The 65,097-nt window shown below is 39.2% G+C and overlaps 2 protein-coding genes across 5 annotated transcripts; both read left to right on the top strand.

Annotated features, from left to right (window-relative positions):
• The first annotated feature begins 5,530 nt into the window (after positions 1 to 5,530).
• On the top strand, positions 5,531 to 24,905 carry LOC121147000 (UDP-glucuronosyltransferase 2B17-like). 2 transcript variants are annotated; one of them, XM_040966606.1, is made up of 7 exons: positions 5,531 to 5,543; positions 11,074 to 11,782; positions 15,442 to 15,586; positions 20,553 to 20,684; positions 22,576 to 22,663; positions 23,716 to 23,935; positions 24,629 to 24,905. In XM_040966606.1, the coding sequence occupies exons 1-7, from the start codon at positions 5,531 to 5,533 to the stop codon at positions 24,903 to 24,905; spliced, it is 1,584 nt and encodes a 527-aa protein (XP_040822540.1). The 2 variants fall into 2 exon arrangements, with proteins under 2 accessions (XP_040822540.1, XP_040822539.1); XM_040966605.1 differs by lacking the exon at positions 5,531 to 5,543 and having other exon boundaries at positions 11,052 to 11,778; positions 15,438 to 15,586.
• A 7,641-nt stretch (positions 24,906 to 32,546) lies between these two features.
• Positions 32,547 to 58,342, top strand: LOC121147019 (UDP-glucuronosyltransferase 2B17-like). Of its 3 annotated transcripts, none has more exons than XM_040966687.1 (6): positions 32,547 to 33,273; positions 36,511 to 36,659; positions 43,365 to 43,496; positions 44,638 to 44,725; positions 45,681 to 45,900; positions 58,066 to 58,342. In XM_040966687.1, the coding sequence occupies exons 1-6, from the start codon at positions 32,547 to 32,549 to the stop codon at positions 58,340 to 58,342; spliced, it is 1,593 nt and encodes a 530-aa protein (XP_040822621.1). The 3 variants fall into 3 exon arrangements, with proteins under 3 accessions (XP_040822621.1, XP_040822620.1, XP_040822622.1); XM_040966686.1 differs by lacking the exon at positions 58,066 to 58,342 and adding an exon at positions 47,479 to 47,755; XM_040966688.1 differs by lacking the exons at positions 45,681 to 45,900; positions 58,066 to 58,342 and adding an exon at positions 47,479 to 47,498.
• Positions 58,343 to 65,097: the final 6,755 nt, after the last annotated feature.

Here is a 65,097-nt window from a genome sequence, read left to right as displayed (position 1 = left end):
CAGGCTGGTAGAAGTAACCACTCACAGAACTCACCATCCGCAACTCCAGATGCTCTGTGCTTGCGTTGTTCTTTGACTCTTAGGTTCGTTTTTGTTTTTGGGGACAATGCTCACTCTTGGCAAACCTTTCCCTATCCTGGTCGCAGTGTCTGTTGCTGCCTAGCCCGAGCAGCAAAATCGAAAGTGGAGTGGCTAGCTAGCTCAAGGCTGAGCGAGCTCTCTCAGCAAGCCAATGCAGAGAACACTGGTGTAGCCAGCTTGTGAAAAATAATTGTGGTTTCAAAAGTAAAGAAGGGCAAACTATGTCAGGAATGGAGTTCATGAAATGCTGGTGCCAGAAAAGTGAAGTTAAAATCAGGGCAATAGTATGCGAATGGGCAAAATCCCAAGGCCAAGGCCTTAGCCTGAAACCGAGGCTGCACAGCTGGGAAACGGTCCAAAGGCACAGAACTGCATGCTCTGAGCTCTCTATGAGGCAGTTGTGTACCGACCTACTTACCTCGGGCCATACTGCTGCTCTCTGAGTAGCAAGCGTTGGCTGGTTCACACCAGTGTGGGGTGTAGCTCTCCGTGTTTGTGCCACATTGATTCCTTCAATTTGCCTTCCCAGGCAGGGAGAGTTTCAGTCGCCCACCTTTTTCAGAGAACAGGGCTTCCCTCTGGCTACGCACATTCTTATGCCTGTCATATTTATTTTCTCTCTTTGGAAATGCCTGTTGGTCCAGTCCGTTCATGATACAATGATTATGGTAAACACCTCTTAGCTTTCCCTGCAGCTTTTATTCTTAGGAAAGCATTTCAACATTAATGCTGATCGGCCCTCAGGGACTTTGGGAGATTACTGCAGAACAAAAGGGAGGAGATAGCTTAAGTTTCTGGGTACAGAAGCTCCTGAGCTTGCTAGCTGGAGCTATTCCACCGCTCCATGGCCTGGCTTTGAATCTTTGGAGCACTATGTGTTGTTGGGCTTGGCTTTGCTAACTATAGATTTTGTTTTGTGTCAATACCCTAGGAAGTTTCTGTTCTGCGACTCCCGACTCCCCAGCTCACTCACACCTTGCTAATTCCATGTAAAGCTGCTTTGACTATCTGTATCTATTTATTTGTTTATTTTGGAAATCTCCTTTGGCATTTTTTTATGCATGATGGAAACTTCCCTAATAGTGCTTCTGCAAATAGTAAAGTAACAAGGAAAACATTCCATTTGTCTTATCTTTGTTGGTTTAGCCCAAAAATCTGTCTGACATAAATTCTCTCCATTTTTATCTGCTGACCTCCAATTATATTTAGAATACATCTGCATTCCTGTCTTATAACCTCAAAATTCCATGTTTTTTTAAAGATTTATTTGCATTTATTTTGAATGCAGAGTTAGAGTGGGAAGATACAAAAAGAATCTTCCTTAAGTCAGCTCATTCTCCAACAGGCCAGAACTATTGCGTGGGCCAGGCTTTTGCTAGCACAGTTGAGATACTCTTCAGAACTGGGAATTGTGGAAAGCTGCTGGTGTGGCATATAACACAACATATGGTCACTGAAACAACATAAACATGTAAAAATGTTCTGGATACGTTTATACAGAGAGATCATGAAGTAATTGCTCTAACATTTTACCTGTTTCCTTATGAATGCCAATGAACATTCAGCATTAAATCTGAAGTTTATTGTTTGCACCCCAAAATGAATGACTCCTCAATGAGAACAGAGTCGTCCACAGTCATATTTTGGGCACAGTTTTCACTAATACAAAAAAATTATTTGGGATGGCGGAATCAAGATGGCCACTGGGGTTAGATGGACGTAGCTGAAGGTCCTGGAAAATAGGGATGCGAGTAGGCTGCAGTGAACCCAAGAGGAAAAGAACCACAGGGAACATTGTGGGAAATTCCCCATTCCCGCCAGGACCGAGAGAAACGGCACATGACAGTAGAACCAACATGAAATACTGGGATCAATACCTGGAAAGCTGCAGGGAGGGAGCCATGAACTGCAGACTTTGGTAAGTCGCTAACACGAGCCACGGTGAATCGTGACTTGCTAAAGAGGGGAGGTGCCTTCCCTTTGGAAAGCCGGAAAGTGGCAGGGAAGGAGCCCTGAACTACAGAAACTGGTAAACTGCAATCGCAGGGGAGAAACTGGGTAAATTGCTATAACGGGAAGGTGACTGCACTTGGTAGGAGGCAAAACCAGCCAAGCAGTTGGGAAGCTGTCTTCCCTCAGTGAAAGGCAAAGAGAACCCTTCCCTCCCCTTCAGCAGGAGGCCAAACTTGGCTAACACAGGCTAGCATGATAAGGTTGAGCCACAAGCACAGAGAAAAACAGGTCCAGTCAGTTGCAAGAGGAACTTGAGACAAAAAACTAAAACAAAAACAAAAACAAAAACAAAACTAGACCAGCAAGACTTCAGGTCACCCACTAGGTGGCAGCAGAAATAAAAATGATGGGGCGAAAGAAGATAAATGAACCAGAAGAAGGAGCCAGTGCCACCCCAAAAACTCACCAAAAGGCCTGGTCAATCGCAGAGATTACACATGAAGAAATTGAAGACTTATCAGACAAGGAGTTCAGAAAAATGATTATGATACACTTCAAAGACAATGAAAAACAATGGGAGGACCTTAAGGAATTCAAAAATCACATAATTACAGAAACAAAATTACTCAAAACTGAAATTCAACACCTTAAACACACAGTCGAAAACTTATCCAACAGAATTACTGCAACAGAAGATAGGATATCCGAATTAGAAGACTCCAAAATGAAAGCAGACAAATCATTAACCAACTGGAGACACAATTACACAAGGCGTCCAAGGCAATCCAAGAGTTGAACGACCACATGAAAAAGTCAAATATCAGAATTATGGTGCTCCCAGAAGGAGTGGAAATAGAGACAGGCATACAACCAGTGCTCAATGAAATTATACAGGAGAACTTCCAAAATGCCTGGGAACATGAGCCCAGTCCCAATCCAGGAAGGCCAGAGAACACCCCACAGGATTGACCAAAAAGATCTTCTCCCAGACACGTGGTAATCAAGCTCCCCTCCAATGAACACAAAGAAAGAACTTGAGGCTAGCACAAAGCAAAGACAAGCTTACATTTAGAGGCAGGTCCATCAGAATCACTGCTGACTTCTCAGAACAGACACTCCAGGCAAGAAGGGAATGTAATAAAATCTTTCAAATACTGAAACAGAACAACTTTCAACCAAGAATTTTGTACCCAGCAAAGATCTCATTTGTATTCGAGAATGAAATTAAATATTTACATAGCAAAATGAAATTAGAAGAATATGCCAGCACAAAACCAGCTCTACAGAATCTCCTTAGAAATGCACTACTCCCAGAGAAAAAAGAACCAAACCACAAGCAAGGATGGCAAGTGGGAAGACTACCACATTAAAGCTCATGCAAAGAAAGACACTCAGAAACCAGCATCCTCAAAGACACATGTACATGGCAGGACAAAATCGCAATCTCTCAATATTAACCCTTAACACAAATGGCCTCAATTCATTAGTCAAAAAACACAGATTAGCAGAGTGGATTAACAAACAGGACCCAACTATTTGCTGCCTACAAGAGATGCATCTAACCAGAAAAGACACTAAGAAACTGAAAGTGAAGGGATGGAAAAAGATATTCCACGCCAATGGACAAGAAAAAAAGGCTGGTGTAGCTATTCTAATTTTGGACGAAACAAATGTCAACTTAACAAACATAAAATGACAGGCAAGGGCAATATATATTGTTGAAAGGCAAGCTCCATCAGGAAGAAATTACCCTTCTTAATATTTATGCTCCAAGTCCAGATGCACCCAGCTACATGAAACAACTACTTATGGACTTAAAGGGAGATATAGATGAACACACAATAATTCCCAGGGATCTGAATACTCCATTAACACCAATAGATAGATTCACGAGGCAAAAGCTCAACAGAGAAGCTATAGAGCTCACACAAACAATAGAACAACTGGACTTGGAAGACATATATAGAATATTCATCCTAAGGGCGCAGATTATACATTTTTTTCAGCAGTGCATGGCACCTTCTCTAAGATAAACCACATGATAGGACACAAATCAAGTCTAACTAACTACAAAAAAAAATCAGAATCGTACCATGTACCTTCTCAGTCCATCATGGAATGAAGCTGGAAATCAAAAACTCAAAATATGTAAAGCCCCAGGAAATATGTAAACTCTTGGAGGTTGAACAACATGCTATTAAACGAGCAATGGGTTAGAGAAGAAATCCAAGACGAGATAAAAAAATTTATGGAAACTAATGAAAACTCAGATACAATGGTCCAAAAATTGTGGGACACCACCAAAGCAGTGTTACGTGGTAAGCTTATTGCAATTAGTGCTCATGTCAAGGCACAAGAAAGGAATCAAATACAGGAATTAAACACACACCTCCAGGAATTGGAGAAACAGCAACAAGATGACTCCACAAACAAGAGGAAACAAGAAATTATCAAAACAAGGGAAGAAATAAATCAAATAGAAACCAAAAGGACTATACACAAAACCAATGAATCAAAAAGCTGGTTTCTCGAGAAGATAAATAAAATAGACACCCCACTGGCCCGATTAACAAAGAGAAGGCAAGAGAAAACGAGAATTAGCAGCATCAAAGATGATAAAGGCAATGTAACAACAGACACTGCAACGATAAATAAAATAATCAGAAATTATTACAAAGAACTGTCCTCCAACAAATCAGATAACCATTTGGAAAAGGAAAGGTCCCTAGACTCCCACCACTTACCAAAACTCACCTCAGAAGCAACAGAAGGACTGAATAAACCCATAACCAAAGCAGAGATTGAATCAGTGATTAAGGATCTCCCAACAAAGAAAAGCCCAGGCCCAGATGGCTTTACCACAGAATTTTAAACATTCCAAGCAGAGCTAACCCCAATCCTCTACAAGCTCTTCAAAATAATAGAAAAGAAAGCAACACTTCCAAACTCATTCTATGACGCCAATATCACTTTAATCCCAAAACCAGATAGAGAATTAACAGAGAAGAACTACAGACCAATCTCCCTGATGAACATTGACACCAAGATTCTCAATAAAATCCTAGCCAATAGAATTCAAAAAAACATCAGACAGATCATGCATCCCGACCAAGTAGGATTCATCCAGAGAATGCAGGGATGGTTCAACATATGAAAATCCATAAACGTGATACACCACATCCAAAAACTGAAGAACAAAAACCATGTAATAGTATAAATAGATGCAGAAAAAGCCTTCGACAAAATCTAACATCACTTTTTGTTAAAAACGCTAACCAGGGTAGGCATACAAGGAACCATCCACAACATAATCAAAGCAATATATGAAAAACGTAACGCCAGCATCATACTGAATGGAGAAAAACTGGATCCTTTTCCACTGAGATCCAGAACAAGACAAGGATGTCCGCTATCCCCGCTGCTATTCAACATAGTTCTAGACATGCTTGCAGAGGCCATAAGACAAGCAAAGAAATCCAAGGAATCCAAATATGAAATGAAGAAGTTAAGTTTCACTATTCGCAGATGACATGATCCTTTTCATAGAAGAACCAAGAGACTCAATACAGAGACTGCTAGAACTTATATGAGAATTTGGAAGAGTGGCAGGGTACAAAATTAATGAACAAAAATCAACAGCCATAATGTACGCAAACAACCCAAAGATGGAAGAAGATATAACCAGCAAGTTACCATTCAAAATAACAGAGAAAAGCATGAAATATCTAGGAATAAATTTAACCAAAAGCGTAGGAGACCTTTTTGAAGAAAATTACAAAACACTTAAAGAACAAATTGAACAAGACCTCAAAAGATGGAGCAACATCCCATGCTCCTGGATAGGCAAAATTAATATCATCAAAATGTCTATACTACCACAAGCAATATACACTCTCAATGCAATCCCAATCAAATTACTCAAAACATTCTTCATTGAATTGGAAAAAAATGATACAAAGGTTCATCTGGAAACACAAAAAACCACGAATAGCTAGAACCATTATGAAGAATAGAAACTTATCATAGGGAATCACAGTTCCGGTCCTCTGGACATACCATAAGGCAGTGGTTATCAACACAGCCTGGTACTGGCACAAAGATAGAGAGGAGGATCAATGGAACAGAATAGAAACAACAGAAGGAAACCCACATAAATACAGCCAATTAATCTTCGACAAAAAGACGACAACCCAAGCAAATGGGAAAGTCTATTCAACAAATGCTTTTGGGACTACTGGATGATAGCCTGCAGAAACAAGAAGATAGACCCATACCTCTCACCATACACTAAGATCAAATCTAAATAGATAAAAGACTTAGACCTACACCCAGAAACCTTCAAACCTTTGGAAGAAAATGTAGGAAACACACTACAATATTTAGGTGTAGGCCCTGACTTCCTAAAAAGGACTTCAAAGGCAATAGCAAGCAAGACCAAAATAAACAAATAAGACTTCAACAAACTAAGAAGCTTCTGTACAGCAAGAGAAACAATCGACAAAGTAAAAAAGCACTCCACAGAATGGGAGAAGATCTTTGCACACTACATAGGTGATAGGGGGCTAATCTCCAGGATATACAAAGATCTACAGAACTACCAAAACAGCAAAACAAACTACTCAAGAAATGGGCATGGGAAATGGGCAGATGTTTCACAAAAGAACAAACCCAAATGGCAAACAAACATATGAAAAAATGCTCAAGTTCCCTGGCAATAAGGGAAATCCAAATGAAGACAGCAATGAGGTACCACCTAATGCCAGAAAGGATGGCACACATACAAAAAACCACCAACAACACTTGCTGGTGAGGATGTGGGGAAAAGGGAACCCTACTCCACAGTTGGTGGGACTGTAAACTTGTACAGCCTCTATGGAAATCAGTATGGAGGATACTGAAACAATTGAAAATCAGCATACCATATGACCCAGCAATAGCACTCCTAGGAATATACCCAAAACACCTGTTTTACGAGAAACCAACATACACCCCTATGTTTATAGCAGCACAATCAGTAATTGCAAAAAAGTGGAAGCAACCGAAATGCCCATCAACAGAGGACTAGATAAGAAAGCTATGGTTCATATACTCCATGGAAAACTACTCAGCTATCAAAAAAAAAAAAAAAAAAAAAAAGAAATGCAGTTCTTTGTGGTCAAATGGGCCCAACTGGATTCCATTATGCTAAGAGAAATGAACCAATCCCAAAAGGTTAAATACCACATGTTTACCTTAATCTGAGATGAAAAGTTGTTAATCTGGAAAATAATGCCTATACATTGCAATATTATTGCAATCTCTGACAACATGCATCCAATGCAATAAGATAATGCGTTGTAACCTATAATACAACAATTAATGTGAGTCAGAATGCTTATGATCTACATCAAAGAACTGTAAAACCTAAAACACTCTTAATACCCTATGTTACTCCGTAATGGGGAAGGAATGCAGAGAAATCTTCCATCTCCCTAAAAAGTGAGAGGAAAACATGAAATATAGCCTATCAGGATCAAATCTGATAACCCATAGAAAACAGACTCGAGTTGGCACTAGACAATGGTAAAGCTACACAGGCATAAGGGGGGAATCAGGAGTGACCCTGAAAGCCTCTTAACAGGAGGTCATGCATACGAAGCAGGGGGGAGACCCAGAGTGGAGTGGGTGGTCAGGAGGAGGCTCGCATCCCAACCCTGAAGATTCCCAGATCTTCACCAAGGACCATCAACACGGACACCAAGGACTACATCCCAACTGCTAAGGAGACCACAGGAAATAGGAGTGCCTTTGGAGGCCAAGAACTCTGAGGTCACCCACCTCCATCTGGAGCCTCCACAGGGTATGGAAGAAGCCCAAACTCTGCTGTGCAGAAACCAGTGCCATCTGAACAACGGCCAGGAGCCCTGAGCCATCTGCAGAAACAGAAGAATAATAAATTTCCTTCAGGACTAGGGAGGCAAGCTCTCTCTCGTCCTTGCCTGGATCTGGCTCTGGGTCCCCACCCTCCCTCGCGGTGACCATTAGGATCACTCCAGCAACCCCTCTAAACAAACAAATATACAAACAAAAAAAAATCTAGAATGGACAGACAACAACATGGAAAGCTGAGAATCAGACAGGAAACGGCCAGCGTGGACCCAAACATGCCTCACTAGTGAGACACAAAGATTAGTTATGCCTCACTGGGGTATGGGGGATTTCTCTGCACACCCCTCCTAAAAAAAATGTACTGTACCTAATCTGATAATTGTATGGAATCAGGTTGAATACAAACCAAAATTGAAATGTGTAAGAAGAAGTCACACGATGTAGTTAAGCAACCGCATTTTCCTATCAACATACTATTAATCAATACCATGTCAATTAATGCCATAAGATTGTAAATGGCTGTTGATATGATGTAAGGGCCTTTAATTGATTGGGATGATAGTTTGCTGGCTTTACCTTCAGACCAGAGAATGTCTCACCAAGAAATCGTTGAACCCCCTAGGATAATAAGACACTGGACTTTATGCTTGGTAAATACTTCCAATGAAAGAACCTCAACTGAATTTGAACTGTGGTAATGCAGCAAGGTGGAGAAATCCACCATGGGGGGAGGGTTCGGGAAGGGGTGGGGGGAATCCCAGTGCCCATAACACTGTGTCACATAATGCAATGCAATTAATTAAAAAAAAAAAACTATTTGGACTAATCTATCTGGAATGAAAAAATCTATAGTCAGGCCCAGCAGCGTGGACTGGTGGCTAAAGTCCTCGCCCTGAAAGCGCCAGGATCCCATATGAGCACTGGTTCTAATCCCAGCAGCTCCACTTCCCATTCAGGTCCCTTCTTGTCGCCCGGGAAAGCAGTCGAGGTTGGCCCAAAGCCTTGGGACCCTGCAGCCTCATGGGAGACCTGGAGGAGCTCCTGGCTCCTGGCTTTGGATCAGCATAGCACCGGGCATTGCGCTCACTTGGGCAGTGAATCATCGCATGGAAGCTCTTCCTCTCTGTCTTTCCTCTCTGTATATCCGCCTTTCCAATAAAAAAATAATAAAAATAAATCTTTAAATAAATAAATAAGTCCAGGGCCCAGCGCGGTGGTGCAAGTGGTTAAGGTCCTCGCCTTGCACACCCGGGATCCCATATGGGCGCAGGTTCTATCCCGGCAGCCCCGCTTCCCTTCCAGCTCCCTGCCTGTGGCCCAGGAAGGTAGTCGAGGACGGCCCAAAGCTTTGGGACCCTGCACCCACGTGGGAGACCTGGAAGAGGCTCCTGGCTTCAGATTGGCATAGCATCGGCTGTTGCGCTCACTTGGGGAGTGAATCATTGGACGGAAGATCTTCCTCTCTGTCTCTCCTCTCTGTATATCTGCCTTCCCAATAAAAAAATAATAATAAAAATAAATCTTTTAAAAAAACCCAAAAACATTACATTAAATGAACTAGATAGAGAAAACAGTATGTCACCTAAGTTTATGAGAAATCTAAAAAAAGTTTTAATTTTATTGAAGTGCAGAGTAGAACAGTGACTGTCACAAACTGACTAGAGAATAGAAGACAGGAGGACTGGGACAGACTGGGCAATGTGTACAAAGTGACAACCACACAAGAAAAATAAACAACTCTGTTCATTTGCACAACAGAGAAGTAAACTCTGTTATCATGAGATATAGAGTGACTGGAGTTACCAATTAGGTATCACGTATGTCATCATAATTAGAAAATGGGTAAATGCATATTTTTTTATTCTCTCCATATAGAAATGTCAAATGCATGAGGGCATAGATATGCCCATTCTGATATTTGATCAATATACAATATAGTATACAATATACAATCTGAATAAGAAATGATCCAATGATACAAATTGATATTTTCAAAAGAAGTAAAACAGATGTCCAAAAAAATATATGAAAAGTTTTCAGTATCTCTAACCCAGGGGGAATGTAAATAAAGAACAAGATTAACTATTTCCACACAACTTACATTGAATATTATCAAAAAAGACAAAAATTAAGAAATGCTTTCATTTTAGAATCAGAGTCATTATATAATATCCCTTTCATTCTTGCTGTTGTATTCATTGTAGTGTTTTTAACATTGTGCAATAGAGAATTCCGAGTCTCAAAAATTTTATACATACATTTGTATATATTCTGGGTTATATAGGGTTGCAATGCTTTATTATTTTTAAGACTTATTTATTTTTAATCAAAAAGGCAGAAACACATGGGAAAGGAGAAGCAGAGAGGGAAGGAATCGTGATCTGCTGACTCACTCACAAATGGTCATAATGGACAAAGGAGAACCAATTTGAGGCCAGGAACCCAAAGGTTCTTCCAGGACTCTCACCTGAGTTCAGAGTTCCAAGAATTTGAGCCATTCTCTGCTACTTTGCCAGGCTACAAGCTAAGAACTGAAGCAGAAGTGAAACAGCTTGGATATAAATACACACCCATTTAAAATGCTGGCACTAAAAGATGCAAGATTAGAATGTTAGGTGATGATTCCAGGCCCAAAGCAATCCAAAAGTAATTGCTTTGTGGTAACTTTAAAACTTTCAAAACTACACTATAAGTTATTTAATTATATAGTTAAAACATGTGAATTTTATGGTGTGTGAATACTATGTCAACAAAATATTTTCAGAAGTAGCAGAGGGTATAAAACATATTGAAGACATACTAGTCCACATACATTATCACTTCATTTCTATTTCAGAGCAAAAACATAAGGATTTTGTAGTATACAGTTGCAGTATAAATGCTGCTGACACTATTCCAGAAGCTTCTATGTAAAACAAGTGAAATGGATATGCAAAGTAATCAGCTATTATATCCACACTTCATACACCCATTTACAATATGAGATCAAACTCAGTTTCCTCTCAGTGTCATTCAGGAAGTCTGATTGAACTGGTGTGTGCATACTTTGACCTATGGAAGTTATATTTTAACCACAAGAATAGTTCCCTTATATATAGCCAAAAGCCAAGGCAGTAACAGTTGGAAAGCAAGCTTCACCTTCTGCTGAGATGTCTACCAGGTGGATTTCAGTTCTGCTGCTGCTGCTACAGTTCAGTTGCCACTTCAGTGCCGTGGGATGTGGAAAGGTGTTGGTGTGGCCAATGGATTTCAGTCACTGGATCAATATGAAGCTCATCCTGGATGAACTGGTGCAGAGGGGACATGAGGTGACTGTTCTCAAATCTTCAGTTTCTGTTCTGCTTGATCACAGTGAATCTTCAGCTATTAAGTATGAGATTTTTCCTGCATCAACACCCAAAGATGTGTATGAGATGGTTTTCACAGATGATCTAATGAAATATGTTTATGAATTGCCAAAATACTCATTTTGGAAATATTTGTCAGAACTTCAAAAAATGGAACTTGAACTTTCTGATTTTTTTCAAATTATGTGTAGGGATGCAGCTTTGAACAAGAAACTTGTGACAAAGCTGAACGAATCGAGGTTTGATGTTATTTTTGCAGATGCCCTGTGTCCCTGTGGTGAGCTGCTGGCTGAGCTACTTAAAGTCCCCTTTCTGTACACTCACCGAATCTTTCCAGGCTACACACATGAAAAGTACAGCGGAGGACTTTTGCTTCCCCCTTCTTACGTGCCTACTACCATGTCACAATTAACTGATAAAATGACATTCATGGAGAGAGTAAAAAATATGCTGTATGTGATTTATTTTGACTTTTGGTTTCAAACTTTCAATGAGAAGAAATGGGATCAATTTTACAGTGAAGTGCTGGGTAAGTCTTGTTTTTATTGGATACTGCCAAATCCTGACTATTTCGTGCATTTTGATTGGGACTTAGCATGGTATCAAATCACAGAAATGTGAACTCTGCTTCTTTATTAAAGATATTTTATATTGTCTTTGAAAAGCAGTTTTATAGAGAGAAGGAGAGACAGAGTATAAAGCTATTCTATCCAGGGGTCCACTCCAAATTCCACACAGCCAGCACTTTGTCAATATTAAACCAGGAGCCAGATTCTCTTTCCAGGCCTCTCACCGGTGTGTCCAGGGCCCAAGACTTCAGTCATCTTCCGTTTTCTTGTCAGGCCAGAAGCAAGGAGCTCAATGGAAGTGGAGCAGCAAGAACATGAACAGGCACCCAAATGGGATGGTAGTGACTGAAGGTGGAGGACTCGCCTGTTGTGCCACCATACCCCGGAAACTCTAAAAATTTAGTGAGAAAGTAGCCATATAAGACAATCCGACGAATTCCAAGAGCTACAGAAAAGCTGAGATGATAGATCAGTTAGTACCTGGTTGCCTTTACACAGGACATGCCAAGAAATAATACACACAACAGCAAAGGAATGAGGATTTCTCTAAGTATCAGTGCATCCAATTTTCTATACTTCTTATTTCATCTGAAAAAGAGAGAGAGAGAGCCTTTAACCTAAGTGCCATGATGAATATAGATAGGTAGTTTGGGAACTACTGTTTTTTTTTCTTTTTAAAATTTCTTTTATCATTATAAATAAATATATGTGTGTGTGTGTGTTTGTGTGTGTGTGTGGTTCCAACAAACTCTAAGTGCTACAGAATGAAATTCATGCAGTTCAGACAGGCAGTTTCAAGGGCAAAAATAACTGTCTAAATAGCACTGAGAAACTTGCTTCACCCTATGGAAAACAGATTCTTATTTGGATCTTACATTCTATCTTTCTTTTTTTTTTTTTTTTCAAAAAAGGGAACTTTGCAAATTCTTCATTTGTTAATGTGTTTGAATTTATTTGAAAGTAATTATTGATGGCATATTATTTTCTTACACTACCTAATGAAAGCAGTCACAGTTGGGACATGTAGTGTTTTATCTCGAACATTCAGACACAGGGAACACACATCCTGAGCTCTGCAAAGATTACGCTTTTTTCACTAAGCTGTTTCAATTAATCTTAGTTAATGAGAGTATGCACTACTACTGAGCCATAAAATTGAATGAAACCCTGTCTTTGACAACAAAATGATGCAACTGGAGACCTTAATGCTTAGCAGAATAATTCAGTTTCAAAAAGGCAGATGCATTTTTTCCTGATCCGCAATATCTAAAATAATAGTACTTTATATACAGATTGTTTTGTTTTATTCTAGATGAGAACAATTCAAATTTTGAGATTTGTTTACAATTTATAGTCATATATTGCTATGAAACAGTTATTTTCTACTTTGCTTGCCACTTTTTGAATTATTTACATACTGAGGCTTAAACTGCCAGTATGTAATTGTAAAAATTTTAAAATAAAATATGAAAGGAGAAGTGAGAATGGATACAAAGGTGATATGGAGGATAGGGAGAACATATCATTTCCTCCTAAATCTGTATTGTAAAATCAGTGAAATTTTCATCTTTTAAAACTAAAATTAAAAATGTAACTTCTAAATATGTGTTATGTAAAACATTCGTGTATATTTAAAAAAAAATAAACACTATGTATTTCCCTTTAGAATGTGTCAAAACCTGAGAGCAAAATAGTTAAATATAAGCAAAATAGACATAATAGACATAATCCCAATTTCAATAATTTTTAAAAAATTAAAATTTAAAAATTTCAATATAATAAACAATTATGAGACATCTAACATGAAACAAGACAATTAGGTGACTTAGAAGAATTATACCGTACTCTCAAATACTTCCCAATGAATTTGGCTAACCATGATCAAGCTCCTAGCTATTCCAATGAATTGATTTATTCAACAGCAGAATTACAGAAGGAGAAGGAAATAAAGAGGTTTTCCATCCACTGGCTCACTCCCAAAATGGCCCAAAGGGCAAGGGCAGGGCCAGGCCAAAGGCAGGAACCAGGATGTTCCTCAGGTCATCCACTTGAAAACAGGAGCTCCAGGACTTTGGCCACCCTCTGCTGCTTTTAAAGCACATCATGTGGGATCTGGATTGGGTGTGTAGGAATCAGAACTTGAACCAGTGCTCATATAGCATGCCAATGTTTCTGCTAACAGCTTTAGCCGCTTCACCAAGTGCCAGCCCTAGTATCAAGCTTCTAAACAAAACAGGTGATTAGAACACTTTGGAAAAGATTTTTCCATGGGTATAGAAGGATCAGTTAGGTATAGAATTCGAAGTTTCAATTGCTACTAGGATAATTTTTATTCTTAATTTTTATTTCTTTATAATGTTAAGCTTTACATATATTTATGGGGTACCCTGTGATATTTCTGTAGATGAACACACTATCTGTTGTACAAAGAAGGGTGAATATAGTTATCATTTCAAATCATTAGCACTTATTTATGATGAATGTTTCCAAACCATGTGAATTAGTTTAACCTATACAGCTGATGTTAATAATTACACAAACTTTTTTTATTCAGTAATAACTCAAGACATTTGAGTCAGCATTTTCTATTCTCCCTTGTTCTCTCCTAGTATCTGAATCACATCATTATGTTTTCATTTTCTTTTTTTGTCTTTTAAAGATTTATTTATTTTTATTGCAAAGTCAGGTATACAGAGAGGAGGAGACACAGGAAGATATTCCATCTGGTGAGTCACTCCCCAAGTGACCGCAATGGCCAGTGCTGTGCTGATCTTAAGCCAGGAGCCAGGAACCTCTTCCAGCTCTCCCACGCAGGTGCAGGATCCAAAGGCTTTGGACCATCCTCAACTACTTTCCCGGGCCACAAGCAGGGAGCTAGGTAGGAAGTGGGGCTGTCAGGATTAGAACCGGTGCCCATATGGGATCCCAGTGCATTCAAGGCAAGAACTTTAGCTGCTAGCCCAAGGTGCTGGACCCTATGTTTTCATTTTCTGTGAGCTCATATTTATGTATCTCTGTATGAATGACAAATACTGTGGCAATTGTCTTTGAGTTTGGTTAATAATGCTTTAATCTAAGAATCCTGATTAAGAGCCATGCTAGTGCAATTAAAATAATCCATGTTTTCTTGGGTAAATGGCAGCAAATGTAGAGATATGCCATCGTTTACTTTTTAATTTCTCATTAGAAAAACTTTTAATCTGTTCAAACTTCTTGGTTATTCTGAATGGTGCTGTAATAGAGATGGGAGTGCAGATGTAACATTGACAGGTGGATTTAATCTATGGAAAAAATCAATAAATACACTTTATATACAAATATATTCTATATACATAGAGTGTATATATATATATGATGTGTGCACCCACTATTGGACTTATAGACTAATATACATTTGTCACTTTAGCAAGTGTTAGAGAGAAAATTGTTACCTGTGGAAGTATAGACACTCTTACTCTAAAAACTGTTCATGAAAGTGAATTTACTGAGGTGAATGACAATTGTAGTGAGTTTTCACAATATTCCTCTTGCATACCCACATATGTATATCTACATACATATTAACATACACATATGTGTGCATACTCATCTGACACTGTTATTTTCTTGCTCTCATTAGGAAGACCCACTAAACTAACTGAATTAATGGGGAAAGCTGAAATGTGGCTCATTAGAACCTATTGGGACCTGGAATTTCCTCGCCCACTCTTACCAAGTGTTGATTTTGTTGGAGGGCTCCACTGCAGACCTGCCAAACCCCTGCCTAAGGTAAACCTATTCCAGTTGTGTTTTTGTTCTGTTTACCTTTCAACTGTGGAAAAATGTTTCTGTATTCTTCACTCACACTGAATCTCAGTTTGTGTATTATGGGCAGTGGGACATAGTATCCTAACAATAAACACTCCAGTTTTCTATCCGCATAGCTGTATAATTGCATTTTGTTATCAAGCAGTGAGAATAAACTGGTGGCTTTTGAGCACACAGTCAGTTAAATCTGGGCCTTTACTTGTCAACACAGAAGAAAGCATTAGGTGTTTTATCAAGGAATTTTGATAAATGATTGTGATGCCTCAACTGAAGTGCTAGCTCCAAATAGCCTACGTATAGACAAGTTCTGCTTCCTGACACACTGTTAAGTGTTACATGAAAGCATGAGCAAGCTGTATCACTGGAATAAGTTATATCAGATGTTTTATGCCTAGAGCAAGATTATAAGAAGCTCTAGGACATGTTCCTTGAGTAGCATGCATCTCCACAGCACAATTGCATATGTGGACCAGCAAATCGCACACCTTTCTCTCTTTCTAATTTTTGTGTTCTGAGTTAAACTCAGTTTCTCTCGCATTCTGTAAAATCCATTTGGCTGGCTTCCAGTGGGTCACAGGTACGGACATACACTGGTGGGAGCTGAGTGACGTGGGCTTTTGGAGGTCCTAGGGGATGCTGCTCGCAGGACTGTGGGTAGACTGGTACTGTATCCAGGCAGGTAAAGGAAACCTGGGGATTCACCCATATACATGGTCCCTTGGATTGGTCAGTTAAGGGGCTAAGGAGATGTGTTGGGGGGAAATTCATTGAAGAAGATGATGCAGGTAAGCAACGACTTCTGAGGGACTCCCATCAACAAGACATTGTACTTTCGAATGTGCTGAGACCTAATGGTTTGGAGGTTGGAAGTCAGAGGACTTTTGTGGGTCAGACAGATGCACCAGATAACATAGAATATCTCAGCTGGGCTAATTATCATGAATCACAACTGACCACCCCTCACTGCCATATACTAAAGCTAGGGCTATGGGCTGCCTGGCAGAGCTAGATCTCAGGGGATGAGTAATGCTAGGTTTGGCCATGACACAAAGCAGCAAGTGAGAGAACCAGGTCTAGGGGCATAATCTGTAGTGGAGATGTGGGCTCACCCCTGTGGGATTGCCATAACAAATGGTTTGCTTAATAGCTAAGAAAATTGACAAGCTGAACTAGGTATGGCTTAGAAATCTTCTGACACAAATGGATGCCAAGATTGGGAACAGGCTGGACTGGTCCAGTCTGTAGCACCCGCTGACACAAACAAGAATAGGCTGTGGAGCAGGCCAGGTTAGAGACAGCAGACTATGCCAGGTAAGGGCCTAGCACCCACTGGCACATGTGAAATCTGTGTCTATAGACAACAGACTCAAATCAGCATTAGACAATAGCAAAACTACAAAGGAATATGGGGGGAATCAGGAGTGATCCTGACAACTTCTTAACAGGAGGTCATATGCATAGAGCAGAGGGGACCCCAGAGTGGAGCAGGTGGACAGGAGGAGGCTTGTATTTCAACCCTGAAGACTCCCAGATCCTCACCAAGGACTATCAGTACGAGTACCGAGGACTACATCCCAAGTGCCAAGGAGACCAACAGGGAAATGGAGTGTCTTCAGAGGCCAAGAACTCTGAGGTCACCCATCCCCATTTGGATCTATCACATGGGATGGAAGAAGCCAAGATCCTGCCTTGCAGGATCCAAGGTCATCAGAACAACAACCAGGAGCACTGAGTGGTCTGTAGAAACAGAAGAACGGAAAACTTCCTTCGGAACTAGGGAGAGGAGCGTTCTCTGGTCTTTGCCTGGTTCCGACTTTGGGTCCCCACCCTCACTGGCAATGACCATTAGGATCACTCTGGAAAACCCTCAAAACTACCAAACAAATAACAACAACAACAAAAAATAGAATAGGTAGACAGAGAATAACAAGGGAAGTTTAGAAACAGACAGGAAATGGTCAGCGGGGATGCACTTATAACTCACTGGGTGGGACACAAAGATTAGTTACTCCTCACTAGGGCATTGCCTGCACACCCCTCCTAAAACTGTTCACCTAAACTGTTGACATATGTCTTGTTAGAGTTATAGAGTTAGACTACCTGAAAAACAGCCAGGTTCAGCAACATCATGCTTCAACGCGATAAACTGCTAAATACTAAAATTAAAATAGACATGAGACAGCAGAATAGTAATCTATAGCCATTTTAAGGTGTATAGAAACCAGATGTATATAAACTATTAATTGAAATGTTAATGTAGAAGTCATAGAATGTGGTTCAGAATTTGCATTCTTTTTTTTTTCCTCTTTTAACATATTGGTTATTCAATACCATATCAACTAATTCCATAACGTTATAAATTGTTACTGATGTAAAAAAAAAGAGAGAGAGAGACAGAGAGAGAGAGACAGAGAGAGAGAGAAAGAGATCTGTGTCTAGGAATGCACCTGGTATGGGAACTTAGGAAACTCCCATGGTGTGTTGTAGCTCCTGATGATGAGCATATCATTCGGGCCTGGGTGTTGGTTAGCAAGGGGAAAGGTAGCTCCACTCGTTGGCAAGTGTGTAGATTGCTTCTGGGGAAAGATGGCAGACTAAGCAGACAAGACCAAGTTCAACTCTCTGGCATGTGCAAGAGCCAGGCTGGAGTGTCAGTTATGCCAGGCTAGGCTATCACAACTAGCAATTTGCATGAGCCAGGGAAGGGAGAGTCTGGACAGATCTAGGCTGTAGCAACTGCCAACAAGAATTAGTTTAGGGCAGTCTGGGATAAGTCAGGTAGCAAAGGCCAACATTGGGAAGGGGCTTTGTGAGCCAGATCTAAATAATCACTGGCATGTGCTAGATCTGTGGCAGGGAACAGTCGTGGTTCCCATTGGTGAGCATGAGCTGGAATGGAGGTGGAGTTCTCGGCTGGACATGACTGTAATATCCCTCACCACAGTTATGGGCTGCATCTAGGGTGCTCAAGACTGGGCTAGACTCCAGCACCCACTGGTGCTTATGAGAGCCAGAGTGGGTGTAGAAAGAGCTGGGTTAGGTCTTAGCAGCTGATGAACCATGTGAGATATATGTCTGCATGTAGACAAGGTATGCCTTGGCTGTAACACCCAACAATAAAAACTGGAATGGGTGTGGGCTGGTTGGGAGAGTCAGTATTCCTGCCAGGACAGGAGATGGACTAAGTCAGTCTTTTTATCCAAGACCTGCAGGTTTGTGTAAAATCTGCCAATGAGAGGAAACCTGGTAAAGGAGCTTGGGGAACTCCTTTGTCAGGATACAGTCCCTGCAGGTGAGTGCAAGAACCAACGACAGGAGCAGCCCAGTTCTGGCCAGGCTAAACTACGCAGCAGCATATATGTGGGTCAGGTCTAGGGGCAGGCCGGGCTGGTCAGATCATAAAACCCACTGGCAAATGTGAGAACCAGGATGGGGTACAAGATAAGCTGGGTCTAGCTGCAACAATTTAGTCCACATTAGGGCTTGGACTGGTGGTTTGTTGGGTTGGACTGGGTGGTGTCACTCCCAGCATGAGATAGAACCATGGGCAGACCAGCCTACAGCACCTGCTGGCTATTGGCAAGTGGATGAGGGCCATGCCAGACTGGGCCATAGCACCAGTAAGTGTACATGAGACCCAAACTAGGGAACCGTGTGCAAGCCTCTAGGGGAGCTGAGAGGGCTTTCCTGCTGGGCCACTCTCTTACTGGTAAGCATGAGTACTATAACCAGCATCAGAAAAGATCATACAGGGCTACAAAACCTGTTGGCCTGCATGTGAGTTAGGTTAGGGGGAGAGCCAGGATGGGCTAACCAACTGTATCCACTGGGGCAGGCATGATCCAGGATAAATGCAGATTTGTTGGGCTTTTCTGTAGCTTCATCTGGCAAGTGTTGGGCTTATGGGGCATTTGCTGTCAGAAAATACTGCAGAATCCCCCTGAGAGTGCAGATCCAGGGCTGAGACTGGGCATGTTAGGCCAACTGCGATGGGCTACACTTCCCACTGGTGTGGGCAGGCCTGGCTAGACAGATAATGGCAGCGGTTTCATGAGTGTTCTTGAGTGTGGGCTGTGTAGTGGGATCTGTTGAGTTGTACTAAACTTCAGCACCCATTGTTGTATACAAAACTGCATAGGATGCAGGGCAGACTGAGCCAGTCTAGCGTATATACGGGCAGGCCTAAGAAAAGAGTAGGAGAGGGCCTGATGGTCGTTATTGAGGGTCACACCAACTAGCCTGCAGTTCCTGATGGTGAAGATGACAGCAAGGTTGGACTGTGTCACAGAATTTATTGGCTTACATAAGAGCTAGGTTAGAGATAGAACTGTTCCAGCAGCTATAGCTCCCAGTGTGTGTGTGTGTGTGTGTGTGTGTGTGTGTATAAGCTGACATGTGTGGTGGACTGAGTCAGACCCTGTACTGGCAAACACATACAAGAGTCAGTTCTAGGATCACCTCAAGCAAGGTCTCCATGAGGATCTCCCCAACTGAACTCCTGGTTATAATTCCAACCAGAGGAAGAAGCATTGGATCTGTGGTCTGACCATGGAGTGCATGTGTCAGAACTGAGCCTCCTAAGTGACTAAGATGGGGCAGTGGACAGCATGGCTAGATGCACATGGAGGATATGGCAATCCATCAGGACATGTAGGGATGATTGCATGGATGATTGCAATCATGATTGCAGGGATGCAAACACTAGGGCTGTCCTCTGCTGCTTTCTCAGGCACATGGGCAGGGAGCTGGACTGGAAAAGGGGCAGACAGGAATGGAACCGGTGCCCATGTGGGAATGGAAACCATCGCCAACAGCATAGGCCATGACAACGCTTCTGTTAATTAATCATATTCATTGTATCTATTTATCTGTTTTGTTCTACTTACTTTGTAATGGAGCAAACTTTTTTTTTCTTTTTTTTTTACAGGACATGGAAGACTTTGTGCAGAGCTCTGGAGAAGAGGGAGTTGTGGTGTTTTCTCTGGGCTCAATGATCAGTAACCTGACAGAAGAGAGGGCCAATGTGATCGCATCAGCGCTTGCCCAGCTTCCACAAAAGGTCAGAAAGAATGTTTTACTTTGTAACTATTGTAAACACCTAAAATCTGTATAGGGTTTGGTTTATTGTCCCTTGTTGTGTGCCCATGGCATTGTTTTTGTAATTTATCTTCAAAATTAAATTTTAAAAGTGATTATTAGTAGTACTATTAGAGCTGATTACATCAAAAGCATTGGTAGCTGGCATTTCATCAGCAATATTTAAATTTTATAGCTGCAATATCAATTAATATTACAATGGTATATAAGGCTAAGACACTATAATTAGCAAATTCTCCTTTTCTATTTCATTTTTTCTATGCAGTATTGCTGAGAGTAATATATACAAAACAGATATATTCGCAATGGAATAAAATATTGGTGAATAACTGCACTAGTGCAGTAACTATGAGCAAATGTTTGATGATTTATTCTTCATGCAGAAACCAAAGCATTTTAGTAGCTTTATATTCTGTGGGATGCAGATTCATTGTAATATTCATAATGACAGCCAAGAAAGTGTAGCCAGGTTTAAGCAAACTTGAACCCAAAGGCCCTATAGTCAACCAATTTGGCAGATAAAGTGAAATGGTATCCTTCATCAGTGCATGTGGTTCTGCCAATGTCTAAATGAAGAACATGCCAATGAAAATAATTGAAATGTCAATGAAGTAGTCAAGAGATGTGGTTAAGAACTTGCATTTTCTAAAATATTGGTCACTCAATACCATGTCAATTAACTCTATGATGTTGTAAATTGTTGTTGATGTTATGTAGTGGTTTTTCATTGGAGGGGATGATACTCTGTCAGCTCTACTTTCAGACCAGGGATGGTCTCCCAAGGAAACTGTTGAATTTATCTGGAGAATAAGAGGCTGGACTCTATGCATGGTACATGCTCTCAATGAAGGAATCATGACTATATTACTGCAACAATCAGAATCCAACGTCGGGGAGGACTTGGGGAGAGGTTGGGGGAATCCCAGAGCCTATGAAATTATGTCATAAAATGAAATAACAAAAAAAGAAAGAAGAAAGTTAGAAATGGGATCCAATATTTAAGATAAAGAGTCTACACAGCAAAACTCCAAGGCCATGAAGACTCACACTTCTATAAAATAACTACAGAAAAAAATCAAGCTCTTCAATATTATGACAAACTCACCAGGCTGATATTAAATTTTTAGTATGAGGGCTACAACAAAGCATACACTTATTAAATAAAATGGATGTGTAGATCATCAGGAATTTGCTATGGAATATGCACAAAAATGCACATGGTTATCAATTTCTTTTTTAATTTTTAAAAATGTATACATATTTATTGGAAATGCAGACATAGAATGTGAAGGGCAGACAGAGAGAAAGAGTCTCCATCTGTCCCCTGGTTCATTCCCCAGGTGACGTTAACTGCTGGATATGAGCCAATTCAAAGCTAGAAGCCAGGAGCCTCCTCTGATATCCCACACGGGTTCAGGTCCCCAAGGCCTTGGGCCATCCCTGCCTGCTCTCCCAGGCAACACGTATGGAGATGAAAGGTAAGAGGAAGAGCTGGGACAAAAGCTGAGGCCATCATTGCATGCCAGTCAGGCAAGGAGAGGACTTCAGCCTCTAGGCTAACATGCTAGGCCTGCTCTCAATTTTTTAAAAAACTAAATTTTTCAATGATGACCTCGCTTTTCTAGCACATCAAAACTGCTCTCCCCACTGATCTAAATGTAAATATAAGCACAGAATTAAAGCATATTCTATTTTAACCGCTGCTTCATAATTTTAATTACCTAACATCCTTTTTCCTCATTTGCTATATTTTTCATGTGAAAGATCACATAACCACATGAATTGTTACTCTCATCAGAACTTGTTGTAAGTTGGACTATGATTCAGGTAACACATTGCCTTTTCTTGAACAGGTTCTATGGAGATACAATGGCAAGAAACCGCGTACCTTAGGACCCAACACTCAGCTCCTTCCTTGGATTCCTCAGAATGACCTTCTCGGTAAGCCTGTGGAGAAGAAAGTCTAAGATATGAGAAATAATCATAAAAAGTACTTCAGAGTGAGTGTTTGATGCAGCTGTTTAGGAAATCTTCATTCCACATTAGAGTGCCTGGGTTTGAGTCCCAGCTTGGCTCTTTTTTCCAGTTCATTGCTAAATGAATATTCAAGGAGGCACTGAATCATATGGCTCAGGTTGCTGAGCATCTGCCATCTTTGTTGGAGATCCAGATAGAGTCCTTGAATCCTGAGTTGCCTGGTGCTCCAAGGAAGTTTTTTCAGAAATTGGGATGGGTAAACTAGCAGAGGGGAAATTTTTTTCTGTGCCTGGGTCACTCTATCCCCATACCATACCATTCAAATTAATAAACAAAATTTAAGATCTACCCTAGCTTATCAAGTTTTATTTTACTTTCATTTTGGGCTTTGAGGTTGAAAATGGTAAATACTGATCAATGACATTTTATTAGACATGGTGACATTTTTAAAGTTACACTCAAAGTATCTATTTTAGTATAATTACTCTAGAGTTGTATAGTAATTTCCTATCTGTGTCCAGTTTCTACAATTTTTTTCTTATACTTATTCCAACACAAGTGTATTTGAAGAATTATGGGTATTGACTCTCATTCCTATGATTAGTTTCACATTTTTTTCAGTGCGAAGAAACTTAATGTTTATCTTGAGATATTAGTATGTTCATGTAGGGAATTCTCTGAATCCTTAGATGGCAGCCCCATGTCATTTTTGGTCTGTGCATACTACACGGCACATCCTGCAATCTCATGAATTCATTAAGAGAGTATTGTGTGTCCTCTGTTTTCTGTAAGGTTTTTTCGGTTGTGTAGGATCCACTTCTTTCCTTTTTCCCGCTTGCCCACCCTGTATTCTTGAATCACATCTCAAATCACACATCACCTCTTGCAGGTGGCATTCAGCCACCTCTCCAGTGCAATGAGGTGACACTTCCTCTGACATCACCGCCCTTGGATGCCCATAACAAATCTGTTTATAAGACAACTTCTGATTTTCACTGAAGTTTACTCAATTGCAGGTCACCCGAAAACCAGAGTTTTCATTACTCATGGTGGAACCAATGGCATCTATGAGGCAATTCACCATGGTGTCCCTTTAGTGGGCATTCCTTTATTTGGGGATCAATTTGATAACATCGGTCACATGAAGGCCAAGGGAGTAGCTGTTGGAGTGGACTTGATGAAAATGTCAAGTGCAGATTTGCTCAGAGCAGTGAAGAGAGTCATTAATGATCCTTCGTAAGTAAAACATTTTTTTTTAATTTGGTAGTATTTATAAATGAATTGTGATCTTTCAGTGTGTGCATCATTTGTTCTTTTTCAATTGATTTTCACAAAACAAAATGATATAACTCCTATAAAATGGGCTTTACATTTCAACCAGTTGTTGGAAAGCTGAAAATCAATCACATAGACTTATGGCTTAGTTAGTAAATGTTTATATACAAATATTTTAGAGTATGTAACTAAATTAAAGCCCACAGATTTGGACCCAGCAGAGTAGCCTAGTGGTTGAGTCCTCACCTTTCATGTGCCAGCAACCCATATAGGCTTTGGTTGATATCCTGGCTGCTCCACTTCCCATCCAGCTCCCTGCTTATGCCTGGGAAAGCAGTAAAAGACCCTTGGGACGCTACCCTGGCATGGAATACCTATGAGAAGCTCCTTGCTCCAGAAGTTGTGGTCACTTGGGGAGTGAACAAGTAGATGCAAACTTTTTCTCTCTTGTTTTCCTTCTCACTGTAATCTGCTTTTTAAAAAAACAAATCTTCTTAGAATCTTCTTAGTTGTTGTAACTAGCTTACTGAGTGTAATACGATATCTCATTTTAGCTCCTGATTTCCATTTCTCTTATGGTTGAAAACCTGACATAGATATATTTAAGCAAATTAACTTTCTTGTAATGCTGTTATCTTTATGTTTCCCCTTTAGATATAAAGAGAATGCGATGACATTATCGAGGATTCACCACGATCAGCCCATGAAGCCCCTGGACCGAGCTGTCTTCTGGATCGAGCATGTCATGCACCACAAAGGAGCCAAACACCTTCGGGTTGCAGCCCACGACCTCACCTGGTACCAGTACCACTCTCTGGATGTGATTGGGTTCCTGCTGGCCTGTGTGGCCACTGCTGCACTCATCATCATAAAATCTTGTTTCTTTTGTTACCGGATGCTTGTTAAAACTGTTAAGAGCAAAAGGGACTAGTTCAAGTATGCTAACGTGAAGGAGGGACACCTGATAGACGACAAGCCATCCCAGCCTAATTCAACAAGCTGAGACTGCATTGTGGGTCCGTTTTGCTTGCCACATCGCCTGGAGTCTGGGAGTAGGAAAAACAAATACTAGGGCTCAGTGAATTTATCTAATTGTGATGGTCACTGACAACTTGGATGTAACCCACAAATAAAGAAAAACACCCTAATAACTTCATAGAGATGAATTGGACTAAACCTAAAAAACGTGTCTGTTAATGTTGCTTCCCTGTTTTCCCAGTTAGTGCCTCTGGAACCACGTCCCTAATACCTTTTCTAAAATCTTGTGTGATCTCTAATTCTTTCTTCTGCTTTTAAAATCTTGTACGTCTATTTAATTCAGATCCTATCTTTCACCCTTGTTTATTTAGTTAGTGCGAAACACCTTATTTTAGAACATTAGTGTACTGGTGCACATTCCGTACATTATGGTATGTTGGTATTTTTTATTTTCCAATTGAAATTTTTAGCTAATCCACTGATTTCTTCATGGACACATTTATCTTGTAAGAATGTGTTATTCATTTTTATGCATTTGTAGAATGTATAAATTAATTCTTCTGTTTGATTTCTAGGTATATTTCATTATTATCTATTAAGACATTAACACTGGACATGATGTATTTCATAATCACAGATAAAATAGTACTTTTGAAATGTTCTTACTACATGCTTCTGGTGCAATGGCTCAGTGTCTAAATCCTCACCTTGCACGTTACAGGTTCCCCAGGAGTGCAAATTTGTGTCCTGGCTACTCCATGTCTCATCCAGTTTCATGCTTGTGGCCCAAGAAAGCAGTAAAATGTGGGTGGGGTCAAAGCCTTGGGATCCTGCACCAGCATGGGAGACCCAAAGAAAATTCCTGGCTTTTGACTTTGGATCACTCAGCTCTGGGGATTGAACCAGTGGACAGAAACTTTTTCTCTGACTTTGCTTCTCCCTATATATCTATATTTCTAACTAAAAAAATAAACTTTAAAATAAATAAGTCAACATTCTTACTACAAAAATGACAAATGCATGAGGTGATGGATATAATAACCATATATATTTCATAAATGTGCAAGGTTCCCATGCATATAATTAGAAAATTTTATGCTATAAGATATAGAATTATAAAATAGCAATTAAGTATATAAACAGGAAGAACAAAAATGATATTTCAAATTATGAAACTGAAATTTTTATCGAGACTGAAAATTAAGTTGATAACTCAATAAGTATAAAAATAATTCAATCAACAATAACCAGCCTTAACAGACACTAAAATACATGAGTGCCAATAGGCATGTGAATCCATGGTCAACATATGTGGCTCAATATCATTAGGGCAATTCAAGTCAAAATCACAATAGCAAGCCAGTATACACACTAACTTGCAGAGATGAAACTAAAAAAGGACAAAAAAAGCATTAGCAAAAATGTGAAGAAATTCTTTATCAAATACATTATAGGAATGAAAAAATGATGAGTTCACTATGGAAATGCAGATCTAAAAATATTAAACGTGGATTTGTCCTGTGATTAAGCATATCCTTTTCTTGCAAACTCAGTGATGATTTTAAATAGTCCAAATGAAATTATCTCAAGGTTGTAACAAAGAACATAGGCCATTATGCCCAAAACTGGGAATAAATGAATTTCAGTGAATTGAAGAATAAAAAAGCATTTTATACATAGACTATGAAATATTCTCTAGCAATGAGAAAACATGAAGTTAATAATTTAAAACAAAATTTCCTTTTCAAAGAATGAAAGTAAAACAAAAATATCAAACCCCATGATACGTAGCAAAAACATGATTGAAAACACAATTAATCTTATATTTGGCAAGAAGGTTGTCTTATATCAGAGAGAATATGCAATCTTTGTCCTTTGGGGCTTGATGTATTTCACTGAGCAAAATGGTCCGTAGTTGAGACAATTTGATTTCAAATGGTAGAATTTCATTCTTTATAATGGCTAAGTAATATTCCTTGGAGTAGATTCACCACAGTTTCTTTATCCACTCCTCCTTTTATAGGCATCTGAGTCATTCCCAAGACTTTGCTATTGTAAATTGTGTTGCAATAAATGCAAGCTTACAGGTGCTTTCTTTTATAGATAGATTTCACTTCCTTTGAAAATATTTCCAGAGGTGAGAAGCTCTGTCATACAGCAGGTCAATTATCAGTTGCTCTTAGCATTCTCTATCCTGACTTCCATAGTGTAGTAGGACCTTGTGCCCCCAGAAAGTCAGCAAGCACAGGTTTACAATTGATAGGATAACAGTTGTATAAAAGCAACTGAGTGGGTATCATTGGTATACTAAATGGATCTCATTTGTATGAGAATAGCTGAGTGGACAGCATATGAATGAGAACACTTGGTGGGAGACACAAAACAAAAGAAATCCAGGGCCCAGCAGCGTGGCCTAGCGGCTAAAGTCCTCGCCTTGAACACGTCAGGATCTCATATACACACAGGTTCTAATCCTGGCAGCTCCACATCCCATCCAGCTCTCTGCTTGTGGCCTGAAAAAGCAGTCGAGGACAGCCCCAAAGCTTTGGGATCTTGCAACCATGTGGGAGACCCGGAAGAGGTTCCTGTTTCCCGGCTTCGGATCGGCATAGTATCGGCCATTGCAGTCACTTGGGGAGTGAATCATAGACAGAAGATCTTCCTCTCTGTCTCTCCTCCTCTCTGTATATCTGACTTTGTAATAAAATTAAATAAATCATTAAAAAAAGAATTCCGAAGAAAAGTATAGAAACAGTTGATGGGTTTTGTTGATAAGCTCAATACCTTCTCCCTTATCCTATAAGACCCTCAGTGTATAAAGTGTAATGCCACTAATAAACTTCGGCTTTCGGCCATCAGTCAGAGTCCATGCGTGTTATTGTCAACTCCGTGCACTAAGTCCATTGCTGCGGGACAGCGACACTATAGTGGTTGCACAAATCATGGTAATTTCAGAAAAAAAAAAGAAAAAACCAAGAACAACAAAAAATAATAGAAAAGAATGGAGGAAGGATCAGAATTAAAATCATATGAACATTCCAAATACAGGGCATCTCTCAGACAATTCTAGGTTTAGACCTAGGGAAAAAAAAAACTATAGATACACACATGACAACTCAATGCGGCTATAGATGGGGAGCTCCCTTCTAATATTCTTTCACAAACGAAAAAGATGGAAGTCATCACGCTAGATCTTGAACTAAACAAGAATATCTATTGTTGTTCAAATAGTTCTGATTTTTTTAGCTAGATATATTAAGCAAGACATGCAGATTGCAGAGGGATAAGACAAGCTCTCCCTGTATGTGCATGTCATGATTATATTAATGAGTACCAATGGATTCACTAAAAGTTTATTGCGGTTGATACGTGGATTCAGCAACACTGTGTCTAGATAATTACCACATGACAATCCATAGCCTTTTGTACACCAGCATTTCATGTACAAACAAAAAATACTTGTTACCAGAAATGCCCGATGGGTTCTTTCCTCAGCTTAGTATAGAAATAAAAAGCTGGGAATCTGTTGCAAACAGAAAAGTTTATTTGCAAAGGGACCAGGTGAGCAGGGAAGGGAGGGAAGTGGAAAGCACCTCCGGAGAGACTTCCGGGAGGTGGGGTGCCTCTCGAAAGAGGAAGGAAAGAGAAACACCAAAGGTTTGAGGAAGGGTCTTGGGATTTTAAGCATTCCATGACCCCTCCTTGTTGGGCGGGGAACCTACAGGTAAGATGTTCCCCATTGGTGGTCTGTTCATTAGAAAGTGGATGGGCAATGCTGGTGCCGCCCACCTGAAGGTGTGGCCAAGACCTCAGCAAGCCTGGATGATCTCATTATAGATAATAAAAAGAAAATTAATACCATTAATAATAGCAGCCAAAAAACTCAATATTTTGGCATAAATTTATTAAGGGGTTTGAAAGAATCCATAAGAATCAATTTATAAAGCTAACAAAAGAATGAAAGAAATAAAATAAAACAAATTAAGGCAAAAAAATTTCTCATTTTCATGATTTAGAATGTGTAATATTACAAAAATATCAATGATTACCAAACAATTCACAGTTTATGCCTATATTCATCAAATCATCAACATTTTTTCACAAAGTCAGAAGAAAATTCAGAGATAAGTTAAAGACCTTGAAAAATTACAGATGTATTGGATGAAGACAAAATTGGAGGCTCTCAATATCAGATAACACATAGCAGATCTTTGAAAACAGAACAACATGTTATGGAGCAAGAATAAATCTTTCTAAAAGATAAGAAACAGCAGAGATAAATCTATAGAGCTATAGCTAATTTATTCTTGACAAACTTGTTGGAAACATTCCTTAGTGAAAAATATTTTCTCTTTGATACATACAGTTGGAAATTTTGTGTTTGCACCTGAACAAGTATGAAATAAAACCTTAAGCATTCACCTAATACAGAGACAAATTCAGAATGAATAAAAGGTAATTGAGGACCTGAAACTAATAGAGAAAAATGTAAGGGAAATGCTACAGATATCAGCATAGGTAATAAATATTTCAGTGGAAAATTTGAAGGCAGTGTGTGGCAGGAAACATACATTCTTAGGTAGAAAATATTAAGAAACATGCATCACAGTAAAAACTCATCGACTCAACTACTTTAAAGATTTTTAAATTAATAAAATCCTTAAGAACATTTAAGTCAACCTAAGCTTACAGAAAAAAATGTGCTGGGTCCATAAGCTATTTATATTTTTTATTATATACATATATCTATTGTTTACACAGTTGATTAAGGCACAAAGGGTCAAGGGCTACAGGAAAGTGGTAAGACCACTGTTTCCACGTTAATTTTTTTTTCCTGTATCTGGGGTAATGGGAGAGATAAAGTAAGAAACCCCATTTAGCCTCCCACCCATCCCAGATCCCCAATGTGGGGTATGCGCTGAGGGTCCTGCTCAAGCAGTTTTGATAGCTCAATTGTTCCAAATTGCTGCCAGTCTCGCCTTTTCAAGCACGATGAAATCTCTTCAAAATCCACTGGCTGACATAATCTCTTCATGGCTGGGGTTCTGAGGGATCTCCAACCTTTGTCTGAGGTGATCCCAGACCTGATTCTTGTGTATGCTTGCCAGTACAGGGTCCGGCACAATCCCTCGCCCCAATTGGTTTATGTCTATGCTGGTGATTGCAATTGCTGGGTCAGTTCTGTTTCCAAACCTGTCTTCCACATGAACCAATGGGTGTTGTAGTCCAGCCCAATCCTGCCCAATTCACACTTGGCCCTCATGCAAACCAGTGGGAACTGCAACCTAGTTGGGGCAATTACGCATTATCCCATCAGGCCTGCCCCCGACGCTGGTTCCCATGCTTGACACTATGTACCACAGACTTGTTCAGTCTGTCCCACATCCCATTTAGCTCTCATACATGTCAATTGCCATTGAAGCCTAGTTCAACTCAACCAGCGCTACTATCCAGCCCACACACACGCTGGTGGGTTCTGTTCTGTCCAGCTACCCTGTCCTGGTTTTCCTGCTCTTCAGTGGGAATGGTAACCAAAGAGGGAGGTGCCCATTACTTTCCTACTAGGCCACTCCCAGATTATGATCTAAATTAATGTGGAATCTATAGATGTTGATTTTACTGAAGTATAGAGTAGAACAGTGACTGCCACAGACTGACTAGAGAATGGAAGAGGGATAGATCAGGACATATTGGGCAAAGTACAAAAGGACAGCTCGATAAGAAAAACTTCTCTTACACAATAGAGAAATAAACTCTGTTTTCCTGAGTTATAGAGGTACTGGAGTTACCAATAAGGTATGGTGTATATTAGCATAGAAAATACATAAATGGTTTTTTACATTCTCGCTGCAAAGAAATACTAAATGCATGAGGGGATGGAAATACTCACTACCCATATTTGGTCAATATTCATTTTGCACATGTATCAGAATAGCAAATTATACTTCCATGAAGTCTACATTTCTCAGATATTAATATTGAAGTGTAAAAGATCTAAAGTGAATAGATGAACTCTAAATTCCAAAAGTGCTTGCAAATCATATGACTAAGATATTTGCATAAAAATACACAAGGTTAAAATATCAGTATTAAAAAGAACTCAATGGAGACATGTCCAAAGAATACAAAAAGACATTTCCATAACAAGGATATACATATTGTGAAAAACATGTAAAAATATTCACTATATGGAGCATAATATGGTACATTTAAGTATAACTAAGCATGCTAATTCTATCTGTGGAATGTATGAAATTCTTATACATTCCAGAATGGAAAGGAGTCCAGTCACCTTGAAAGTTTTAATTCATCAGATAAATATAGTTACTTCATGAGTCAGAAATTCTGCTTTTTTTCACACACTGAAAAAATTAGCAATATAGCCACAACAAAGTAGATGATAGGCTAATAAAGACAAGGTTTTGATAGCCAAAGCCAGGGACGAGACAAACAAGTGACCACCAACATAGAATGAAAATGTAGTATCTATATCCATAGTCTCAAACATTGTCTGACCATAGGTTAGAATGAAGTATACATATATGTTATAAAATGAATGATTCTCTTAAACATTATCTTAGTAGTAAGTCAATAAAAGGAGAGCACATGTTATATGGTTCTATTTATGTGAAATTTTCTGTTTAAGAAAAGTTATACAGTAGGAAATAGGTGAACATTTGCAAGAGCTGGCAATGGGGATTAACTAAGAACATATTTGGGGGCTTATTGAACTGTTCTCTCTCTTTTTTTAAGCTGTACTTATTTTTTTTTTATTGGAAAGGCAGAACCACAAAATAAGGAGAAACAGAGAAGGAAAGATGTTCCTTTTGCTGGCTCATTCCCCAAATGCCCAAACAATCCAAACTGAGAAAATACAGGGTCAGGAGACAGGACATTCTTCTAGCAATCCAAAGTGAATGTAGATTCCTGAAAACTTGAGACATCTTCTAATACATTCCCAGCTGAAAGGTGGATTGGAAATGGATCATCCAGGACATGGACACACCCATACAAAATGCCAGCAATATAATGTGCAAGATTAGCCTGTTGAACCATGGTGCAGGCCCCAAACTGTTCTAAAAGTAATTTCTGTATGTTTTCAAAACTTTTGAGACTGCACTCTAAACTGTGGAATTATACAGTTAAAACAAGTGAATTATATGGCATATAAGCAAAATATTTTCATAAAGCAAGAGAAGACATTAAACACATCTAAGACGTGCTGGCTCACGTGTATTATTAGTTCATTTCTACTTCTGGGCCAATGGTCATAATGACTTGGCAGTATCCAGTTGCAGTATGATTGTTCTTGACACTATACCAAAAACTTCTATGTAAAATTAGTGAAACAGTTGTGCTAAGTGATCAGCTATTAAATCCATAGACATAATAGTAAAAGTGTTATTGTATATGCTCATTAAAATATGAGGTCAAATTCAATTTCTTCCATGTGTCATTCAGGAAGTCTGATTGAACTGCTGTGTGCATACTTTGACCTGTGAAAGTTATATTTTAACCTTAAGAATAGTTCCCTTATATATAGCCAAAAGCCAAGGCAGTAACAGTTGGAAAGCAAGCTTCACCGTCTGCTGAGATGTCTACCAGGTGGATTTCAGTTCTGCTGCTGCTGCTACAGCTCAGTTGCCACTTCAGCGCCGTGGGATGTGGAAAGGTGTTGGTGTGGCCGATGGATTTCAGTCACTGGATCAATATGAAGCTCATCCTGGATGAACTGGTGCAGAGGGGACATGAGGTGACTGTTCTCAAATCTTCAGTTTCTGTTCTGCTTGATCACAGTGAATCTTCAGCTATTGAGTATGAGACTTTTCCTGCATCCATACCCAAAGATGTGTATGAGAAGACTTTCTCGAATGATATAATGAAACATGTTTATGAATTACATAAATATTCATTTTGGAATTTTTTTTCAAAACTTCAACAAATGCAATATGAAGTTTCTGATTTTTTTCAAATTATGTGTAGGGATGCAGTTTTAAATAAAAAACTTGTGACAAAGCTGAAAGAATCGAGGTTTGATGTTATTTTTGCAGATGCCCTGTGTCCCTGTGGTGAGCTGCTGGCTGAGCTACTTAAAGTCCCCTTTCTGTACACACACCGACTCTTTCTAGGCTACAAGTATGAAAAGTACAGCGGAGGACTTTTGTTTCCCCCTTCCTATGTGCCTACCACCATGTCGGAATTAACTGATAAAATGACATTCATGGAGAGAGTAAAAAATATGCTATATGTGCTTTATTTTGACTTTTGGCTTCAAATTTATAATGAGAAGAAATGGGATCAATTTTACAGTGAAGTGCTGGGTAAGTATTGCTTTTATTGGATACTGCCAAATCCTGACTATTTCGTGCATTTTGATTGGGACTTAGTATGATATCATAATATAGAGATGTGAACTCTTTGTTTCTCTGGGTTTTTTTTGAATATATTTTATTTTGTTTAAAAAGCAGTTTTATAGTGAGACAAAAAAAAAAGAAAACTTCATCCAGTGTGGTTCAGACCCCAATGGCCAAGCCCCATACTGAGTCAGTCTGAAACTAGGAGCCATGAGCTCTTGATCCAAATCTCTCACATTGGTGAATTTGCCCAAGACTTGGACAACCTCTGTTGCTTTTCTAGGCCAGAAGGAGGGAGTTCAATGGAAGTGGAACATACAGAACATGAACAGGCACCTAAATGGGATGGTAGTGATTGAAGCTGGAGGATTAGCCTGTTGTGCTACCATGCTAGCCCCAGAAACTTGTCTTCTAAAAATTTAGTGAGATGATAACCATGTAAGACAAGCCAAACTCAGAATGCTGCAGAAAAACTGAGATTATTGATCAGTTAGTACCTGATTGCCTTTACAGAAAGTCTTCCGAGAAGTCATAAACACAACAGCAAAGAAATAAGGACTTATCTAAGCAATAATGCATCCACTTTTCTATATCTCTTATTTTATCTTGGAGAGAAAGAGAGAGAAAGATAGAAAGGGAGAGAGACAGAGAGAGAGACCAAGTGCCATGATGAATGTAGATAGGTAGTTTGGGAAATATTATGGCTTCTGTTTTTCTTTTTAAATTTATTTTGTCATTATATAAAAATGTGTGTGTGTGTGTGTGTGTGTGTGTGTGTGTGTGTGTGTGTGTGTGTGTGTCTAACAAACTCAAAGTGGTACTGGACAAGTTTCATGCATTTCATAAAGGCTGCTTCAAGGGCTGAAGTAACTATCTAAATAGCACTGAGAAACTTGCTTCCACCTATGTGAATTAGTTTCCTAATTAGAACTTACACTACTTTATTACATTACCATATGAATGTATTCACAGTATTTAAATCTCAAATTAAGACACAGGAAATCAAAAATCTGACCTTGGGTATCATAATGATTTTTTTTTCACTGAGATCATTCAATTAATTTTATTTAATAATGAGAATCTGAAATACTACTCAGCCATTAAGTTGAATGAAAACTTGTCTTTTGCAACAAAATGATGCAATTTGAGACTTTCATGCTTAGTAAAATCATTCAGTTCCAAAAATACCAAACTATTTTTTCTTGAATTGTGATATCTAAAATCAGAGTATGTTATATGGAAAGTAGTTTATGTTATATTTTGTATTAGCAAAATTAAAAATTTGAGATTCATTTACAATTTATAGTCCTCTACAGTTACGAGACAGTGATTCTTTTCTTTCACTTCTTCTTATTTGTTGAATTGTTTATCTACCGATGTTTAACTGAGATTATATCATTTCAAAATTTTTAAAAGAAAACAAGGAAAGAGGAGAGTGACTCTGTCCCTGTGCAGAGTTGAGAGGGAAGGTGGGCAGAACGTATCACTTTACTCCTAAATCTGTATTGCAAAACACATATAATTTCCACCTTTTAAAAATAAAATTAAATTGACTTTAAAATTACAATTTCTTAATATTCCCAAGTAAAGCATTAGTATATAGTTTCTTTAAAAAATGCATTGCCCTTAAGGGAAAACATGTCACAAACTGAGAACAAAATAGATAAATAAATAAATAATCTCAGTCAAAAATTTGGGGAGATATTTAGAGTTATTTAATTTTTAATATAATAAATAATTATGAGACATCTAACATGAAACAAGACAATCAGGTGACTTAGAAGAATTATATTGTACTCTCAAATACTTCCCAATGAATTTGGCTAACCATGATCAAGCTCCTAGCTATTCCAATTAATTAATTTATTCAACAGCAGAATTACAGAAGGAGAAGGAAATAAAGAGGTTTTCCATCCACTGGCTCACTCCCAAAATCGCCCAAAGGGCAAGGGCAAAGGCAGGAACCAGGATGTTCCTCAGGTCATCCACTTGAAAACAGAAGCTCCAGGACTTTGGCCATCCTCTGCTGCTTTTCAAGGCACATCATGTGGGATCTGGATTGGATGTGTAAGAATCAGAACTTGAACCAGTGCTCATATAGCATGCCAATGTTTCTGCTAACAGCTTTAGCCGCTACACCAAGTGCCAGCCCTAGTATCAAGCTGCTAAACAAAAGAGGTGATTAGAACACTTTGGAAAAGATTTTTCCATGGGTATAGAAGGATCAATAAGGTGCAGATTTGATATATGTTCCAATTACTATTAGTATTTTTATTGTGATTTGTTAATTTTTATTTCTTTAAAATTTTAGCTGACATACAGATTTAGACATATTTATGGGATGCCATGAGATATTTCTGCAAATGAACACACTATCTGCTGTCCAAAAAAGGGTGAATATAGTTATTTCACATCTTTAATATTTATGATGAATCCATCAAACCATGTGCATTAATTTTACCTATACACCTGTTAAGTGTAATAAACACACAAACTTCTACACTTGCTCAGCAATAATTCAAGACATAGAAGTCAGCATTTTCTATTCTCCTTTGTTTTTTCCTAGTATCTGGGTTACATCATTATGTTTTCATTTTCTATGAGCTCATATTTATGTATCGCTCTGTGAATGACATACTGTGACACTTGTCTTTTAAGTTTGGTTAATAGTGCTAAATCTAAGAATCTTGAGTACCCCCAGGCTAGTACAATAAAAAAGAATTCACTATTTTCTTTGATAAATAGCACTCCAATCTATGGATATGTTATTCTTTTCTTAGCAATTTTTTGTTGGATAAACTTTTAATCTGTTTGAAGTTCTTGGTTATTCTTAGTGCTGCAATAAAGATGGGAGTGCAGCTATAACATTGACAGATGGTTTTCATTTCCATGGAAAAAATATATAAATACACAAAATATATTCTAGGTACATGAATATCATGTCCATACCCACTATTGGACTTATAGACTAATACACATTTGTCACTTTAGCAAGTGTTAGAGAGAAAATTGTTACCTGTGGAAGTATAGACACTCTTACTCTAAAAACTGTTCATGAAAGTGAATTTACTGAGGTGAATGACAGTTGTAGTGAGTTTTCACAATATTCCTCTTGCATACCCACATATGTATATCTACATACATATTAACATACACATATGTGTGCATACTCATCTGACACTGTTATTTTCTTGCTCTCATTAGGAAGACCCACTAAACTAACTGAATTAATGGGGAAAGCTGAAATGTGGCTCATTAGAACCTATTGGGACCTGGAATTTCCTCGCCCACTCTTACCAAGTGTTGATTTTGTTGGAGGGCTCCACTGCAGACCTGCCAAACCCCTGCCTAAGGTAAACCTATTCCAGTTGTGTTTTTGTTCTGTTTACCTTTCAACTGTGGAAAAATGTTTCTGTATTCTTCACTCACACTGAATCTCAGTTTGTGTATTATGGGCAGTGGGACATAGTATCCTAACAACAAACACTCCAGTTTCCTATCCGCATAGCTGTATAATTGCATTTTGTTATCAAGCAGTGAGAATAAACTGGTGGCTTTTGAGCACACAGTCAGTTAAATCTGGGCCTTTACTTGTCAACACAGAAGAAAGCATTAGGCGTTTTATCAAGGAATTTTGATAAATGATTGTGATGCCTCAACTGAAGTGCTAGTGACACTTGTTAAGTGTTACATGAAAGCATGAGCAAGCTGTATCACTGGAATAAGTTATATCAGATGTTTTATGCCTAGAGCAAAAGTACAAGAAGCTTTAGGACATGTTCCCTGAGTAGCATGCATCTCCACAGCACAATTGCCTATGTGGACCAGCACTGAGGGAACCTGCTTGCACAACAAACACCAGGCAGCTATACCAAAAACAAGTGTGTTGCTTCATACATCATCAGGCTGCCATTATTAGAACGGCAAAAATACTATGTTGCCACTTATGATGGTTCACTTCATGAAGGAAAAGAAATGATTAATGATTAAGAAAAATCCAATTAATGTAACCCTCTACTTGAAAGATTTTCCCTTCTGTGTTAAAAGAAATTGACAGTGTCAGCAAGGCAGGAAAAGGGCTTTTTTTGGTGGAGGAAGAAAAGAACGAACACAGTTGAACTGTAGTGTTAGCAGCTGTTGCTGTCATTAAAATTGCAGACAGGATAAAGCAAACCGCTTCCATAAATATGAAGCTGGTTTAATTTATTTGAAAATATTATGTGTTGAGCAAATTACTTCCTTCATACAAACTATAATTTTACTTCTATGTATTTTTAAAAAGCAACTTATTTTATAAGATACAACAAGTGTCTGAAAAATGATTTGTTTTATATTATAATTAGGAGTAACTATGTTGAGTTGATCATGACATTTTGCATACATCTGTCAAAACTAAACTGGCACAATCTAGACCTAAACACCTTTCATGTATGATTTAAAATAGCATTCTTGCATATGTGTATACATTACTTATCAACAGAAAAAAATGCATGTTGGGGGATCAGTGCTGCAGGGTAGTGAATAAGGTCAATCCCACTCTGTCTCCCTCTATCTGAATAACTATGTCATTTAGATGAAACATAAGAGCCATCACATGCCAGTGGCCCTCTTGGGCCAGGTTCCTGGGACATTTTCTCTCAAAGACTTAATTTCTTCTGATATGTAGACATTCTTTTCTCGGTTATCCAATCAAAGAACAGCTTTGCTAGTTTAGAATACTGTTGCATTAATACAATAAGAATGCACCACTCAGGATATCTTCTTACCGTCAATCTGTTCTCAGATGGCTCCTCTTTCTTCCCTATGTGATATGTGAATCCCCAAGGCTACCTTCAGCGATAAGCCTGCTATGTCAGTGCGGTCCTAATTCCCCTTGAACCTCGATGTTCCCTCTTATTAACTGTCTTTTCAGAACCACATAGAGCATGTCTTTCCCTCTTTCTAATTTCTGTATTCTGAGCTGAGTTCAGTTTGTCTCACTCCATGCAAGATCCTAAGCGGCTCCATGGTGGGAGCAGCCCCCATTTGACTGGCTGCCCATGGGCTGCAGGTTCAGCCCCATGCTTATGGCAGTCTGGTGATGCAGGCTTCTGGTTGTTCTGGGGGATGGCTCTGGCAAGACCATGAGTAGACTGGGACTTTGATCAAGGCTAGAAAACAAGTCTAGGAATTTCCCCACAGACATTTTCCCTTGGATTGGTCAGGGAAGGGAGTAAGGACACGTGTGGGAGGGAAGATGACTAAGGTAATAGGTAGCAGGCAAGAAATGAATCTGAAGGACTCCCATATCGACAATGCCACTGTACTTACAAGGATAGTGAGGTGGCTGAGACCAAGCATTTTGGAGGATTGAAGCTGCAGGACTTCACTGGATCAGACAGATCTGCCAGCCCATGTGGGTGATCTCAGCTAGGCTATGGAAAGCTAGTGCAATGGAACTGCCTGGCTGGCAAGATCCAGGTACCCACCAGTGAGAGTCATACCAGTGCATGAATAATGTTAGGCTGGGTCATGACGCTAAGCAACACGCAACGGAACCATATCAGGGGGAAGATTCTGGGACATATGTGGGCTCAACCTTGTTGGACTGCCATAACAGCTGATTTGTTCAAGAGTTGGGGGTAGTGATAGGCTGAACTAGGTATGACCATGGAGCTTTCTAATACTCATGGGTGCTGGGGATGGGAATATACTTGGTGGATCCATGCTGCAGCACTCACAAAAATAGGCTGTAGGGAGGCTGGGCTATAGCATCCACCAGCTCATATAAAGGCCACGACAGAGGAAGCAAACTATGCCAGGAAAGGGCCTAGTACCCACAGGCATGTGTCGGGCAGTGACTCTGGTGGGGAAAACTTGGGAAACTCCCCTGGTGGGCCATAGCTTTAGCTGGTGACCATGTGATTTGGTTTTGAGTATTGGTCTGGCCAGGCTAGGTAACTCCACTCATTGCCAAGTGTGTGAGTTGGTTCTGGGCAGAGAGGCAGACTAGGCAAGGCCAGACCATCCTCAACTCTCTGGCATGTGCTGAAGCCATGCTGGAGTGTGGGTCATACCAGGCTAGGCTATCACACCTACCTGTTTCCATGAGCCAAGAACGGAAGATTCTGGGCAGGGCAAGGCAATAGTGAGAGTTGCTACTAAAGGTGGATTTGAAAGGCTCTGCTGCTGGGCTATTCTTCTACTGATGAGCATGAGTACTACAAATAGAGTCAGACCAGACCAGACAGTGCTGTAACATCTGTTGGCCTGCATGTGTGCTGGCTTAAGGAGAGAGCCAGATGGGCCTAACCAGCTGTATCCACTCCACTGGGGCAGGCATGAGCCAGAGTAAATGCAGCCTGGAGGGGCATGGCTATATCATCAGCTGACAAGTGTTGGGCCTCGGGGTATGTCTTGTCAAACAAGACTGCAGAATCCCCTGGAGAGTGCAAGATCTGGGGCTGGGAATGGGCACAGTAGGGAAATGATGGGGTCCTCTGTGATGGGCTGCAACTCCCACTGGTGAGCAAGAGAATCAGAGCTGGGGGTGGGCCTAGCCAGACAGTTGTTGGCAACCACTAGCATTTAAGCAGGCTGGATAGTGGGGTCAGTTGGATTTAGTTTGGCTTCAATCCCCATTGATGTATACAAGAACTGACTAGGACACAGGGCAGACTGAGCCATTCTGCTACACAAACTGGCAAGCATAGGAACCAGGACTCGAGTGTGCCTTTTGGGGGCTATTAGGAGTCACAGCAACTAGGCTGCAGTTTTTGTTGGTGAACATGACAGTCGAGCATGTGGTGTGCAGGACTGGCTGTGCCAAAGCACTCATTGGTGTACATAAGAGACAGAGTTGGCCATTGAGTTGATCCAGCAATTGCGAGTAGGGGTGTGTGTGTAGGCTGATGTGGGTGATGGAATGAGCCAGACCCCATACTAAGGTACTGGGGCAGTGGGGAAGATGGGTGTGGCCTCTCTGCTAATTCCTCCTCCCCAACTTCCCCCAGATACAGGAGGAACTGGAGGAAGGTTTGGAAATAATGGTCTCACCCACACACCCATTCTCATTGATCCTCCCCTCCATGGTCAAATACACAAACATAATCAATTAAAAAAATGAAATTAAAAAATCCCATCACAATACTTTGAAAACTTACTATATCGCCCAGATACCCTGAGTCAAGTGGACTTATGATCTTTACACAGTGTCAAGATTCAGCTTGTCTTTTCTAAGAAATCTGCCTAGGGCAGTGTCGTGCAGAGTGTTCCTCACATCTTCCTGCAGTAATCTCATAGTGTCAAGGCATTGGTCTAGATTCCTGATTCATTTAAGCTTATGTTTGTAAAAGATGAATGACCGTGATTTGGCTCTTAAATTTGTAGGTATAGAAGCTGTTAGACTGCAGGCATGGACCAATAGCTGCTTGTAGACAGGGTATTTACTCACTGTCTCTCTCAGTCTTTCTAGGTGTGAGGATTGTTCTCTGACTCATGGGCAATGGAATTTCCTTTTAACTGTCTCTTTGTGAGGCTCATTGAGAACTTATTTCTCCCATGGTGGCATCTCAGCCCAGCATTCACTTTAGGAAATCTTGCTGAGAATCTCTTCTGCAAATGAAATAGTTGCTTCTGCTTCTGATTTTAATACAGATAATCTGGATCATGTGTATTCCTTTGGAGAGCAGTTGACTCCCACATACTGACTATAATGAGACCTGCTTTATTCCAGCACCACCCCTCCTTCCGCACTGCATCTCCTCATTCTTTGTTTTGCCATCCGTGCACTTTTCCCTGTGTCTTCCTTCAACTCCCAGCCTGCTCCCTAAATATGTCCACCTTGAAACATTTATGCCTTTCCCCTTCAGCTACTCAGCTTGTGACATTTGCTTAATCATTTACAACTGCCATAGTCAGGGACTTTGAAGAGACCCGTATTCCACAGGAGCAAATATTCAATATTGAAAAGGAAAAAATATAAGTAAAATGGACAATATTTTATCAATTCAAATGCTCATCAGAAGCATTTAGAGACTGCAGGACATGTATTTCCTTAGCCTGAAATACAGTCCACAGCTTCCAGAGAATAACTCCTCAATATGAGGGCAAAAGAGTTGTTGAAACAATCTTAAACATGCAAAGCTGGATCAAACACAAAGTCACACAAAATGTGATAACATGCATAGATAAATTTTCCTAGCAATACAACAGTGAAACTGGACCCAGGGCAGTAGCTGAGTGGCTGAAGTCGTCGCCTTGCAAGGACTAGGATCCCATATGGACACAGGTTCTAACTCTCGCTTCCCATTCAGCTTTCTGCTCGTGGCTTGGAAAAGCATTCCAGGATGGCCCAATGCCTTGGGACCCTACACTTGCGTCGGTGACCTGAAAGAAGCTCCTGGCCCCTGGCTTCAGATTGGCAAACCTCCAGCCATGTGGTCACTTGGGGAGTGAATCATTGGGTGGAAGATCTTCCTCTCTGTCACTCCTCCTCTCTGTGTATCTGACTTTCCAATAAAAATAACATAAATCTTAAAAACAAACAATGATCCAATTACAGCACTTTGTGCTCAGAATCTAGTCATATGATCAATTATTAATATACATTCTCAAAAGGAGGCTGTTTGTGGAACAATGTTCTTTCTACGTTTTGCTTGTTGAACACTATGTGTGGTGCACTATTTACATTAATCTAGAAAGAAACATTTCATGACACAGGAAACTATGCTGGGGTTCATCTGAAAATAAGATACAAAACTGTATACCTTTGTATAAATTGAAAGCAAGCAGATGTTTGCATTTTTTAAAAGAAGGAATGCTGCATGAACTTATCTGATTTGTTAAATCACTGGTAATTACTCCAGGGATATTGTCTCTCAAGCAATATTCATTTAATCATTATTGTCTTATTGCTCTATGTGTGTTTTTAAAAGGTAAGAATTATTAGGGGCTATTATTTGTCGCTAAACTTTCCTTAGCTCTCTAATACTGTCCCTTAAATGTGTTCCGATATCCTAAAATATGGTCCTAATCATTGTCATTCCTCGATATGATTTTAAAAATTTGCTCAAATTAACCTCAATATAAAATACTCCTGTCTGAAATTGATGTGCTTTCTTTGTGATCTCTGTTCTGTCGAGAGAGAGAGAGAGAGAGAAAAAGAGAGAGAAGCACAAAGGTCAGTGCAGTGCAAGGGAAAGGCCCCATGAGTGGAACAATAAAGTATGCACTTTTATCCATTAGGTTGCTAGCTTATACAGTTATTCTGTACTTGCTCTTCAAATCACAAAGGAAGATCAGGATTACAGATTTCATACCACAACACACAATGGTAATGAAAGATGTCTGTCACTCTCCATCACTTAGGAGGTGTAATCTAGAGAGATGGAGACAGTGAATGAATTTGCAAAAGCTATCTGAGTAGACTTGTTAAATCTTCAAAGAAAACAGAAAATCTATTGAAAGAACCTCAAAAAATGAGATATGGTTCTTGATCTTAATATAAGAAAAGGTATATCTTACAATAGTTATCATTTTGCCTCTCAAATTTTTACATAAACTTTATGACAGAGATAAATATCCTTTAATAAAATGATTGTAAGAGTTTTATATGCATACAATATGTTTTGGATATTTTTAGGTAGGATGTTAAAATTTTTATTGTTTCTCATAATGATTAGAATGGGTTTCCTTCCTTTAATTTGTAAGAATGTATTTGAACCGCGAAATTATAGAGAGAAGTGCAGACACAGAGATAACCTTCCATCTGCTGACTTCCTCCCGAAGTAGCTGCAGTGGTCAGAGCTGGGTTAATTCATTCCAGGATTAAGGAACTTCTCCCAGGTCTCCCACATGATTGCAGGGATGCAAACACTAGGGCTGTCCTCTGCTGCTTTCTCAGGCACATGGGCAGGGAGCTGGACTGGAAGAGGGGCAGACAGGAATGGAACCAGTGCCCATGTGGGAATGGACACCATCACCAACAGCATAGGCCATGACAGTGCTTCTTTTATTCATTTTCACTGTACCTGTTTCACTGTATTTATTTTGTAGTGGAACAAATACTTTCTTTACAGGAGTTGGAAGACTTTGTTCAGAGCTCTGAAAAGGAGGGAGTTGTGTTGTTTTCTCTGGGCTCAATGATCAGTAACCTGACAGAAGAGAGGGCCAATGTGATCGCATCAGCGCTTGCCCAGCTTCCACAAAAGGTCAGAAAGAATGTTTTACTTTGTTACTGTAAACACCTAAAATCTGTATAGGGTTTGGTTTATTGCCCTTGTTTTGTGCTGTATTTTGTAATTTACTTGCAAAATTCTTTTTAAAAGGAAAATAATGATTAAGAGCACAGATATTAGAGCTGATTACATCAAAAGCATTGGTAGCTGACATTTTGCCGGCAAGATTTAAATTTGATAGGTGCAATATTAGTGAAATCACAATGGTCTAGCAGGTTAACCTAATTAGCAAATTCTCCTTTTCTATTTCATTTCTTCTATCCAGGATTGCTGAGAGCAATATGCACAGAACACATATATTCACAATGAGTAACTGCACTAGTGCAGTAAGTATGAGCAAATGTTGAATGAAAAAAGACAGAAGTGCATTACATAATGTAGTCTTCACATAGAAACCGAAGCATTTTAGTAGCCCTATATTCTGTGGGATGCAGATTCATTGTGATCTTCACAATGACAGTCAGGAAAAGGTGGGCAGGTCTAATCAAGCTTGAGCCAAAAGGCCCTGTGCCCAACCAACTTGACAGAATACGAAACGGTAGGCCTTTATCAGTGCATGTGGCTCTGCCAATATCTAAATGAGGAACATGCAAATGAAAGAAACAGGATCTAATCTTTAAGATAAATAGTCTGCACAGCAAAACTCCCGTGTCATGAAGGTTCACACTCTTAGAAAATAACTACTGAAACAACCAAGAATTCAATATTATCACAAAGATACCAGGCTGATATTGAAACTTTAGTATGAGGGCTAGAACAAAGCATACATTTATTAAAGAAAACGGATGTGTGGGTCATCAGGAATTTGCTATGCAATATACACAAAAATTTACATAGCTGTCAACTTCTTAAAAACCCAAGTTGACCACTGACTCACTAGTCTGACACATCAAAACTTTATTCCTCACCAATCTAAATGTAAATATAAGCACAGAATTAAAGCATATTCTATTTAATGTTTCATACTTTCCATTACTTAACCATCTTTTTTTGTCATTTCCTAACTTTGTCCTGTGATAAACCCTTAACCATGTAAACCGTTACTCTCTTCAGGACTCTAACTTGTTGTAAGATGGACTATGATTCAGGTAACACATTGCCTTTTCTTGAACAGGTTCTGTGGAGATACAATGGCAAGAAACCGGGTACCTTAGGACCCAACACTCAGCTCCTTCCTTGGATTCCTCAGAATGACCTTCTCGGTAAGCCTGTGGAGATGAAAGTCTAAGACAAGATAAATAATCATAAAAAGTACTTCAGAGTGAGTGTTTGATGCAGCAGTTTGAGAAGCCTTCATCTGATAACAGAGTACCTGGGTTTGAGTCCCAGCTTGCTCTGGATTACAGCTTCCTGCTAAATGCATATTCAAGGAGGCACTGAGTCCTAAGGTTCAAGTTGTTGAGAACCTGCCATCTTTGTTGGAGATCCAAATAGAACTCATGATTCCTGAGTTGGCTTGCCCTAAAGGAAGTATTGCAGGGATTGAGGTAGTGAACTAACAGGTGGGCAATTTCACTGTGTCTTAGATCACTCTGTCTCCCTACCATTCATATTATTAAACAAAATTTTAAGAAATACCTTAAGTTCTTCAATTTATTTTAGTTTCATTTTGGATCATGGGGGTAAAATAAGGTAAAAACAGATCATTGAAATTTTCTTAGATATAATGGCCTTTTTATTTACAATCAAAGTATGCATTTTAGTATAATTACCTCTAAGCATTTGTCAATATCTTCCTGTTTATGTCCCATTTCTGCAATTGTCCCTATTCTTTTCCCACACAGGAGTCTACAACTGATAGCCTTTACCTTGAAATGTTAGTGTGTTTCATAAAATGCAGTCTCTCCTTCCTTGAACGGCAGCACCGTGGCACCCTCAGCGTGTACATGCCACATGTGTGATCTTGCAACCTCATCTTTTCAATAAAAGTGTCTTCTGTTTTCTGTAAAGATTTTTTGTTATGTGTGGTCCACTTTATCCCACTTGCTCACCCTGTATTCTTTAATCACATCTCAAGTCACACACCATTTCTTTAGGTGGTTTCATTTACCTCTCAAATGCACTGAGGTCACTGCCTCTGACTTCAATGCCCTTGGATGCCCAGAGCAAATCTTTTCCAGAAACTTCTATCTTTCACTGAAATTTGATTAATTGCAGGTCACCCGAAAACCAGAGCTTTCATCACTCATGGTGGAACCAACGGCATCTATGAGGCGATTCACCATGGTGTGCCCTTGGTGGGCATTCCTTTGTTTGGGGATCAGTTTGATAACATCGCTCAGATGAAGGCCAAGGGAGCTGCTGTTAAAGTCAACCTAATCACAATGTCAAGTGCAGATTTGCTCAGTGCAGTGAAGATAGTCATTAATGATCCTTCGTGAGTATAACACTTTTAAATTTGGTAGCATTTATAAAGATGAATTCTCATTATTCAGTGTGTATATCATTTCTTTTTCATTTGATATTCACAAAATAAAATGATACAGCTATTGTATCATAAAATGTACTTTTCAACAAGTTGTTTGAAAGCTGCAAATCAATATCTTCAACGTACGGCTTGATTAGTAAGTATTTGAATGATGTTGTATGCAAATATTCAAAAGTATGTAACTCGAAGCCCACAGATTTGAACCCAGCACAGTAGCCTAGTTGCTATGTCTTTGCCTTGCATGTGCCAGAACTGAATACAGGCTTTGGTGAGTTTCACAGATGCTCTTCTTCCCATGTAGTTACCTGCTTATGACCTAGGAAAGCAGTAGAGGACAACCCAAAGCCTTGCAACCCTGCCTCTGCATGGGAGACCTGTAAGAAACCCTGGCTCCTGTCTACGAATTGGCTGGCTCTGGTCGTTGCAGTCACTTGGGGAGTGAGCTAGAGGATGAAAGGTTTTTCTCTCTGCCTCTCCTTCTCCCTGTAAATCTGTCTTTCCAATAAATAAATATAAAAAAAATTAAAGAGAACACAGTTTTAGACAGAATGATATTTTCAGAAGGAAAGAATGACATTGAAAAAATATGATAGAACATTTACATTCAACATATAAACTTCCTAGAACTGTACATATTAGCTCAATAATTGATTTTGCTTTCTAATTATTTTTAAAGTAGAATATATTTGCATACAGTTGTAATTAAAGTGTGAACAAGTGATTTAAATATACTTTTATGATTAACAAATCTTATCCAAATACAATGTTCATGATTTTTTTCACCAGAGCAAAAAGATATGACATGCCCTATAAATGTCTATTGTTTTAACCCTAAACCCTGTGCAGACATATTTTACTTTAGATGTTTCAACACAAGCTGTCTGGAGATTGCTTTCAATGCCATCCTAAAATATTCAGTCTTTTGCTTCTAGTGTCTTTTGCTAGAAAAGTCTCACTAATGTATCTCAGTTTCATCCAGGTTGGTGAATCTGTGTTTGATCTATATAATATTATCATTTCAATGTTCATTTTCTCATTTATTTAATGACACAGTTTAAACCTGGTAATCAGAAAAAAAGTCCTGCAAAAATTTATTAAATCATCTGATAAATTACATTTCAGGGCCTGGTGCAGTAGCCTAGTGGGTCAAGTCCTTGACCTGCACCTGCCAGGATCACATATGAACAATGATTTGTGTCCTGGCAGCCCTGCTTCCCATAAAGCTTCCTACTTAGACCCTGGGAAGGCAGTTGAACACACGCAAAACCTTCAGACCCTGCACTCACCAGGAAGACCAGGAAGAGCTCTGGGCTCCTAGTTTTGGATCAGCACGGTTCCAGCCGTTGGTGCTGCTTTGGGAGTGAATCATCAGACGGAAGATCTTCCTCTCTTTCTCTCCTCCTCTCTGTATTAAAAAAAATACACTTTTTCTTCATTTATATGTACACTACTTATTTTAAGCCAATATCATATTCTGAACTAGATTAACTTCCTTGCAGTGTTAACATCATCATGTTTCCCCTTTAGATATAAAGAAAATGCTATGAGATTATCTAGAATTCACCACGATCAGCCCATGAAGCCCCTGGACCGAGCTGTCTTCTGGATCGAGCATGTCATGCGCCACAAAGGAGCCAAACACCTTCGGGTTGCAGCCCACGACCTCACCTGGTACCAGTACCGCTCTCTGGATGTGATTGCGTTCCTGCTGGCCTGTGTGGCCACTGCTGCACTCATCATCATAAAATGTTGTCTCTTTTGTTACTGGATGCTTGTTAAAACTGTTAAGAGCAAAAGAGAGTAGTTCAAGTATGCTAACTTGAAGGAGCATCACCTGATAGATGAGCTGTCCCAAGCTTAATTCAGCAAGCTGAGGCTATAACATAGGTCAGTTTGGTTGCCAGAAGGCCTCAAGCGTGGCAGTAGGAAAACCAAAGACTAAGACTCACTTATCTAGCAGTGATGGTTGTGACACCTTTGATGTAACCTGCAAGTAAAGAAAAGACCTCAATAACTTCATAGAGATGAATTGGACTCAGTCTAATAAAACCGTTGGCTGTTAGTGGTGCTCTCCTATTTCCCTGGTGAGTGCCCCAGGCCCCCTGGTCCATGGAATCCTGTCTTAAATGTTGTGTGATCTCTAATTCTTTCCTCCATAATTTTAAATCATGTATGCCTAAGTCTTTCAGATGTGACCTTTCACCCTTGTTTCTGGCATTCATGTAAAACATCTTGTTTCAGGATGTTTGCGTACTGGTGCATAAGTATATGTTATTCTTCCATTTTCAATTTTCCAATGGAAAGTTTTAGCTAATGCATTGATTTCCACACTGACACGTTCATCATATAAAAGCACGGTGTTAAATTTAATGTATTTGTAAATTCATAAATTTATTTTTCTGTTTGATAATCAGGTATATTTTCTTGTTTTCTCTTCAGACACTAACATTGGCAATAAAGGTTTACAATCACACATAAAATAGTATGTTTTCGGGCCCGGCCCGGTGGCACAGTTGTTCTGGTCCTCGCCTTGCCTGCCCAGGATCCCATATGGGCACCTTTTTCTATCCCGGCGGCCCTGTACCCTTCCAGCTCCCCGCCTGTGGCCTGGGAAAGCGGTCAAGGATGGCCCAAGGCTTTGGGACCCTGCACTAGCGCGGGAGACCCAGAGACAGAAGATATTTCTCTCTGTCTCTCCTCTCTGTATATCTGCCTTTCCAATAAAAAAATATATATATAAAAATAATTTAAAAAATAGTATGTTTTAAATCTTTTTACCACGGGGGCCTGGCACAATGGCTCAGTCGCTAAATCCTCGCCTTGCACAAGCCACGATCCCATGTGGGTGCCTGTTTGTGTCCCTGTTGCTGCACATCCCAATCCAGTTCATGCTTGTGGCCTGGGAAAGCAGTAAATGTGGAGCGTGGGGAGCAGCACAGAGCCTTGGGACCCTGCATCAGCATGGAAAACCCAGAGGAAACTGCTGGCTTTTGGCTTTGAATAAGCTCAACTCTGGCTGTTGGGGCCACTTCGGCAGTGAATCAGTGGACTGAAGAACTTTTTTTTTTCTGTGTTTGTCTCTGTAAATCTATCATTCCAATAAATATAAATAAAGCTTTAAGATAAATAAATAAATATTCTCACTACAAAGAAATGATAATTGCAGGAGGTGAAGGATATGATAACCATACATATTTGATAAATATGCAAGAATCCCATGTATATAAATAGCACATCTTACACTATATAAACAATTATAATCTAACAGTAAAATATTTAACGTGAGAAGAGTAAAAATTATATTTCAGATTTTGAACTTCATATTAAGAATATCCACATCCAGCTGATCAAATAATAAGAACAATTTAATAAAAAATAACCAGTCTTAACAGACATTAAAATGCATGATTGTCCACTAAGCATATGAATACATGCTCAACATAAGTTTCTCAATAGTATTAGAGCAAATCAAGTCAAAATCACAATGGTGAGCACAATTACTAGCGTAGTTGAAATAAAAAGGCAAAAAAAAATAGTAAAAATAGGAAGAAATTATTTATTAAATACATTATAAAAATGAAAAAATGGTGAATTCACTAGGGAAATATCATTCTAAAAATATTAAACATAGATTTGTCCCATGCTTAAGCAAATCTTCTTACAAACTCAATGATTTTATATTGTGGCCAGCTAGAATTAAAAGAGAAAGATTAATCTCATTTTCTTTAAAAATCTGGGTCAAAAGGAGGCCATATTTTGAAAACCTATGGTGGTAGAGAACTGTGTGATTGTGAGTCAGTTTTCTGACTAAACAGGAATTGAGAAATGGTGATGAAAAATTATTTCCATATTTGGCATCCCCATTAGATAATTCTGACCATGTAGAAAATTGCTAATGGTGCTAAATCCCTAAGAGCTTTTTTCTGCCTGTATCCCCACTTTTCCTCCATGTTCTGCTCTGGCAGCATTAGCGATTTAATGTTTGCCTCACCAACGCTTCTGCCCGTCCCTAGGAGAGAAGAAAATAACCCAGACTGCTGCTCCTGGAGGGTTTGCACACTCAGGGCTACTGCATCGAGAAGCAAGATACACCCAGTGGCCCTTTACCTTCCTTTATTCCTTTGTGTGTGACACTACAGTGACCTCATGCTTCCAGGGTACTCCCCTTCTGGACATGGGTGTACCTCCTGGTGTCAAAGACTTCCCATGTGCCTGCTGCTCTCATCCCCAGGTGGGTAGGATACTCCTCCTCAGGGGCACCTGGAGGCTCCCTGCGGATTCTGGAATTGGGCTGCTGGACTCCTGACTCCCTGCTTTCCTAACTGTGGTCAGGCTCTGGAGAGAAGGGAAAGTGCACATATTGCAGCCACTCCCTTTGCACTCTGTCACTCAGCAAGTGCTCTTGTCAATTATTATCTTTTTTTTTTCTTTCCTGGATATTCAGATGAAATGCCAAGTTTGTATCACCCTCCCCTTGTGGGGATTGTCAGCTCTAGAACTGGGTTCCCGGAGAGGTCACGGGCTTCCATCACCTACTGCAGGATTTATCAGTGGGGGAAGTTTTTAATTTTTTAAGTAGCCCCTAAATCTGTAAATAAAATATAATTTAATATTAAATATGCTGTATTGTAAAACTTTACAAAAAGGACTTGATGAACTTATATTTGTTGCTCATGTTTGTGTATGCCCTGGATTGTTCTAAGAAAATTGGTTCTTCCTGAGCAACTCATTCATTTAGAGCTAAAAATATCTTATCACATAAAAGGGACCACACCCTTCAGAGTTGAGTGCAAAGTTGTCTCAGGGCAGGTGCTGTGTCAACAAGTTAAGTTTCCTCATATGATATGGGTATCCCATCGTGTACCCACTTTAGTCTGGGGAGCTCCACCAGATCCACCTCCCCGCTTCTAACCTTGGAAAGCAGTGGAGGAAGGCACAAGTCCTTGGACCCTACACCCACATGGGAGACCTGGAAGAAGCGCTATGTAACTGGCTGCAGATTAGTTCATGTCTGGCCCTAGTGGCCAAACGGAGAGACAAACATTGGTTTCAAAGTTCTCTCTCCTCTCTCTCTCTGCATACATATATACATACACACATACACATAAGGTATTTTTCTGTTCTCTCTGTAACTCAGCCATTGAAACAAACAGGAATAAAATAATACTGTCACAGGAGGAAATAGCACATATCAGATAATGAATATATGGTCAATTGCATTAAATTAAAGTCCTTGAGATTTAACATACTAAAAATAATCATCATTTCTGCAAAGAATTTCTTCACATTTATCCCCAAAGTATGTTTATAAATGTCATAGCATTCCCCAGAGCAATGTGCTGGCTGCAGAGATGAACATCAGCTACAGTGTCTGCCACACACTTCAATTCCCACTTGAATTGAGAGACTGGAGACAAGTACTTTGAATCGTGTGGAAAATACTATAGGGAAAGACCACATGCCAAGGATGGTTCATAAGGAAACATAGCAAGTGTCCCATGAACACAGATAAACAAAGAGGAATCTAGACCTATATAGGAACGGAAGAAGAAATGAGGGATAGCAAAAGATTACAAAACAGCAAGGCAGTTTCTAGGACTGCAAGTTTCTATACCAACAGACTAAATAAGAGGCACATAAATTTGAAGAAGCCATGAGGAGCCAAGCCATCTTAAAGAGCCTGAAATACCTAAACATCCTTAGAGTCAAGGAGAAAGTCATGGTAAGATCAGCATGAGTTTCATAACAGAATTCCAAATGCTTTGCTTTCAAGTACAGTTGGAGAAGTTAAAAAGGGGGAGACTTTAGGATTCGGTTGAAAGAGTGACAGACAATGGAAATCTACATGAACATTGTTATAGAGATGGCAATGGCTAATGTTATGATATCTGACAATCTTGTACTCTGTTCTATGACAAATACACATAAACTATTCTAAACATCTCGTGTACATGCCAGTGTTCCAATAAATTGACATTTTATTTCTTCCTCCTTTCATACTATGACTAATGCTGTTAATTTGCTGACATTTCCCAGAAACATTTGTTTATTTATTATTTCATGATACAGTTTCATAGGCTCTGGAATTTCCCTACTTGCCTCCCCAAAGCTCCTCCCACTGCATTGATTTCCCCTCTATCATTACAGAAGAGCAGTCCTCCATAAAGGATCATAAGTCCATCATTCTGTTATTTAAGTGTATCCTGAAAGTGTAGAGATGGACAATCGCAGAGAGTCCAGCATCCCATTGTCAAGTTATGGTTAACAGTTTCATTAGGAGTCAATCTTTGATTTGAAAGTAGAAATGCATACTTCATTGTATCTTCACATCTGGATATGAAAGTTTCTATTAAGTGCTACTTATAAAACTGTTTAAATGAAAAGACATGAAACAAAACCAACAACAGGAAGAAAATAGAAAATTTACAACAACATAAAGTGCAATAACATGCAAGTAAATTACCAATGTTGTAGCTGAAGAAATAAAAAAGAAAATCAAAATGCTTCTTAAAGAAAATGATGCTACTATATGACCTATGTGTCAGTGAAACGAAATTAGAAAGGAATAAAAGGGTTTTTTTCCAGAAATGAAAATTTTAAAACTACTAAAATTTGGTGCCTGGCATGGCAGGTGTCAGTTCTAATTTCAGCTGCTCAATGTCCCACCCAGCTCCCTGCTTGTGGCCTGGGAAAGCAGGCGAGGATGACCCAAAGCCCCGGGACCCCTGCATTCACGTGGGAGACCTGGAGGAATTTCTTGGCTCCTGGCTTTAGATCAGCGCAGCACCAACTGTTGCAGTCACCTGGGGAGTGAATCATTGGATGGAAGATCTTGCTCTCCATCTTTCCTCCTCTCTGTATATCTGACGTTGCAATAAAAATGAAAATAAAATAATAAAATCCTTGAGATCCAGCAAAAACATTATTATAAGGGCTGTTGATCTCATATTTTACATGAATGCTGCTGTATATCAGAGAAAACATGTGATTCTTATGGTTTGGGGATAGATTTGTTTCACTGAGGGTAGCAATCACTACTTGGGACCATTTGGTTGCAAATGGTAGAATTTCATTCTATTTAATGGCTAAGCATTATTCTGTTGAGTAGATGTACCAAAGTTTCTTTAGCCATTTCTTTTTTGATAGCTATCTGGGTTGTTTCTATGTCTTTGCTAGTGTAGATTGTGCTGCTGTAAATATAGGATTACAGATCCCTTTCTTATACATGGATTTCATTTCCTTTGAACATATTCCCAGAAGTGGGAGTCTAGGTCATATGGCAGGTCAATTTTCAGTTGTCTTTGCACTCTGCATACTGACAGCCATAATGATTGTATTTGCCTACACTCCCTACCCCCAGTGTAGGACGGTACCCTCTCCCCACATCAATGCCAGCAGGTGTTGTTAGTAGAGTTCTGAATGCAAGCCAATCTCACTGGAGTTAGGCAGAACCTCAAAGTGTTTTTCATTTTTATTTCCCTGATAACTAGGGAGCCTGAGTATTTTGTCACCTGTTTATTGGCTATTTGAATTTGCTCTTTTAATATTGGTGTAGGTACTGATTTTCCAATAGATGAACATTGTATTCCCAAGATCGAACAGCATGGTACTCATCAGCAATGTATTATGAAGAAGCTATAAAATTCTTCATTTTAAAAGTTGATGTATAGAATTAAGATGGCAGAATAGGGTAAGGACACATTTAAAAAGACAGAAAAACATTTAATCAGGATGAAGCAGAGAGGACATATTTCAGGAAATAGGAAAGAACAGAACAACAGCAGAGGGGTACCTGGAGACTGACAGAAACAAGAAAGCAGCAGAAACAATGGTGTGGTGTTGCAGTGACTGATAATCCAGTGACATTCAGCTAATGGGTGATCTGTATTCCACCATCAGCCGGAACTCCACCAGCAACCAGGTGGGAAGGGACTTTCACTGAGAGCTGGGAGAGTGAACCCAAAGAACGGTCCATCCTGCTGCTCTGTTTGATTTGACCAAGAGCAGAGACAGAGCAGCAGAACCCAGATGGGCAGTGCGAGAACAGTGTGGATTTCATAGCACAGTCTGACACCCAGAGCTGAATTGGGCACCATTTTGAGTAAGGAGGCAAAGGCAAGGGAAAGGACTGAGCATACACTGGACTGGGAGTGAACTCATTTCTGACTCAGTGAACTAAAGCAACGTGGCATTCTAGAGGTTGCACCCAAGACAGGTCTGGGTAGCCCTCGGATCTGATAGCCAGCTGATCAAGAACTGCAGTAGTGGTATGTCAGGTGCCATTTTGCACACCGTGGCAATAGCTTTAGGACTGTAGGGACAACAGTGAACTGCACATGTCCGAGTTAAAGAGAATTTGCTGAGTTCCATGGATTGCACTGGACCTGCAGGAAAATAATACCGACTGTGGCATTGTACTGGTCAAAATTGGGTCCGTGTTGCACCCAAACCTAACGTCGCATGGGTTCCGACAAAATCAGCACCACCAATAACCTAACTACATAGGACACCTGGTGTCTCCCTAATCCTGGGACCTGCTCCAACTGGAAGTGTGAGAAAGGTTGCAGAGACAAGGGTGCAGCCTCAGCATGGTATCACAGGAGGTGGAGATTGATGAGCCAGGAGCTGGGGCTTTGGAGACCACAGTGGGAATCTGACATAAGAACCCAGACCTGAAAATCACTGGAGGTTGTGGTACAAGTGGCTGCAAGCAAAAGTTGTGTACCAACTGCAATAAGTAAAATTGCATTGTAGACATGTAGGTGACACAGCTTAGAAACCGGCCCCAAGGAAAATACTCTGCTAACCAGAAGTACAATGACCAAAAGCAAAAGAAGAGACTAAGGCACAATGAATGTTAGTGAAGTCTCCCCTGCAAAGAGTTGAAAATCTTACAATAACATCAATGTCAGTTTGTATGCACCTATCTATAAAACCTCAAAATGACAAAGATAGTTGATATATAAAATATACAGATGATAGTTAAAATATAAATCTTTTATATACTCCTCTATGTAATAGAAAATGTTTTAAAAATAATGACAGAACTGTGACCTGCTCTGTGGCATAGTAAGCTAAGCACCTATGACTCTGCCACCACATATGGGTATTGGTTCAAATCCCACTGCTACAGCTGGGATCCAGCTCACACCATCAGCTGGAATAGTGCCTGAAAAAATAGCGGGAGCTTTCCTAAGAGCATGGGCACCTGCACTGAAATGGGAAATTGAGATGAAACTCCTGGCTGTTTGCTTCAGACCAATCCATCCCTTGGTGTTGGGATCATTTGGCATGTGAAGCAGTGGATGAAAGATCTTTGTCTTTCCCTCTCTCTATTATAACTATGTCTTTTAAATAAAATCAAATTCTTTAAAAATAATAAATAGACAGATAGATAGATAGATAGATAGATAGATAGATAGATAGATAGATAGATAGATATTTTGAGGTTGGCCACCAATGCTGCTGGCATCCTCTATCAGGTACCCTACTTCCCATCAGGCTCCCTGCAGGTGACTTCAGGAAAGTGGTGAAAGATGATCCAAGTGTTTGATCTCCTGAAACACACACAGGAGACCCTGATGAAACTCCTGGCCCCTGATTTCACCTGCTGATCCTCCGGTTTAAGGCCATCTAGGGAATGAACCTACAAATGGGAGATCATTCTCTCTCTCTTTCTCTTTCTATTTCTCTTTTATTTTCAAATCAATAAATAAATAACCCTTTCTCCCTCACAAGAACTTAAGGAACACACAAATTAAAAGTAATCAATATGAGCTACACACAGAGACCTAAGATTTCAAAGTTTTTTATGGAAAATTCACATTGTCTATCCATTCCACCTAGTCAGAAACATTTTTTTCATGATTTGTTTATTTATTTGAAAGGCAGAATTAACAGAGAGAAAAAGAGAAACATAGAAAAAAGGAATACCCGCCCAAATGGCAACAACAGTCTAGGTCAGATATGTTGAAACCGTAAGATTCTTTCAGGTCTCCATATGAGTGGCAGAGGCCACACAAGCCAGCTACTGCTTTGCCCAGACCTTTATTAAGGAGCTAGGATAGAAGTGCAGCAGCTGTGACACGAACCAGCATCTGTATGACATGCCAGTGTCTCAGGCAGTGGGTAAATCTTCTATGCCCTAGGTCAGTCATCCCTCCAAAATATCTTAAATTCCTCTCATACATAATATATTAAAATATTAATTACTTATGAAACATTTCGTTAAATCAAGGAACATTGGGCCTTTATAATATTAATGAGAACATTCATTAAAAAGCATTTATGTAACAATTGCAGACTTTTTTCATGAAAAAAATCATTCAATTACATTTCCATGAGCTCTTTATTACCTCCACACTTATATTGGTTTAAACACATAAACATGTGTATACATATGCATATATACATAAATTTGTATTTTCAAGAGTATATGAAATAAATACTGAAGGTATATCATATGCTGAGCCATATGAAAACAGAACATTTGGAAAGATTTAAGCAAAACAGTATGGGTCAGGTGTTTGTACAGAAGGTCTTCATCCTATGTGCCAGAGTTCAACTCCTCACTTTGCCTCTGAATGTGGGCTTCCACTTAAGTACACCCTTAGGCACAGCAGGTGAGACCTAAATGCTGAGACCCTAAAACAATGGCTGAAACCAGCTGGGGATCCAGATTCCTGGCTTCTGCTTGGCCCAATGTGGGCCCTGGCAAGCCTTTACACTGTTCACCCACAGAAGGGAAATTCTTCTCCCTCATGTCTGTTTTTCTTTTTGTCTCTCAGTATTTACACTCACATATTAAAAAAAAACTGATAATTTAAATAAAAGATGCATTGTAGAAAGTGTTTGAAAAGGCAGTCAATAAAATCTGTAACTTTTGGAAGTGAAACAACTTAATTCAAGTAATGAAAATTTTAAAAAAATCATAATTAAACAAGGATTTTATGGTATCCACATATAAGTGTTTACCAACCAGAAAATATATGGATATATAAGCCACAAAATACATACACAATGTGTATAACTGTATTAAAGATAATGGTGAAAAATTTGTGGAAAACCTAAAAATCTCTGTGTCACAGAGCGAAAGCATAATCATGGAATTAAATACAACACGTTGAGATGTAATAGCATAATGAAGTCAACCAATCACTTCTATTTAAAAAGACACAAAGAAATGTACTTTGTAAGATTCTAGTATATTACCAAGCAGAATTAACATGTGGCACATCAAATGGGAAGTGATTACTTTGGGGAAAGAAGGAGTACTTACACAGTCCACAAAGAGGCAGTGCGTCTCCCCAGCTGTGCAAGGGTGGCACCTGATGAGCAGGTGCCTGATGTCCTCCCTACACCATAGCTTTTAGGACAATCATGAAGCTGCCAGCAAGTCACTCAGGATAAATGAATATTTTTTGCATGTTTGCCCAACATAAATTTTATTTGTATAAAAGACTTCTATAGTATATTGCAAAATTCTCACATTAAGACAGAAATGATCATAAAACAACAGAAGAGGTGGCTTCACATACTGGCATATATTGACAGGATGATATTTTGAGAGAGAAAGTATTAAGGTCATCCATCAAGAGGTAAAATCAAGCTCTGGGGAGAAGCAGGGGGAAATTATCCTGGAGACAACATAGAGCATTAGGTTAACGGAGCTAAATGCAGAGAATGCTTCTGGCATCAAAACAAATCACACACAAAGGTGCCTAGAGAAGTGTGGGCATCAGGAAGCAATGGGAAAGACATTTGTAGTGTGTCATGATTGGAGATCAGTAATCTGAAAGAAAGCTAAATATTTTATCCTAAGTCTGATAATTAGCAGCATGAAATGTTAATAAGACAATGTCCTGGTCAAATATGTATTTTAAATACCTTTTTAGTTTTTACTTACACTTTGAAAATCTGGCAACCACAAACATATCCAGCTAAAATTCCAGCTTCTTATTATGATTATCCATAAAAAAAGGTATTCTTCGTCAGTTATTCAACGACTCATTTTAAGCCAATTTCCTGAGACTTTCTGAAAACCTGACATAGATATGATATATTTAAGCAAACTAGCTTTCTTGCAATGCTGTTATCTTTATGTTTCCCCTTTAGATATAAAGAGAATGCGATGACATTATCACGGATTCACCACGATCAGCCCATGAAGCTCCTGGACCGAGCTGTCTTCTGGATCGAGCATGTCATGCGCCACAAAGGAGCCAAACACCTTCGGGTTGCAGCCCACGACCTCACCTGGTACCAGTACCACTCTCTGGATGTGATTGGGTTCCTGCTGGCCTGTGTGGCCACTGCTGCACTCATCATCATAAAATGCTGTCTCTTTTGTTACCGGATGCTTGTTAAAACTGTTAAGAGCAAAAGGGACTAGTTCAAGTATGCTAACTTGAAGGAGGGACACCTGATAGACAACAAGCCATCCCAGTTTAATTCAGCAAGCTGAGACTGCATTGTGGGTCCATTTTGCTTGCCACATCGCCTGGAGTCTGGGAGTAGGAAAAATAAATACTAGGGCTCAGTCAATTTATCTAATTGTGATGGTCACTGACAACTTGGATATAACCCACAAATAAAAAAAACCACCCTAATAACTTCATAGAGATGAATTGGATTAAACCTAAAAAAACTCTTGTCTGTTAATGTTGCTTTCCTGTTTTCCCAGTTAGTGCCTCTGGAACCACGTCCCTAATACCTTTTCTAAAATCTTGTGTGATCTCTAATTCTTTCTTCTGCTTTTAAAATCTTGTACGTTTATTTCCTTCAGATCCTATCTTTCACTCTTATTTAGTTAATTAGTGTGAAACACCTTATTTTAGAACATTAGTGTACTGGTGCACATTCCATAAGTTATGGTATGTTGTTCTTCCATTTTTTATTTTCCAATTGGAATTTTTAGCTAATCCATTGATTTCTTCATGGACACATTTATCTTATAAGAATGTTTTACTCATTTTTAGGCATTTGTAGAATGTATAAATTAATTCTTCTGTTTGATTTCTAGGTATATTTCATTATTATCTATTAAGACATTAACACTGGACATGATGTATTTCATAATCACAGATAAAATAGTACTTTTGAAATGTTCTTACTACATGCTTCTGGTGCAATGGCTCAGTGGCTAAATCCTCATCTTGCACGTTCCATGTTCCCCAGGAGTGCAAATTTGTGTCCTGGCTACTCCATGTCTCATCCAGTTTCATGCTTGTGGCCCAAGAAAGCAGTAAAATGTGAGTGGGGTCAAAGCCTGGGGATCTTGCACCAGCATGGGAGACCCAAAGAAAATTCCTGGCTTTTGACTTTGGATCACTCAGCTCTGGGGATTGAACCAGTGGACAGAAACTTTTTCTCTGACTTTGCTGCTCCCTATATATCTATATTTCTAACTAAAAAAATAAACTTTAAAATAAATAAGTCAACATTCTTACTACAAAAATGACAAATGCATGAGGTGATGGATATAATAACCATATATATATTTCATAAATATGCAAGGTTCCCATGCATATAATTAGAAAATTTTATGATGTAAGATATAGAATTATAAAATAGCAATTAAGTATATAAACAGGAAGAACAAAAATGATATTTCAAATTATGAAACTGAAATATTTATTGAGAGTGTAAATCAAGTTGATAACTCAGTAAGTATAAAAATAATTCAATCAACAATAATTAGCGTTAACAGACACTAAAATACATGAGTGCCAATAGGCATATGAATCCATGGTCAACATATGTGGCTCAATATCATTAGGGCAATTCAAGTCAAAATCACAATAGCAAGCCAGTATACACACTAACTTGCAGAGATGAAGCTAAAAAAGGCAAAAAAGCATTAGCAAAAATGTGAAGAAATTCTTTATCAAATACATTATAGGAACGAAAAAATGATGAGTTCACTATGGAACTGCAGATCTAAAAATATTAAACGTGGATTTGTCCTGTGATTAAGCATATCCTTTTCTTGCAAACTCAGTGATGATTTTAAATAGTCCAAATGAAATTATCTCAAGGTTGTAACAAAGAACATAGGCCATTATGCCCAAAACTGGGAATAAATGAATTTCAGTGAATTGAAGAATAAAAAAGCATTTTATACATAGACTATGAAATATTCTCTTGCAATGAGAAAATATGAAGTTAATAATTTAAAACAAAATTTCCTTTTCAAGGAATGAAAGTAAAACAAAAATATCCAACCCCATGATATGTAGCAAAAACGTGATTGAAAACTCAATTAATCTTATATTTGGCAAGAAGGTTGTCTTATATCAGAGAGAATATGCAATCTTTGTCCTTTGGGGCTTGATGTATTTCACTGAGCAAAATGGTCTGTAGTTGGGACAATTTGGTTTCAAATGGTACAATTTCATTCTTTTTAATGGCTGAGTAGTATTCCTTGGAATAGATTCACTACAGTTTCTTTATCCACTCCTCCTTTTATAGGCATCTGAGTTATTCCCAAGGCTTTGCTATTGTAAATTGTGTTGCAATAAATGCAAGCTTACAGGTGCCTTTCTTATATAAATAGATTTTATTTCCTTTGAAAATATTTCCAGAGGTGAGAAGCTCTGTCATACAGCAGGTCAATTATCAGTTGCTCTTAGCATTCTCTATACTGACTCCAATAGTGTAGTAGGACCTTGTGACCCCAGAAGGTCAGCAAGCACAGGTTTATAATTGATAGGATAACAGTTGTATAAAAGCAACTGAGAGGGTATCATTGGTATACTAAAGGGATATCATTTGTATGAGAATAGCTGAGTGGACAGCATATGAATGAGAACACTTGGTGGGATACACAAAACAAAAGAATCCCAGGGCCCAGCAGCGTGGCCTAGCGGCTAAAGTCCTCGCCTTGAACATGCCAGGATCTCATATAAGCGTACTGAAAAGGACAGCTCGATAAGAAAATCTTCTCTTACACAATAGAGAAATAAACTCTGTTTTCCTGAGTTGTAGAGGTACTGGAGTTACCAATAAGGTATGGTGTATGTTAGCATAGAAAATACATAAATGGTTTTTTTACATTCTCGCTGCAAAGAAATACTAAATGCATGAGGGGATGGACATAATCACTACCCATATTTGGTCAATATTCATTTTGCACATGTATCAGAATAGCAAATTATACTTCCATGGAGTCTACATTTCTCAGATATTAATATTGAAGTGTAAAAGATCTAAAGTGAATAGATGAACTCTAAATTCCAAAAGTGCTTGCAAATCATATGACTAAGATATTTGCATAAAAATACACAAGGTTAAAATATCAGTATTAAAAAGAACTCAATGGAGACATGTCCAAAGGATACGAAAAGACATTTCCCTAACAAGGATATACATGTTGTGAAAAACATGTAAAAATATTCACTATATGGAGCATAATATGGTACATTTAAGTATAACTAAGCATGCTAATTCTATACATTCCAGAATGGAAAGGAGGCCAGTCACCTTGAAAGTTTTAATTCATTGGATAAATATAGTTACCACATGAGTCAGAAATTCCACTTTTTTTCACACACTGAAAAAAATGGCAATATAGCCACAACAAAGTAGATGATAGGCTAATAAAGACAAGGTTTTGATAGCCAAAGCCAGGGACGAGACAGACAAGTGACCACCAACATAGAATGAAAATGTAGTATCTATATCCATAGTCTCAAACATTGTCTGACCATAGGTTAGAATGAAGTATACATATATGCTATAAAATGAATGATTCTCTTAAACATTACCTTAGTGGTCAGTCAATAAAAGGAGAGCACATGTTATATGGTTCTATTTATATGAAATTTTCTGTATAACAAAAGTTATACAGTAGGAAATAGGTGAACATTTGCAAGAGCTGGCAATGGGGATTAACTAAACTTATTTGGGGGGTTATTGAACTGTTCTTTCTTTTTTTCTTTTTTTTTTTAAGCTGTACTCTTTATTTTTTGTTATTGGAAAGGCAGAATCACAAAAAGAAGGAGAAACAGAGAAGGAAAGATGTTCCTTTTGCTGGCTCATTCCCCAAATGCCCAAACAATCCAAACTGAGAAAATACAGGGTCAGGAGACAGGAGATTCTTCCAGCAATCCAATGTGGGTGTAGATTCCTGAGGACTTGAGACATCTTCTAATACATTCCCAGCTGAAAGGTGGATTGGAAATGGATCATCCAGGACATGGACACACCCATACAAAATGCCAGCAATATAATGTGCAAGATTAGCTTGTTGAACCATGGTACAGGCCCCAAACTGTTCTAAAAGTAATTTCTGTGTGTTTTCAAAACTTTTGAGACTGCACTCTAAACTGTGGAATTATACAGTTAAAACAAGTGAATTATATGGTATATAAGCAAAATATTTTCATGAAGCAAGAGAAGATATTAAACACATCTAAGACGTGCTGGCTCACGTGTATTATTAGTTCATTTCTACTTCTGGGCCAATAGTCGTTATGACTTGGCAGTATCCAGTTGCAGTATGATTGTTCTTAACACTATACCAAAAACTTCTATGTAAAATTAGTGAAACAGTTGTGCTAAGTGATCAGCTATTAAATCCATAGATGTAATAGTAAAAGTGTTATTGTATATGCTCATTAAAATATGAGGTCAAATTCAATTTCTTCCATGTGTCATTCAGGAAGTCTGATTGAACTGGTGTGTGCATACTTCGACCTATGGAAGTAAAGAAAATATTTTCAGCAAACAGTTACTCATTCAGACCTGTAGTCATCCAGCTGAAGCCAGAAACTCCACGGTTGGCAGCACATGCAGTTACATATTTACAAGTGGATTACATATATCCAAAATCAATTTTGGATAAACTAATATTACTTAAAATATGAAGAACAAAGGATTAAAAAGAAAGCTTACAAATGAAAAGAGTATATAAAGGCATATACCATATATTCTTTCTTAAAAATATTTATTTATTTTATTGGAAAGCCAGATACACAGAGAGGAGTAGAGACAGAAAGATCTTCCATCCACCGATTCACTCCCCAAGTAGCTGCAATGGCTGGAGCTGTGCCAATCCAAAGCCAGGAGCCAGGAGCCTCTTTCAGGTTTTCCACATGGGTAAAGGTTCCCAACTCTTTGGGATGTCATCCACTGCTTTCCCAGGCCACAGGCAGGAAGCTGGAAGGGAAGCGGGGCCACTGGGATTAGAACCGGCGGCATTACCGGTTCTAATCCCGGCAGCCCCGCTTCCCTTCCAGCTCCCTGCCTGTGGCCCGGGAAAGCAGTCAAGGACGGCCCAAAGCTTTGGGACCCTGCACCCGCGTGGGAGACCCAGAAGAGGCTCCTGGCTTCGGATCGGCATAGTATCGGCCCATTGCGCTCACTTGGGGAGTGAATCATCGGACGGAAGATCTTCCTCTCTGTCTCTGCTCTCTGTATATCCGCCTTTCCAATGAAAAAATAATAAAAATAAATCTTTAAAAAAAAAAAAAAAAAAAAGAACCGGCGGCATCCATATGGGATCCTGGCACATGCAAGGCAAGGGCTTTAGCCACTATACTATCATGCTGGGCTCAATAGATTCTTTATTAAATCTTATAATTAATCAATCACATACTAATTACCATCACCTTCATTTAGTACTGATTCAATTGTTTTTTGTTCTTTTGTTAAAGGGCAGTGAAAAGTGTCAGGGCAACTCAGCCTTTCTACAAATGGAGGGCCTTTACAAAAAGCTCTTTATCTTTTAAAACTATTTTTCCCTAATAATAAGGCACAGTATAAGGTAGAAGTCTCAATCCATTTTCCTCTAGGGGCTCACATTTGTCTCCACCTTAGGAGGTGCCCTGTATACTTTTGCTTTACATGGTGAGAAGCCAGGGTAACTGCATCATTCTGTAGGTTGTCAGAGTTCCAGGCTGCATGGTTAACAAACTCTTTGTACCTCCATGATTGCCACCTGTTCTAAGATATTATGTTGCCATTTCTTATGGAGAATATCATGCATCTTAGAGTAGGTGCCAGGACAAGGGAAGGCACACAATAAAACATTTGGGAACAATATAAGCTCAATTTGTATGCTTTTAGCTGTGTGTCTTTGTCCTAAGTTACTAAAGACCCTTTTACCATGATTGATAAAATCAGTTACTGGTATTAAACCAGTTGCACAAATCATTTCACTTATGCAGAAAAACAACAGTACACTCAAGAGAATTCCAGGAAGTAACAGAAGTGATCAAGTGTTCCTACAGGTAACACAGAGGTGATCAAGTGACGCAGCAGTGAAGTAATCAGACATTCTGCTAGGCCTTGAAACACAGCCAGAAACTCCTCATAGCCTTGCTGAGGAGTGGTGCTTGCCACACTCCTGTGCCATCTGTCCCAACTGCATGGTTTCCTGCAGGCTTCATCTTTTCAGTTTTGTAGCTCGTTGATATATTTTTTCTTGCATACTGGCTCTTTCTAAAACTCCCAGGGCTATACTGAATAGTAATAATAAAAGTGGACATTGTTTTGGGGTTATAGATCTTAGAGGAAATGCCTGCCACTTTTCCCCACTCAGCATGATGCTAATGTTAGCCCATTTGCAGACCATTGCTTGCAGAGTTTGGCCTTGATCTCTGGCACCAACAGTCTGAATTTAAGATTTAAGACACAATGTGTAATTTTCTTCTTTATCAAGTCACGCTGTTTGCTTGTTTGTTGTTTGTTTCAGCACAGCTCCAGGCCAACAGAAGTCACCAAGATGTCCTTGTTTGTCACTGCATAATTACTGTGCCATGCTTCTAGGTCATGTCCCTTTGCTATCTCCACTGTTCCCCCTGAGAACTCTCTGACTGTCCCCTAGTAAGGCTTTTGCCTCTCCTTCAAGTAGCTTCCCCTAATAAAAATTAGGACCTCCATTCCCTATTCAGCTGTCTTGGGAACCCCCTTCCCATCACTTTTAAAAGATTGCTTCACTGGATATTGTATTCTTGATATCTAGTTGTTTCTCTAAGATCATGGTTGGGAGAAACATTGCAGTATGTATCTCTACTTTGCATTCCTGATAAAACTGTTCAATATATCTTGACACTAGAATGTTGGAATTTACACCATTCTGACATTTAAGTGTCAGAATACACTTAAAATTCAAAATGATGCACTTGTGGCTGTTATTGAAGGACT

This window comes from Ochotona curzoniae, unplaced genomic scaffold, assembly GCF_017591425.1.
Source record: "Ochotona curzoniae isolate NIBS_2020 unplaced genomic scaffold, NIBS_Ocur_1.0 scaffold_4506, whole genome shotgun sequence".
Lineage (NCBI taxonomy): Eukaryota > Metazoa > Chordata > Mammalia > Lagomorpha > Ochotonidae > Ochotona > Ochotona curzoniae.
The sequence above is the reverse complement of the archived record's forward strand: the minus strand, read 5'-3'. Positions and strand labels throughout refer to the sequence as shown.

Bases quoted from the DNA above. Each gene is read 5' to 3' on its own strand.
- LOC121147000 (XM_040966605.1), top strand. From the start codon at position 11,052: ATGTCTACCAGGTGGATTTCAGTTCTGCTGCTGCTGCTACAGTTCAGT. The intron at 11,779-15,437 runs GTAAGTCTTGTT...TGCTCTCATTAG, and splicing joins ATTTTACAGTGAAGTGCTGG to GAAGACCCACTAAACTAACT. The intron at 22,664-23,715 runs GTAAGCCTGTGG...ACTCAATTGCAG, and splicing joins TCCTCAGAATGACCTTCTCG to GTCACCCGAAAACCAGAGTT.
- LOC121147019 (XM_040966687.1), top strand. From the start codon at position 32,547: ATGTCTACCAGGTGGATTTCAGTTCTGCTGCTGCTGCTACAGCTCAGT. The intron at 33,274-36,510 runs GTAAGTATTGCT...TGCTCTCATTAG, and splicing joins ATTTTACAGTGAAGTGCTGG to GAAGACCCACTAAACTAACT. The intron at 45,901-58,065 runs GTGAGTATAACA...TTTCCCCTTTAG, and splicing joins ATAGTCATTAATGATCCTTC to ATATAAAGAGAATGCGATGA.